Raw genomic sequence first — 72,089 nt, 5'->3', positions numbered from 1 at the left:
CTAAGAGTTGAGCATCTCACTGCCATGAAAATCTCCCTGTTGTTCTTTTTAACTGTTCCCACCTAAAGACTCAGAAAATAACTGGGTAAATTAGTTGCTCAGAACCAAACATTAGTTAAAGTTGGCTTTATTTTTCTGCCAGTGAGTGCAGTGTGTTTTCTAGAGAGACCAGGTGGGTGAGGTAGTATCTCGATAGCACTGATTAAAGCCAAATCCTGGAGAGTGCAGGCAGATGATGCACACATTTCCCTACCTAGCTCTCTTATCATTTTGCCCCTGTGAATCAGAAGTAGCCTTGCTGTTCCAGGACTTGAGCAGTTATACAGCAACATGATGAACTGCGTGCTGTTTTTGTGATGTGCATGAATGTCCACTAAGGACTAGACTGACATCCCTAAACTCATCCTGCAGAACATAGCAATATTCCCCTGGTTTTGGACTGCTGGATCTGCATTGTGGGAAGCTTCCGAAGTATGTTAAAACTGACATAAAGTTCAGCTGGGAACAGAAAAGAAACTATTAGTGGAGAGCAGCCAACCTGGAATGCAAACATTTCTTTTTTTTAAGTGAGCAAGGATGGTTTCTTCCTATAATGAATTGTTTCAAATAGCAACGTTACTTATGTAGTAAGGATAGCTGGCCAGTCACTGACATAAGGCTGGATTTATTCCCAACTCTGCCATTTCCATTGCAAATGGAGACCAGATGCTACTATGGTGTCTCTGGACCATATGTTCTTTGTTTGCTCATTGTCTGTTTTGTAATCCTGGTTAAGTTTCTCCACCTGTTCATTTGCGGGAGACAAATTGTCCCTTTGCTGTATTTTCCCTGTTTTTGTTATTTCCCCTGACCGTTTTTAAACTGCACATTCTCTGAATTGCCACATTAAGATTTTCTCTTAACATCTCTAATACACAAAGCAAATGTAAGAGGTGATGGGAGCGTACAGTACAAGCCATTTCAGCACAATCATCATGGAAATAGGACCTTTCTCTTTCAGATTGTCTCCACTTTCAGTGCTCTGCAGGGATCTCATTTCTAGCAAAGTTTAAACCTCGAAAGGTGTGGAGTTTTGGATCAGCTCCCAAAATGCCAGATGATTCTGCTTTACCAGCCTTACCCACACCCCAAAGCTCTTTGTTCTGCAAAATTGTGCTGTAAATCTCACAAGACACTCCTAGGGGATACCTGGTAATTCCTGTAGTGTGAATCAGTGGCTAAGGCTCTGAACTGGGAGTTCGGGAGCAGGGATGCTATCCCAGCCCTGCCACTAACCTTCTGTGTGACAACAGGCAATTCTCTCTGGGCTAGGTTTTGAATGGGATTTAGCCAGTGCTTGAGTGAGCAGAGCAATGCCTAACCCTTGGCGACCTGCCACTTAGTGGAATGTTCAGCCTTGAGTTAGGGGGGCTCCATGACATTTAAGCTCCTTATAGAGTTGTGGGAATAGTTAAGTTCCCAAGAAAGGGTTTCTCAAAAGCACAGGAAGCTAAACAGGGAGATGCCTAAGCTAGCCAAAATGGAAATGCTGAGGAGAGGGGCAGAGAGATGGACTAAATGGCTGATTTGGTACAATGGCATCTGCAGCCATAGGTACATTAGGCTATACCATGTCATCATGGAGAGATCACAGGGCCGAACCTGAGTGGGCAGTGGGGCCACCACTGCGGCTCCTCTTTGCTACTGCTGTACAGCCAGTTCCTGCATCAGGGGCCTGATCGGCCTAGCCCTGCTTCCAGCAGCCCATGTTCCCTCTGCTCTGCCTGCAGGACTTGATCAGCAACAGCCTCAAGCCCTGCTACAAGTAAGGGGAGCTATGGTGAGTGCCCAGACGAGGGAGTCGGACAGGAGCAGGGTGATGGCGAGTGAACATGAGGGGGTTTGCCTACGGCCCAGTGATGGGTCTCAGTGGGTAACTTCATTTTGTTTTCTCACTCCAGGAGGGAGTTTTGTTGGAGAGGAAACATTGGGCTGAAACCCCCAGAGGTGCTGTGCGTTCTGTGTTCAGGGGAAGCCCTTGACCTGGTGTGCATGACTGATGGGCCAGAGATAGGTGCCGCCCTGTACTCTGGATCCTCAGCTATGTACCCTCTCCTGGAGTTAGTCAGCTGACCTGACTTAGGTGCCTCAGTAGCCCAGGTCCCAGCAGCCAAAACCACCTGCCTCACTCTCTCTCCTGCTAAATGCTTGATACCTATCTCATGCTTGTCCAACGTTTCCTGTGCCCCCAGCTGTCTTTTGTGAAGGTGCTAGGATGCCCCCAGTTATTGTTGGCCTACATCTGGCCCTCCTGCTGCAGGGTTGGACAGATGTTGGGCCTGCTCAGAGCATGCCTACAGGGTCAGGCTCTGCTGGCAAGACAGGCATTCCCCCATCTAGTCTAAAAATCCCACTTTGAGGCCTTCAGGGCTTTGGCTTGAACTAGGGGGACTGCAGAGCTTAGACGGCTTTGAAAATGCCAACAGGCAGAAACATAGGTGTCATTGGGGACTTAGGCACCAAGGAGGGTTAAGCAGTGTCTGAGCTATGCCTTTGAAAATGTCAGTGGTGCCAACATGGTGGACTTAGCAGCCAAACTGCAGCGTTAGGCACCTAAATCCCTTTTAAAAATCAGCCCTTCATCCCTCTGTGCCTCAGTTTGTCCATCTGTAAAATGAAGATAATGGTCTTTAACCCTCTTTGTAAAGCCCATTCTCAACATCTACCACAAATACCATGAAAGCAGCTTTACTTGCCTTTTTTTTTTGGCAATTCTGTATCTTCTCCTTATGCAGCATAGGAGTGGCATGAAAAATGATGGCAGGAAAGAGCTATTTAAATGTTTTTCAAGTATCAACATTTTGGTGGAGTTTGGAGCAACGTGTTGGGTCTGTCCTCATTTGATTTCTTTCTTCTCCAGAGCCCTGGCTGGAAGTAATGGAAAAGTGAGAGTGAGAGGTCGCGCCTAGACCTAGTGACGCCACTTTGTTACTAAAATTCAAAATAATTAATTGTATTTCTTGTGTCAAAGACAAACTAAAAGCTTTTGTTCTCCACTAATGGATTCTTATTTAGCCTGATTCATCTCTCACTTATACAGAGTAGATTTCATTCACTCCAGTGCAGTTACTCCTGATTTACACCAACAGAATCAGGTCCCGTCGTTCTCTTCTTTGATGGAAAGAAATAAAAACCTGCAGAAATAATCATCATTTTTCACTTCTAAAAATTGTTTTTGCTTTAAGTGCCTGTAGCTCTAGAAAAATAATTTTCTAATTGTTTTAGGAAATGTTTTGCTTAGTTACAGTAAGAGCAAGTTGAGTCTACCCAACATGGGCATCATTAGGCCAAATTATATTGCTCCATAAATACTTATTAGAGCTTTATTCCCCCATTGGAAGGCAAAATTGCCTTTCTAAGATAACGGACGGGCCTACTACTAGCACAACATTAGATATCGATGCATGCAGGCAGATACAGTCAAAATAAGCCATTGTGATTCAAACATTCCATTCCATAAAAAGTAATGCTTTTAAATGAACCATTCCTTTAAAATCCCAGTCAGAGTGGATTGTTCCTAATAAAGAAGCCCCTCCTTTATCCTGTAGCTGACAAGCCAGGTACAAAGGTGTGATTTATCACTGTAATGGTAGGCCACCCCCAAGGTGGAGATAGCATGCTTCTTGTGGCCTCATAGGATGCATCTATGCTGAAGAATAAAAAACACCCTGGCAATGTGTCTCAGAGCCTAGATCAACTGACTTGGGCTCGCACTACAGGGCTGAAAGTAGCAGTGTCGACGTTCCCACCGAGCTGGAATCCAGGCTCTGAGACCTTCCCCCATTACTGGGTTTCATATCCCAGGCTCCAGCCTAAACAGGAATATCTACTAGCTATTTTTAGCCCTGTAGTGTGAGCTCATGTCAGTGGACCTGGGATCCGAGACTCACAGCTGCACAGGGAAGGGGTGGTTGCTATGTAGATGTGCCCAGTGACTCCCTTAGCACCTTTTTTTAATTCCCCATCTTCTGTTCTGAAACAATAATAAACTCCAGCAATCTTGCCTCAGGTGAGTTATTCCTAATCTTCCTATTGATTTGAATGGAACTACACTATGACAGTTTGACCCCCTTCAAGATGCCACCTGATGTGCTGAGATACCCCTGAGCCCGCCTATTCTGCCAGCCTGCACCCCCTTTAACCTGTCTTGCTGAGCCAGGCTCTTAAGCCTCCTGTAGCCCACACACAGGCAGGTCCTCACCCCGCTGCAGAAAGACACAGACACTGAGATCAGCTCTGGGATGACTCAGCTTAAGGGATGTGCCCCAGCACTCAGGTGTCCACCTCCCTTGGAGTGCAGACCCAAAGGTATATTGTCTTTCACTGTAGAGCAACCTATACTATGTAAACTCATAAATTCATCCCCTCCCTCAATGTGGAGGAAGATATGCACAACTTCTTGCTCCCCCCACCACCACTTAGAAATTACAGAAACTGGGTTTAATAAAACAAAACAAACATATTAATTAGAAAGAGTAGATTTTAAGTGGTTAAAAAGATAGCAAACAGAACAAAGTAGATTACTAAGCAAATAAAACAAAACACACAAACTAAGTTTGATTCACCGAAGAAACATGTTACATAATGTAATTTCTCACCCTGAATGTTGAATTTTGGCAGGATGCAGAGTTTCTGTAGCTCATAATTCCAATTAAGGGACAAAGGAACCAACCTGAAGGGAAAGGCAGGGGTGAGTCCAGACTGAGACAGGGGTCCAGTCTGTAAGAAGAATAACTGGAACTCTGAGCTTCAGAAACTCTACATCCTGCCTAAATTCAACATTTTGTTCTTTCAACTGGCTTAATGGAAAAGAAAAATGCCTTGGCAAAGCTCTTCAAAGAAAGTAAGAGATGGACTATTATTGCGTTAATATCTTTTTGAAAACACAAAGAATTTCCTACTAGCAACCTTTACCAAGTTGTACCCAAGCCATAGAGAGGAACTGATAAAGATGAATTATGCAGTGCAAGGGAGCAACTAGCATAAATCTCCTTTTCCTCTATTCATTTGTTATGTAGATGGTTAGGAAAGAAATACTGAGAGAGATTCATTAGGAGGCGATAGATTTGGGAAGTCATGCTGGCACTTTGGAGCCCTACAGCGTTCTCATTATTTGAATGGATTAATGCTGCTGACCTTTGCTTTTTGGCTGCAGCCAAAAGACAGATGTTCTTTTTCTTCATTGCCTAATATAGAGGGGAAAGCATTGGTCCAATTACCGTAACACTCAGTGTTTGCCTCTTTTCCGCACTAAATGATATTAATAGTAGATCACTGACACACAAGGCAGCATCTGGACAGTTCCTTGGTTGTTGTTGTTTTTTAATCTTGTTGCTTGGCAGAAATATTGCATGAGACTGAACCTGACGTGAAGTAGCCAAAGGACAAGAAGAGAAATGCAATCAGCCTCTTCATGCTCCCTTGAACAGCCCCACAGCCAGGGGGTTCATGAAAACTGAGTCAACCAACGTCCACCATGGATGTTCTCCTTTCTGAGGTGAGAGTGTGAAATAAGAAATCAAACCAATACATGTCAAAAATGTTTGAGGGGGAAAAAACAAACACTAATAGAGTATCAACCTATGTAAATAGGAGGATGCACTAACTGAGCCAATTGGGCTTTTCCATCTCTATTTATATGATTCTCTGAAGCCCTCATCCTCTTGTCCTGCACTGTGTTGGGTCAAATCCTGTTCCGTTTAATGTGTGAAAGCATGTGAGACCCATGCTTCACCATATGGGCCTATATTGCTAGTCTGACTACACCTGGGAATACGTATGTTGTTACAAGGAAGGGTATACAGCATTTCCACTCCAAGCATTCAGTTCCACTTTCCTTTGGCAGCCGGTATATGCTGTAATTAAGTCCTCAGTTACAGTGTTAATGGACTTGACCTCAATTCTGAGAGTCTGAAAGTCTTTAGACTTGTATTAAATACAGCTAGTTCAATGGCTTGGCAAAATACATTGTGCCTTCAATTTTATTCAGCGGAGGCACAAGAGTATCATGTTATGCTTAAGTTTTTATATTTTTTTAAAAGAGTATTTTCTGGCTATATGGGAAATATCCCCCCAAATCAGCCAATTCCTGCTGATTGCTGGAGACAGGTCACCTCGGTGATGCAGAGACCTCAGTTATTAATCTAGGATCTGCTGCTGCTGCTGTTCCTTTTCTGGCACCAATTTTTTGTGAGCCCTCTGTTAATATTTGTAAAGTTCTCCAGAATGGCAGTGAAACAAATTTTCATGGTGTTTCTGGCTATCCATCCATCCATCCATCCCATGCTCACCACAAGTCTCTTAGAAATAATGAAAAGCACAGCCTTGATATCTTCTGTTTAATAGAATAACTGGATCAAGTAATGCACTGACTAGAACTGGATGGGAAATAGTTTCCCCACCAATGAGGATTTTCAAGATTTCAAATTTTTTTTTCTGTCCCAGATTGGGATGAAAAGTCAAAATCTCAAAAATTGTCACTAACTGAAAATCCAGGGTGGGGGGTGATGGAAATGGATTGGGTCAACGAAAACATTTCATTTCAATAATAATTTTGAAATATTTTATTTTGATTTTGACCTTATTAAAATTTTGGATTTTGAAATAGTCAAAAAGTGATGTTTTGACAATTTTGAAACTTTGTTTCAAACTTTTTTCCAATTGAGAGAGTCATCAAAAGTGACCTCTTTCCCACAAACATTTTTGGTTTTGACGAATTGATATTTTCCAATGAAAAATCTTTTTGTCACAAAACCCAGCTCTAGCCGTCACTTCCTGTGACCAATAACCAATGGAGAAAGTGAACCTGGTTCTAACCATCTCTTTGTTCTACAGTGCATGGGTTAGGGACGAACACTCAAAATACACTGAGTGAAGAATTTTTAATACCCACAAAAGACTGAACAAACTTTTGATGCTGTGTGAATAGCAAAATAATGTAAAAAGTAAGTTATCACAAGCAATCCAAGAGGTATTTTAATAGCAGCCATAGCGGTGATGGTGCATTTTGATTAGTCATCTCATTCACAGATGTGCAATGATTCCATCAGATTCTTTATTGCCTACAGAGGGAGTTGTAGAAAGAGTTCACCTGTCCTCTTTTCAAAATTTATTTCAAGAGGGAGGAGGACAACAACACATCCCCAAAGAGCAGCAAACGTTGAAATCTGCTCAACATTTCCTTTTGTTATAGGGAGAAATGAGTCCCCAACCAATCATAAGTGTCCATTAAGCACAACAATATTGTCTTGTGTTTTCTTAGGAAGCTTCATTTTTCAGAGATGCCAAATACTGAATAGGCCACTAGGATTAAACTTCACTGTTACTGATAGAGAGGTTAAGACTGAGAACAATTGGCAGAGGTGGGCTGAGAAGTTTGCACTACTACTGCCCACTCTGAATACGTTTGATGTTCAAAAGGCTTAATGGGAATGTCTGCACTGCAATAAAACACTCGTGGCTGGCCTGTATCAGCTGACTCAGGCACCAAGGGCTTGGGCTATAAAACCACAGTGTAGATGTTCAGCCTAGGGCTGGAGCCCAGGCTCTGGGACCTCACATGGTGGAAGGGTCTCAGAGCCCAGGCCCCAGCCCAAGCCCAAACTTCTACACCAGAATTTTATAGACCCTCAGCCTGAGCCCCACAAGCCTGAATCAGCAGACACAGGCCAGCTGCAGGTGTTTTATCGCAGTGTAGACATGCCCATAGTCTTTAGGACTGTCTGTATGCATTTTTCCATGAAAACTAGTAAAACCTTCTGATTGATCAAATGTTAACCTCAGATTAATCCACAAATGGTTAAAAATCCAGGTTTTGCACTTTTTATAATTAATTTTGATAAAAGATTCAAAATAACTCAGGCTAGGTGTGCTCATCATTAAAATGCAGCATTATTCTTTCTGGACTAAAGTTACGCAGCCATGAAGCTGCAGATGGATAAAGGGGCATAAGGGGAAATTGTACTAGAGGAAAAAAGGTTTACTACTTTGACATGAGTTAAATGAAATGGACATAGGAGATAAAGACAGAATGCAAGAAACTAATAATACTAATCCATTCTCTGTCATGTTATTCAAATCATACCTTCCTTCCACAACATTCATTAGAAACTGCACGTAGCTACGAAACCTCAACTGAGACCATCAGGGCAAGAGTTTTGTTTTTAACAAAGCAATTTGCTTTCATCTGTGGAAGAACTCAAGAGTCTCTTAATGCTCTAATAAAAAGAGGACCTATTTTAGTATCAGATGGGGGTGCACACTGTTTATCATTGCACATGGGTGCTTTGGATAGTCTTATGTGGAACAAGAAGGTCTAAAGTGACTTTCACAGACATAAAAAGTACTAACGATTCATATTACTGCATGAAATAGAGGCCACTTGCATTCCAGAGAAAAGCTCATGCATGCTTCATTCAAACAAACAAGTACTAAAAAGCTGATGAGAATTTTATTTCAGGGAGCTTTAGCACCATCATTTGCAATCCTGCCACCTTGTGCTCCGATCTTGCCAAATCTCCAGCACTAAGCAAAGCAAGCCTTTGGATGCAAGACCTGCCAAGAAACATGCAGATGCCATCAGAGGTGATGCTGATTATTCAGTAGAGGACACCTCTCTTGTGTGAGAGGTGCTGTGTAAATGTAAGATGATACTAGTAGCATAAACCTCAAAGTAGAGCTTGTCATAAACAGATAGTTAAGAGTTAATGTCTCTTACCTGTAAAGGGTTAACAAACAGGGACCCAAACACCTGACCAGAGGACCAATCAGGAAACAAGATACTTTCAAATCTAGGTGGAGAGAAGCCTTTGTTTGTGGGTTTTGGGTTTGTGTGTTGTTCTCTCTGGGTCCTGGACGGGACTAGAGGTGCAACCAGGTTTCTGCCAAACTCCCTGCTACAGTCTCTTATCTATTCAGAATAGTGAGTAAGTAAAAAGGCGGTTATACCCTTTTAACTTGTTTTTCTTTATTTGCAGATGTGTACTTGCTGGAATTAGCTTAAATTGTGTTTCTGCTGGAAAAAGCTTCTTTCTATTGTCTATAAGCTATAAAAACCCTGTGTATTTACCATCTTGATTACAAAGACAATTTTTATGTTTTTCCTTCTTTATTAAAGTTTTCCTCTTTTTTTTTTTTAAATCTAATTGATTTTTTTTGGTTATCTTTTGTAAGACTCCAGGGAAGGGAGTCTGCACTCACCAGGGAATTGGTGGGAGAAAGGAAAGGGAGGAGGGAAGAAAAACCTGCTGTCTGCATTTATCTCTGTATCTCTCTCCGGGAAGAAGGGAGGGGGAAGGTAACATTCCTCTCGGGGTGGTGATTCAAGGAGTTGAATCACAGTGGTCTCCTAGTGTACCCAGGGCGGGAAAGAGCTGGGAGGAAGAAAGGAGGGGGGAGGGAAATGGTTTATTCCCCTTTGTTGTGAGACTCAAGGAATCTGGGTCTTGGGGGTCCCCAGGGAAGGGTTTAGGGGGACCAGAGGGTATCAGGCCCTGGAATTCCTGATTGGTGGCAGCGCTACAGAATCTAAGCTGGTAATTAAGCTTAGAGGACTTTAGGCTAGTACCCATATCCTGGACGCTAAGGTCCAGAGTTGGGAATTATACTATGACATGTTGGCAGCGTGTGGGAAAGTAGAATCCAAAAGCCAGTAAGATTATTATTTTTCTTTTTCTCTGCTAGCTGCTTGAGCCTACACGTTTGCTCTTCTTCTAGGCACATCATCTCTTTTTTTGGTTAATGAATGAATCTGATGAGAATAATTGTCTTGAATTCACATGTGAGGGACTCCCACCTCCTTGTTAAGCTCTTCTCAGAGGATTCTGTTGCTGTGATGACAAAGGAGAATACCTAATAAATAAAGATATTTTATGGTTTTCAAAAAAGAGCCCCAGGAGCTCTCCACTCCCATTAAAATTAAAATTATTAGATCATTAGTGGCTGGTCTCGTTTAGATTTAAATTGTGATTAAATGTTAACAGTAAAAGAGACGATACAGATGCTGAATGTTAGGTTTCTGATGTGATACTGTCCATGTGATGCAACCAGTCATGAGGTATGGATCCCATGCAGTCTCTGCCCTAGCATGGGCTAGTTCAGCAAACCCAGCAGCAGCAGTGCATTACCTGGGTCCCTGATGCACTCCATAGTCCCTGCTGTTTTCACACTCTAGTCCTTCCTAGTGCTGGGTACTTCCTTAAGAGGCAGTGAGGACCCCTCTGCTCCCATTGATTTCAATTATGTCTCAGAATTCATCCTGAAGAATTCCAAAGGGCTTTAAAAGTGCGTTGGCTCCAAGGATCCTTGGACCCATCACTGAAATGCAGCCATCGCCTGGGTGGAACCCAGCAATGGTTAAACGGATGCACTACCAACAGGACTGGAAGTGACAAAAAATGTCATATGGAATTGAGGCTGCAGATTTTAGATAAGCAAAATGCTTCTAACCCTGAACAGACCAGGAAACCAGAGCTAGGTCCCCTTTTGCGGCCAGAGCACCACTGCATCTCTAGTGGCCCTAGTTGATCAAGAACTTGATTTGCACCTCATCTAGATGACGCATTCCCCCATCCCCTTCAAAAAACCCCACCAACACTGAAATAACTGCCATAAATAAAAACAGTTGCTAAGATCAAGAGAGGAAAATATAGGAAATGGGAGATGGGGAGGGGACAAGAATGGCCATTTGCTTGATTTTGTTTCTATTGTTCCTATGACTCATAAATGAAGTTGTCTGCGTTATTTTTCCCACATTATATTTCCTCACCTGTCTGAGGATTTTTTGGTATGGTCCATAAACTGCTGTTGCCAGACACCCAGGCTGTAGCTTAGAAAGATTAAATTGTGGTTGCTACAATTACTGCTAATGTATGGCTCCAAATTGTGGACATGGCCAGCCTATGCCAAAGCATCCAGTTGGGTTGGGGGTTTCTTACCCCTCTGTCTCATCCACCAGCTCATTTTTATCTCTCTCCCCACCCTCCCGTTATGTCTTCTCTATTTAAACTGTAAGCTCTTTGGCTCTGCGCCTCTCCTTTACTACGTGTTCGTAAATGGAGCCCCAGTCTGGTTGCATCCCCCAAGTCCCACCACCGTCTAAATGAACATTTTAAATCCAATCACCACTTTGAGGTAAATTGGCCCCTTGATTATGCAGAGCTAAGATTTATGGCAAATGACCTTTTCTGCACACGCTTCCTAGTCATGTCCTGCATCAGGCATACAGACTGCTGCTAGCTGCCTGCAGTCCACTCTCCCCAGCCCATTTGCCTGATTAGCAGTGGTGTGATGCCAGGGAAGCAGACAGCAGTGCAGTTTGATCACCAGGCTTGTGGGATTTGTGTTCTTTCTCTCTCTCCCCACTCTGTTTTGTATCAGTGCAGAATAAAAGCATGTGTTGCTGTCACTGAGTGATGAACAATGATGGGCTTGCCTGTTACCAATGAATTGAATTGATAATCATGATAGTTCATGTGTCTGTCTGTCAAAATTACCAGCCAGTTCTGGAACTAAGAAAGTCACAGTGATCTCTATAACAGGCACTCAGTCTTAGATCATGGTCAGCCCTGACAGAGAGGAGAAAAGGCCCTAGGAGCCTGTGTCCATATAGAGGCACAACTGCTATTCCATGTCAGCAGCAGAGACTGCCTCTGGTTGGTGCTAAAGGTACTGGCCTGCCTATTGGTGTAGGGAGAGGGAGAGCCTGTTCTCAGCCCCACAGCAGCACTGGCCAACAGAACTGATTCCGCTCAGGAGCAGGAGGAAGAACACACTGGAATCTGTTGAAGGGAGTGGGACCTGCTGGTCCATCAGATACCTGTGGTAATGCAAAGACCTTGATTGTGCCTGATTGCTCCTCAGGGGCATGCAAAGAAGAAGAGAGTTTCCAGCATCCACCCCATTTTGCCCATTGAAGCAGAAGCTGAGAACACATCATAAATAATAACATGGTGAAACAAGGGGTCTATGGGAATTACTTAGGGACATGGGAGGGTATGAGATCCATGGTCCAACTATTCCAGTATCATGCTGGATGGCCAGAAAAGGTGGTGGCCAGAAAAGATGCTTCAGAGGACAGTGCATGAAACCCCAGAGTAGACAGAAATGAGATAGTGTGACTCCATGAAGATCTCATCCTAACTCCTAATTGTTAGAAATTGACTTAAACCCTGATGCATGAGGTTTAGTATCCTTTCCCAAATTCTCATTCGCATTAACAGTTATAACTCTTGCTATCTCTCTTTGAATTTGGTAAGGTTCAAGGCCTCAGCAATATCCTGTGGCAGTGAGTTCCACTGTCTAATTATGTGTTGTATGATAGCAGATTGCCTTTTACCAGCTCTGAATCTACCACCATTCAGCTTCACTGAATGGCCCTTGTGTTGTAAGGGATCAAAGAAATGTGCCTTCCCAACCAGCGGCTCTGACATGTTGCGTGTGCACCTAAATCCTGTTCATTTGCTCCCACCTGCATATCTAAATTAAAAATGCAGGATTGAGGTTACTAGCAATGGGCCTTCAGAAGCAAATGCCAATTCATCTATGATCCTAACTGCAGAAAAAAATTGGTGCCTCCAGATTTCTGACAGCTCAGCACCATCCTCTGGGACTGCCCTGCTATCCTCCATACAAATAGTACGAAAACAAATCACTTCCAGGAAGGCCAGAAATGATTTCCTTGATTAATATTCTGATGCATTACTGACATTCTGTTTGACAGGAAGATTATCCTTGTGTGATCGTAGACTATTATTATAGCTCTTACTTGTCCATCAGTCCTGTGTCCCAAGGTAGCTGGGAGAGCTGTATATCACCTCTTTTTCATCTTTCTGTCTAGTGCTATTGATTAGAGTTTGTAGCAGCTCCATCCAGGTTCTGCCTTGCTCACAAGGTGACCCTTGCAAGCAAATGTGGGGAAAACAAATTCTGAGTTTGAGCAAGATTCTGTTTTTGAGCAACTTTGTTTTTCATCACCATCACCTGTTTTTTCAGAAATCAAACAAGAATTTAAAAAGTAAATATGCACCTTGTCAATCTGGACTCAAAATTCTCTGTTGTATCATGAATTTAACTATATGCAGCCACATGCATCAATAAGTCAAAACAAAGAGGTTGAAATCCTGGCCCTACAGAAGTTGACAGCAAAACTTGCAGTGACTTTAGTAGATCCAGGATTTCATCCAGAATTCAGATAGCCATCTCAGCGTCAACTACAAAGCCATTCCTCTTTTCATATCATATTGTTTGTTTCCTTGTGTTGAGATATTCTGTGGGCAGCAGCTGTATCTCAAAATGACTTAGAGAAACAAAGGCCCCGATTAAGCAAGTGCCTTAACGCATGCCTAACATTAAGCCTATGAGTAGTCCCATTTGAAGTTGTGTATGAAGTTAGGCACAGGCTTAAATAAACTGCTGAACAGTAGCCCGATATGCCCAACTTCTAAAAGAATTGCACCACAACTAACAATAAACATTTCTCCAAGATTTAGCTGCTTATATACAGTAAGTTAAACTGAATTTGTAATGCTATCTCTGTAATGGCAACAGTCGATGAGTTCTGTACTTGTGAGGTCTTGGTCTTGAAGCTCATTATTTCCAAGGAGCAGGATAGGAAAATTGAAAAATGTCAGTGTATGTTCTGAGCAGTGTAAGTGAGCATGATTCTGTCTATCCATCATCTTTGTAGGTGTTCATACAGTCTCATTACAAGGTATAGCACCTGTTGTGGTATTATGCTAATCAGAAATGTCTGTGTTTCCAAAGAGACAAGATCGGTGGGATACATCTTTTATCGGACCAACTTCAACTGGTGAGAGAGACAAGCCTTCGAACCTACACAGAGCTCTGTGACCTGAAGATGAGCTCTGTGTAGGCTCGAGAGCATGTCTCTCTCCCCAACAGAAGTTGGTCCAGTAAAAGATATTACCTCTCCCATGTGGTCTGTCTAATATCCTGGGGCCAACACAGTTACAACAACAGTGCATACAGCAATGTGCTTCCAAAAAGAGATTAAAAGAAAAAATTGGATTTTTTATTAGGTGATAAATAAAGTTTGGAGGAAAAGTCATTCTGCATACAGTGCACTTGAATTCAAACCAAAATTCAAAGTGAGACTCTAGTGAAGATAAATGAACCTATGAAGTGCAGGAAGGTTGCATTTTCCCCTTGTTCTTCCATTCTCTATAAGATTTTATAATAGAATCTGCTTATTGTTCAACAAAACATGGCCATGCTGCTTTTAGAATATTAACTGTTAAAGATCATGTCTCTCATATCTAGAGCTATCTATTTAATCTACATATCAAGTCTCTATAATGTGCCCATCTCCATGGGATCTGAGTGCAGATAAGGTCTCAGATTTATCATGAAGCTTCTTATCTGACCCATGACCTTGAATGGTAGGACTAGCTCCTAGTCTGAAATCACCTATTTCTGAGAAGTAGATTATTATATACTCTCAATAATACATTTATACACACACACAGAGTAAATAAATACACTATTTCTGAGAAACAAAGATTATTTTTCTTTTCTGACCCAGTCACCTATATCAAATTAAATATCATGAGATCATATATTATGGTTTTCAGTGTATTCTTTGTCCTCCAAGGTTCATTTATAGATGTCTTTCACTTTTCCAGAGTCCTCATTTTCATCTGCCTGTTTGTTTTTGCCAAACTACTTAGTAACAGCATCTCCTACCCAAGTAACTTCAATTGCATATTAGCCTATGGGACTTGACATTTAATGGTTGGGGGCAAGAGAGGGGGAATTATTGCAGCACAATTATTTTAAAAAAGGATACAAACATGAACATGTCTGAGAAAAGTTATCATCATCTCCCTCCATATTCTACTTGCGTAGAATAGAATTTGATCACTTTTTCATTGGAACAAATAAGTGCTCTTTGCTTCAAGGTCCCCTGTTTGATAACTTATTCTCTACATAATGTGCTCCATTGTGTTGTGTCTCAAATATCTTTTTTTGTTGTTCCCAGTTTGCTGAATTATACATCAAGCCCTCTTGTTTTGCTTTTGTTTGCTTAACGTGAAGAGCTCCTCGTAGCTCCTTAATCATTTTTTAGAACTTTTTCCACCATGTCTTAATGGAGACAAATGTCATATTTGCTCAAAAGATTTTCCCAGTGACAAACTGACTCTGGCAGTTTTAGAGAATGAGACAGGAGGTCTAAGTCTAATTTTTTTTTTTAGAAGGCTAAAGAGACAGCCACCATTTATAAGTAGTAGGTTACTTCTATGAATGCCTAACTTTCAGACGATAGGCCCTGATTCAGCATGGTATTTGATCATTTCAGTAGTCTTTTTGAAGCCAATGGTACTTGTCAAGTACTAAAAATTAGGCACATGCTTTTTTTAAATTAATGGAGAAATACCTATCTTCTAGAACTGGAAGGGACCCTAAAGGGTCATGGAGTCCAGCCCCCTGCCTTCACTAGCAGAACCAAGTATTGATTTTGCCCCAGATCCCTAAGTGGTCCCCTCAAGGATTAAACTCACAATCCTGGGTTTAGTAGGCCAATGCTCAAACCACTGAGCTATCCCTCCCCTCTTAATAGAGTTGTTCAGAGCTGATCAGAAAACAGGATTTCCATTCTCCAAGTAAAAGTCTAACATTTTTACATTTTATCTTGTCCCAAATTAGGACAAAAGATCAAAAGTTTTTGCAGGCTGAAAAGTTCAAAATTATTTAATTTGGAAATGTCAAAACATTTTATTTGGGTGTTTTTGATCAAGACAAAAGTCTCTAATGTTCCCAAATCAAAATGTTTGCCTTAGTTCGTTGACCCATAGCTAAATGTCTTGCTTCAAATTCCATGATTGAAAATTCAACCCAAATCAATCTTTTCCTGCAGAAAATGTAGATTTCAACCAAACCCCGTTTTCTGGAAAATGATATTGGAAAATATTTTATCTGAAAAGCTTTGCTCAAGCATAATGTTTACCTTGCTCAATCCACGGCATAAGCAACATGGTGATGTTTATTTAGTGCTCTGGGATCCTTGTGATGAGAGGCATCATAGAAGTGTAAGACCAGGCTTATGGTTTGAGTGTATAGACTCTGCAATGAAGGAGACCAGCAACCCTTCTGTGTTGGGTCAGGCGCTGTATTTAGTCTGGTCTTTCAAGTATCTGCTCAGTACCATCCGTTTCAGGTTTCTAGTTCAGTTCTGCACTTACAAGGTGTTTCAACAATTGTTTGCAGGTTCTTCAAACATGAAATACTAGCTAGATTTATTGTCACCAGGAGAGGGTGCTGTGTCTTTGAATTTTTCCCCCATTCCTGAATGAAAAGAACACAACTTTCAAGATGTCCTTTGAAAAGACACTGACAGAAATTTGTCATTAACCCAAATATTTCATGACTATAAAATCAAAATGTTTTATTTCAATTTTGATATTTTTAAGGGGAAAAAATGAAGTTAAAGACTTGAAAATGAAAAATCATTTTGAAACAAAATATCGAAACATTTCATTTTGAAAATGTCAAAATGGAAATGCCTTATCAAAATGCTTTTCTCTTCCTGAAACTAAATTTAATCAAAACTGACGTTTCCACAAGACAATTCACTTCAACAAAATGGGATTTTCCAGCAGAATATTCTCAACTAGCTCTTTTCATTCTCTCTCATGCAAACTGTGTCCCAAAACGGTTTGTAGAGGTACTGTAAGTAATACAGCTACTGGGTCATACTTTGAAATGGGCCTATATTTTGGCATTTTCAATTTTGCAGGGTGTAATTTATTGTAGGCACAAATGTTAACATCGTCGCATCTCATTACCTACTCTGCCGGTACAATCAGGCAGCTAACCATCTGATGGTGATCTCTGCTCCTGCAAGTGTTTGCAGGATTAAAATGTGGGTGCTAAAACAGAGGCTAGGGGAAGCCTTGTAAGACTTGGCCCCTCAGCATTAAATAATGGACAATAATAGATGAACAGACAAATTTACACGTATAGGCAAAGGAGGAAAGTTAAGTTTTCAGAGTGAGATTTGAAATGAGAACTGATGAGATAGATGAAGGCTGCTCCAAAGGCCATAAGCCGCAGAAGAGAAGAGCCTTGCTCCAAGAGACGTACTATTGTAAGGATGGAGAGGAATCTGGCACTGAATGAAAAAAGATGAGGAAAGCAGAGAGAGGCATATACCATGAAACGCACTGGAACAGGCTCCTGGAGGGTTTTCAGAAAAAAAGGAGCGCTATTTTGAACTAGCTCCTGGATGGAATAGGTAGCCCATGTGGTTACATGATGGTGAGGACTATCTGGTTATTGTGCTTTGTATGTGTGAGAAGGCAAGTATCAAGCCTTTGAGAAAATTCTTCCATGGGCATGTGGAGGAGTTATCATAATCTCAGTCATTTCCTTCAGATTAATAACAAACTACGTCCTTCCTTCCCAGCATCTTCCATCCCAGGGAACTGCATGGGATTATAGCCTTTGGGAGGTGAGACACAATAGGCAAGGTGGAACCTGTGATTATACCACAGCTGTAAAAGTGAAGACACAAATATGAACCTTATCAATATGGTGAGAGGGGGAAAAAAACCACCTGAGTATAAAGCAGATAAGATTCTGTGAACTTTTAGAGATAAAACTAATTCAGTGCATGGGACATATCATTAAAAAAACCCTACAACTCTGTAGCTTGTTTTCAGAGGAAGATTCCCCTACTGATTTCCCTTCTCAGCAAAAGGTGCATATTCAGTGCATCAGCTCTGTAAAAAGCCACAATCAATACCTCAGTCCAATGGGTTGACAGTGATTTACTCATCAGCTCATTAGGCTAGAAGAGTAGATTACACTTCTCATAATTTCACTATTGACTAGCACTGTTTGTGGTGGTGGTGGTGGTGTCTGGGTTGATTGGTTGGTTGGTTGGTTTTAAAAAGCTAATCAATTTGCCTGAAGTAACAAAATATACATTTATAATTAATGATTACTGTAAAAGCAGAGGAGAATAATTAATGACATGTCCAATTGCAGAAGAGGAACTTTTAAATCATGATTTAAAAAGAAAAAGCCCAGCATTGTAGAAAATGAAATCCCCAGGTTGTATTGACTGGCCAAACACAGGATAGCCAAGCAAGCCCAGGATAGCCTTGTCTGGGGGAATTGACAGAAGTAAGAGAACAAATTTAATTTTAAATCAGTAAGGGGCAGGTGCCGCTGACTGAAGAGTCTTCCTCATGACCGTCATTATGAAAATGTTCTAGCGTGGCTCTAGATGAAGTGTACCTTGGTGAGCATAAAAAGTTAATGGCCCCCTAGATGAACAAATGTGCCAGTCTCATCTTTGACTGGGTTTGTTAAACTGCTGGGATCTGTGGACAGAGGCAAGAAGAGAAAAGTCTCATTCTTTTTAATTGAACAGAGTATGGGAATCACCCCAGTGTGGACTGATCCTCCACTGTCCGCTGTGCAAGGGGATTGGGTAGCAGTAGCAGGGGCTACAGAATGGCTCCTTCACTGCTCCATGGTTTGAGCGGACGATTTCTTCCTCCCCTCCTTCCCTTATGGAACTCCTTCTGCATCAGCTCCCATTACTTGGGCTTGGTGCAGGGGAATTGTGGAGGGGTGAATGACTTGGTGCCAAGAAAACACAAGGCGTCATGTTCAATGCGCTGGATCCCTTGGGTCTGTTGCTTCCGAGCACATATTAAAACCACCTGTTAGAATGTGCTCGAGAGCCAAACTAGCCCCTGGCCGGCCCTAGGTTCGGGGACCATAAAGGTGACCTAAAGCTACCTTTGTTCCCTTCCCTTTGGCCTCGATTCAGCGGAACGCTGAAACATATGCTTGTGTCCTTTTGGAGTCAGTGAGATTTAAGCCTGTGCTTAAGCATTTTGCTGAACTGGGACCTTGCTCCCGTGCTAAGCCTAGCTCAGTCAGACCGAAGGATCAGGCAGGCCCATGACTTTTTACTAAGTTGCTGCTTTTTCAAGTTGCCTAGAGTGAGAGTTTTTATCTGAATTTGCCATGTTGTGCATTTATGACACGAGACAACAATATTTTAGCCCCACACTCTTGGATTGATACGATCTTGCATTTTTTAATTTGCTTTCTACATAATTCTTCCCAAGATGGGTAAATATATTGTCTGCCCGAGAGTGGCTGGAATTGTGGATCCAGACACTTGTAAATCTTTCCTGAAGCAGAGCACTCCAAGAAGCTAAAAAACTAATTTATGAGAGTCATTCAGGAAAGGAAAAGTGTCAAGAGAAGCGTTCAGGCCTTGCATTGATTTTCTGCAGCTGCTTGAATTTTGAACTTGTGGTTATATTCATTGCTTGAAAAACTCTCTCTCCTCTCTAGCTCTCCTCAAAGGATGCACTTTGTATTTTTGATTATAGGACTCTAAAATATTTTTCTTTCACGTTTCTCTCCCTGCCAGAAAAGAACCAATTTTCCCTTTTTAAGAACTAAATGGCACAAATGGCTTTTTTTAAAAAGGAGTTAAGTACTGGTTGTACCCATTGTGGTATTGTGAACTATTGATACTAGGTGATTATTGCTGTTCTCATGAGTAATCTTCAAAAAATTAGACAGCTCTGTCTGTACGGAAGGAGCAGGTTTATCAGCAAGAGCCTGTCCCAGCACCAGTAAAAGTCAATCAGAATCTTTCCAGTGACTTCGGTAAAACCTGAATTGGGCCCTTACACCGCAACGTAACTTCTTGGATTCCATAGCTAATGGCCAGGTACAACGACAACTTTCTGCACGAGTGTATGAAGGCCTTGCTGGCAAAGATTAATGGCCAGACTCTTAGCACATGAAATATTTACACAGGCACGTCTGGAAAGCAGCTTCGTTGTCATCCTGACCCATTCCATGTAGGGATTCATGCCTATTGAGGGCCGTTTCTGTGCTAGTAAAAGATCTCAGAGTTTTATAGCTCCCCAAATAGAGTATGAAATAACACAGTCACTTGGCCAACATTTCCTTGCTCAGTAAAACAGGATCTATAGCAAAGTGGATGAGCTATTGCTATTAATGGTGCAACTGTTACACAGTCACTGCACTGCAATAATGTTTTGCACTTATTATACAGTGCCTTCCCTCCAAAGACATGACCAAGATTTCGCAAGCATTTAATGAATTGAACCCCACTGTGTCACTATGAGGTAGAAAACTATCTCCATCCCCACTTTATAGATGGGGAAATTGAAGCACACAGTAAAGGGCCAACAGCTGAAAATGGAGGTGCATTGAAGCACCGAAATCCACATCAAGATGCCTACATAAGAGTCCTGGTTTGCTTGCCTGCCTGATTTGTCTTCCAGAGATTTTAAGTAAGACTGGTGTGTGCTCTACATCTTTGAAAATTGGGCCATATGGTCTAGTGTTAGACACCCAAGCTTTAAAATGTTGACCTAAGTTATTTGCACAAGGTCCCATGTCTGTGTCAAAAATGGGACTTTGACCCTTAACTGACTCTCTTCTGTGCTCTAACCTCAAACCCATCTTCTCACTCCCAGCGACCTGATTCATTGCTTACAGTGTTACTAGGCTTTTGGGACATCCTGAATTCACTTCTACCCTGAGATGCCTGGGAGCAGTTCCCACGATACTATGATAGAACACAACCTAAGGGCTTGTCTACATGGGAACGTTATATCGGTGTAGTCGAATTTAAACTGATATAGTTATTGAGTTATAGAGCATCCATAAAGGGAGTTATATTGGTGTAACAATATCAGTTTAACTGTACATGTATAACTGATAAAACTTTCACATGTAGATAAACCCTAAAGCTGTAATCTCAAAGGGCATATACTCAGGTCTTTGAAAGGGTTTATTAAGGCAGGGTAGCTGGGTTGTGGCACATGGCTGGAGGGTATCCGGTCTCAGCTACGGGTTCGGTTGACTAGCTTCTTCCCCTTGTCTAGTCTTGATGAAAGCTGTTTGTTGAACCTGAGGGCTTGTCTTAAAATGCTGCAGCGCTGAAACTGCTGCTGTAGTGCCTCAGTGAAGACTCTCCCTACTCCAATGGGAGGGAGTTCTCCCGTTAATGTAGGTTGTCCACCTCCCCTAGAGGTGGTAGTTAGGGAAACAGGAGAATTCTTCCATGGACCTAGTGCCAGCTAGACCAGGGGTTAGGTCAGTTTAACTGCAGAGCTCAGGGGTGTGGATTTTTTACACCCCTGAACAACATAGTTATACTGACCTAATTTCCTAGCATATACCAGGCCTGACTTTCAACAGCGGGTTTGGATACTGCAGATTCAATGAAGGCTGGGTCATCTGTCCCTGATAAATCTGCAACATATGGCTAAACAGAAGCAATGAATCTCACGGAACTGGAAGCATTTTCCGAAATTACTTTTGAAGTGAAGTATGACAGTAATCTGCAGGAGATCCCTAGCTGAGTTCTAGTGCTAATGAGTGGGAGCTGAAAATTATGTCTGATCACAGTTGGGTATTGGGTATTGTTATCCACCATCACCACCACCACTTAGCATTTTCAAATGAAAATGATCATTCTTCTTCTTAAAGCCCCATGATGGCGCCTTGATTGACCCAGGGAGTCAAATGTTCTGGACAGTGACATTTTAGCAGTCAGCTGAAGAGGCCTGGGCGGTGTTTAATAAATCATAAACCTGCTTCCTCAATCCTGTCTCTTAATTACTCTTTGATCCCATGGCCGCCTTGCCAGGACTCATTTAAGGCAAATACAGTTAGGAAAAGTAAACACGAATGGTAAGCAGGCCTATGTCTCCCTTGTTGCCTAAAAGGAATGTCTGAGAACACCATGGGGAAATGTGCAAACTGTTGTGTCAGCTATAGATTGCACAATGTATTTAGTGCAACTGCTCCAGTCCCACTGACGCTTGGCGCTAAGCCACGTAATTTGGATACTGTAACATACACTAGCAGGGGAAAGAGAGGAGTATAAACACAGCAGGCTGTGGCAGAACAGCCTGTGTGTGCAGGAGATTTACTATTTTCCATAATTCTTTTTCTACCGCTTTTCCTTTCTGCTTTTTTGTTGCTGTTATGTTTAGTCTGACTGTTAATTTAAAAGAATACATTCGAATATGCTCCCAGCGCCTCTCTTGTAACCCTCTGTGCAAAAGCCAGTAGAGTAATTCTGCTGGCAAAGTTTCGTGACTTAGGAAGATTATCTTGGGGAGCTCCAGATACTTTAATTTTTTATCGGCACTTCAGCTCTTCTCTGGTTACCAGTATTAAAGAGAAACAACAGGAAATTCTTTGGGGGAAAATCTTGAAAAATGTCAGGAAAAATTAAATCAGCTGGGCAATTACATCCGACCTGTCTGGAGCGCCACTGGATTCACATAATCACATCAGTATAGTCCTATGGAAAGAAAAGGCCACCTCTTTCAAACAGTGTCACTAGGATGACCAGATGTCCCGATTTTATAGGGACAGTCCCGATTTTTGGGTCTTTTTCTTATATAGGTTCCTATTACCCCCCACCCCCATCCTGATTTTTCACATTTGCTGTCTGGTCACCCCAGGTGCCATTCAGATTGGGGTGAGCATGAACAAAAGGCAGCAATGACCCTTTAAGGCTGAGGAGCAAAATTACACAAATTACTGCAGGGATCAAAAGAAGTGAGCATTGAGAATGGATCTTTAACTACTATTGTACATGTTCAGAAAGGCAGCAGCTCTGTTTACAGGCTCTCCTTCCCTATTGAAACAGCAGAGAAAACCACCATGCCTCTGAGTCTAAGATTTCCTGTGTTAAAGTCTACTGTATGCCTGGGTTGGTCGGTAGTCATTCTCGTTACCCAATCCACTACCAGTAAAAAGATCATGGGTGACATAAGATATCCTTGTCTACACCCGTAGTAACCTCAAATGGGTTAAAACAACGAGGAGTCCTTGTGGCACCTTAGAGACTAACAAATTTATTTGGGCATAAGCTTTCGTGGGCTATGAAAGCTTATGCCCAAATACATGTGTTAGTCTCTAAGGTGCCACAAGGACTCCGCGTTGTTTTTGCTGATACAGACTAACACGGCTACCTCTGAAACCTCTCATATGGGTTAGTCAATTTGCTATTATTTATTACTTTACTTTCATAGAAGCGCTGAACATTATTCACAATTTCTGCTGCAACGTCCATAAAACTGTTCTGTCCACTGTATCAAAGGTTTTTATATTATAAAAATATATGATAAATATAAATAATTCTATAATTTATGTATAAATATAATTATAACTATTATAATACGAACAATTACTAATACAGTATTTCTATAATGGGCCATATCATGGCAGGTGCTGAGCATCCCGCGATGAGGGCCTTTTGAGCCTCCTAGGATTTGACGCTGTATGACGTTGTGTGCACATTCAAAGCTGCTAGGTCTTCGCCAAGTCAATGTGTACCTGTAGTTTTATGCAATGTGTTTATTTCACAGATACTATTTCCTAGTTCTCTCATTTCGTCCTGTTTATTTCTTTTTGTTTGCTGAATTAACTCATCCTTTTTTTTCTTAACATCCTTGCTTTATTTCACAATTCTGCCCTGCATGAGTGCTATAATTAAGCATTGTCAGTGTTTGCATCATAGGCCCTCTTTCTGGTTCTAAACTTGCCCATTAAGCATTTTCTTCAGGCTGAAATCTGAATAAGAATGTTAATGGGCAATTACTGCAGTCCTTTGAAGCAACACCATGAAGTTTACTGTATGAGCAATGTAAAAAACCATCATAGCTACATCATTAAGTAAGTGCATCTACCATTAAAACTTCATTTAAATTCCCCAGCCACCCACGCAAACTAACTTTGGCCACGTTAGAATAAAAAACAACTGCTGTCTGCAGTTCACTGAGCGCTTCATTCTAAATGCTAGTTTCTGCTATTGGTTGTCATCAATTTCATCTGAAAGAGCAGCAGGGTGTGTAATTGTGTATTCAAACTTTATGAATGGAACCCCCAGCTCTGAACATGCCCAGAACTGGAGTGGCAGTGGGTAGGGAATGTGAACAGGGATCAATTTCCAAATTCCCGCGCTACCTCCTCTGGTGTCCTTCCTGGTACAGAAGGGACAGGACTGAATTGTAATTAGTATAATGAGGATTCTCAAACAAGGACTCTAGACACAGTACTTCTCTCTAACTCTCTGGCATGCAGAGGGCTAGATTGTAACTTTACCATCTAGCTATGTAAGGGGCAGGACACAGCTGCACCATCCCAGAAGCAGACCAGAGAATAAACTGTGACTTGAGGTATGTCTTTTAACTTGGGTCAGCAAGCCCACATGTGCTAACTCTGGTTACAAAAGCAGTGAAGACACAGCAACTGAGGTTAGCAGCTTGGGTTAGAGCCAACGGGGGAGCCTGGCATTGAACTCGAGCTGCTGACCTGAGGTAAAAGTGGAGTCACTGCGTCTTCACTGCTATTGCAACAGGAGTTAGCTAATGCATATTAACCAACCCAAGTTAAGGATGCACCTTTTTTTTTCCAGCACAGCTCAGAGAATCTTGCTTCTCCCCTGCTCTCCTCTCCCCTACCGCTCAGGAAGGGGTTAAAAAACTCCTGTGGTCACAATCAGCCCTGACTTGCTGCGCCCGTGTGGCTTGTCAGACCTTGGGGACGGGCCCTCAAAAGGGAGGAACTGGGCCCAGCTGGGGTGGCACTCTGAGACCAGCAGCATTAGCACTCCCAAACCAGGGCACTGGGTTTCTTGCTGAGGAATGGTTTGGGAGCATTGCCAGCCCATGCCCTCTGAGGAAAGCCGATGGGCTGGTGTGTTTCTGTTGTTACAGCTCTCTGGAGTAACTCTTGGCCATTGGCCATGCAGGAGGATGGGAGGAGCTGAAAGACTCGGTCTCTTCCTTTGGGGAAGCCCCTTGTGCACCATGGAACTATTTTCCTTTTTTTCATTTGGACAGTTTTGCTACCCACTCCTGCCTGGGAAGGGGGTGGCACTGCTAAGAGGGAAGCCAGAGGGATATACTGCACACCCCAGGACTGCACTGCTGTCACCCAGGGAACAATGAATGAGGTAAGCCAGGCACCTTCTTTCACCCCAAAGGCGTAACATTGAGATATAACCTTTGACCTCCGGAGAAACTTATTTCCTGGGTATTTAGCCAGCTTCCTTGGCTAGTGAGTGGCAGGCCTAGGGTGGGCTCAGGGGAATCAGAGCCAGACTCCTGTTCCCTGCACCTTTCTGCCTGCTTGCTCCCAGAGTGGAGTTTTGAGTGAATAATCACGACTGTTCCCCAGGTTTGCAGTCCTGAGCAGGGAAGAGCCTGGGAGTAAGGGAGGGCTTTATGTCTCCTTGCTCCTCTATCCCGCCGAGTACGGTTGTGACCATCTACCCTCATCTACAGCATGCACCATCTAATGTTGCCACACAGGTTAACCTAAATCCTAATCTCAGTTAACCAGTCGTCGAAGAGACTGATGATGATACTACTGTCCCTATTCTACAGCAGGCCAAACCAAATCTCAGATGTGAACTGAGCTGGACTTTGGGGTGTCTGAATACCAGATCAGGACTTCAGGGCTCAGAAGCTTGTTCAGTTCATCATCCTGTCTGTGCTACTGAGGCAGAAGCGAGCCAACACATTACCATTTACCATTACCACTGATATCAGCCAAGGGCAAATGCCACTCGCTTCTCATCACCCTCCTGGGAATAATTTTGGATTGCCTCTCACTGCTGCCAGCGATGTCCCTTGGCTGGCTGAAGGATAATGCTGGGCAGGAGTACAATTTATTAATGGACAATTACCAAGATGTAAAAAGTAGGGCAATCCAGTCTGATTTATTTAAATGAAGTGTTGAGGTTGGGGAACTGCAAATGTTGAAAGGGTTTTTCTTCTGCAGGTGTGAGGTGATGATGTAAGTAAAGTTCAGACTCGATCACCAGGGAAAACAGAACCTGTGTTTGATCACTGTTTTCCAGCTTCCATGTCAGTAAGCATCTCTGGGAAGATGGGAATAATATGACTGGAAGAGGAGCATGGCCAAAAATATTGCAGGATTTCTTTTGGATTGAGCTGGTTTATAAATAGGACGAGATGCCCCCAGTTTATACTTATAAACTTGTCTGATAAGTTTCTAGCAATGTACTTTGGGGGCTCATTTCATTACAGTTATGAATGTGGCTAAGAGAAGAGAATTCAGGTGTGAGAGAGAAAGGAATGGTGTCTTCTCTGCCAACGTAGCCAAACCCGCTTTACTTTTGCTAGTTACTTTTACTCTCTGATCTCTAGAAAGCAGCAATCTCCTCCAGCTACAAAACCCATTACCATTCTACAAACAGAAGATTTTCCCCCTCAACAGATGTTGATTTAATTATGCCCAAGCCAAAGCTTTCACAGTCCACAAAAATCCTTTTCTCCACCAGGAAGTGGATACCTTTTTATTACAGATAACAAGTTTCATACAGTACACACTGCCCCCATCCCTTTTTCTCCTAAGTCAGAACACAGGTTAGGGATGCTCAGGAAACTGATTGTATAACATAGTGGAATAAATGTACTGCAGGAAACCTGTAAAAAATTAATAGGTTTTCATCCCTATGATAAGGGCCTGACCTATTTTTACTGATAACTATAACATCAGAAGTACAGCATCTCTTATACAGACACAGTCTGGTCTAGAATTGGGCCACTTCGTGTTGCCATAGTGTCCTCCAGACGTTCCATTTTTTTTTTATAAAAGAAAAACAGTGAATCTGTGTCATGATTGCAAAGAAAATGTGAAATGAGTGTATCAACGCCGTGATGTTTGCCTAGATCTGCTGAGAGTCTCAAACAGTAGCTCCAAGGGGTGCAAATCGTACTATTAGAATGTTAACTCAAAGACCCAGTTATGAGATTTTCATTGAGACTGGCTTGTAGGCACAGCTGGGGAAAGTACCGCTCCTTTATTCTTGCCCCCCTCCCCCACAAATCAAGCCTGAGGTTACTCGCATATCCTTGACTGAACTAGAATGTTCTAGAATAACACTTTGGGTTTGAATTACAAAAATCCATCTCACAAATTAGGAAAATAGTAAAATTACCGAGTAAAATTCCAACCTCTGTTACTCTGTGAAAGCCCACGGAAGTCAGAGAAGAGGAAAATGTTTGGTCCGTTGTTTTGTTTTGTTTTGCTTCCCTTTCCCCCCCCCCCCCCCCCCGCACGCCAGTCATGGGCAAATCTGAAAAAACAGACATGCGCCTTTGGATAAGCTTTTTGGAACTATCCAAAGCTCTTGAGTCTGTATAACTGTGCAGGATAAGGCAGTCTGTTTCCATAGCTTATGCTACACATTGTCACTTACTCTTCTGAGCATACACAGGTCTGCAGCAGATCGTGCCTTCTTTCCGTGTGTGAAAACATCTAGGTTTCATTTTAACCCGTTCTTGGTGGTATTTGCGATTCTATCACAGGAAACAGTGGTGCTGCTTGGTTCCTTGCAAACCCCTAAGTGTAGATGCATCTAGGGCAGGGTGTTTGAATGAACACACTTATCTTTTTGGGAAAATACTTGGAATGTTATTGGCCTGACATTGTTCAGATGGCAAAGGAGCCAGATGCATCTGGTTGCAGATGCTATAAATATGCTGTGTGTGGATCTCAGAGAAAAAGAGATGCTCAGCTGACCTATAGAGGAACCTGTTCTTGTTTTAAGAGCTGTAGTATCTGCACTCTTTCTATCAGCTAACAGCCTGCAAACCTTGGGATAATGCAATGTGCAAACATATAACCCTTTCATCCTTCCAAAACATTATCCCTGACAGCAATGAAACCACTAGTCCAATATTTCACCCTCAAGAGAAGATTAGACATTTAATTGAATTATGAGAACATCCAGTTACATTAGCTAGGATATAAATTCTCATGCTCTGGGACATTAACTAATTGGGTTAGGAAGAAACTTCCCTTAACTATCCACTATGGAGTTTCTTGCACCTTTCTTAGTAGCAACTAGTTCTGGCCACTCTGTGAGAGACCAGACTAGATAAGCTGGACTATTGGTCTGATACAACTTGGCAATCACTATTCCTGTCCCTAAACAACCAGGTCTTAGAGACTGAATCGTCCCATGCACTTCAATGCTAATGTAATAATATCCAAATGCTCCCACAGTGTCGGCTGCTTGGGATAGACTCGGGTTTCTGTCCTCCTCCTTCTCCCACAGTGTTATCAAAAGGGTTACACTAGTGTAAACAGTATAAGTAAGCATGGCAGAATTTGACTTTTATGTGTTTATAATTTTGACAGATAATATCAATATTTATTTTAAGCATTTTCCCCATTTTTTATCAACTTAAATTTTCACAGTGTTGGGAGATTATGGTGGGGGGTGTCAGTTATTTAATGACAGCAGATGTTGCGATTCAAGAAGTTAAAGCTTGATAAACTGTTAAAAGGCAAAATGTCACCATTACAAGTCAAAATATACAACGTAAATATCCTTAAATCAAAAGTTCAGTCCTGTTTTCACTATTCATTTGCTAGTCCATTTGCAACAACCCAATCTGAAAAGTCTAAATCCCTGGATTTTGACTCTCATAAATTCTCAAACAGTATTTTTTCTGACTTTGCCTCTCCATAAAAGTTGATTATTGTCAATGCAAATATTTTTTCATTGGTTGGTGTGTATACAGTGAAATCAACACTTACTGTTAAAGATCTAATCCTTCCAAGACTAATCATAAGTGAGATCAGATGCAGGTCTCAGCCTCTTGTTTTACAGTCACCTCCCTTTCCCACATTTCTGAGTCCACCTATAGTATTAGACCTCCACAGTAGGATGGACAGTTTCAATAGAAGAGACCTTTTTTACTACCTAGGTCACTTCCCACCCTGAGGACAGGATGGAGAGCAGGGAGCGGGACCCAGGGAGGCTGGAATAGGCCTGGGAGCAGGCAGAAACCCCTACCTGGACCCTCCTTCCCAAGCTGGAGCCAGCTGCCTCCCTCAACTCAAATCTCAGCACATCCCCTCACTCCCTGTCCTATGCTTCCACCCTCCATTTGCAGAGAGCTTCTGCCCACCTTCCCCTTACCATACGCTTGAGTTTATAAGCTGAAACTCCAGTGTGACTCCAAAATATGTCCCTTCTGAAACCCAATCTCTTTTCTTCAGTTCCATTCATCCTATTACAGCGCTGTCCTTTAAAATGGCTATGATATTTCATTATTTTTTCATGTTCAAAATCCAAACACAGACTACAAAGGTTTCCCCAGAGTCCAGTTCTTCAGACAGTTGGGTTTGGTTTTTTTTCAAGCAAATAACCAGTAATCAACCTACTGTCTAAAGAATATGGAAACGAGACCACAAGGTGATGGAAAGGTCAAAACTTCTGACTCCAGCTGCTGTAGATTACTGCACATAACTGTGATCCTTAGAGTTTTTCTGAAGGAAGAACTCATTGGAATGCAGCATGGTTTGTGCTCTTTCCATACTTCGATTTGAAACTGAAACTTTGCAGGCCATTAGTCCTTCAAGGCCTTTGAATATCGAAAGCAAAAATTAAAAAGGCCAAGTACCTTGCCTTTCAGAAAGTGGCTGATGTTTATACACAGGAACCCTCTTTCATAAGTATTTTATAGTGCAGAAATGTATCCACCTGAAAAGGCTATTAAAGATAAATAACCCATGTAATAAACAATCTCCATCTATTAATTAATATAATAGGCTGTAAAAGCTTCTGTAATAACTCATAGGCAGTTTGAAAAGTTCACAATGAGGTTTTTTTTTGTCCTTTGGGAAATGAGAGGGTTTTGATCTTGCATCTTCTTCTGAAACTACCCACCAAAGCAATATAGGATGAATATTTACAAGCGAGATGAAACTGAGAAAAGGGCATGAGCATATAAAAACCCAATGTTAACATGACAGGTCTGATTTAAAGCAAAAACCACAAAGGGGCAAATTATCTGGCCACTAAATCCACTTAGCATGGCTGAAGAGTTACATTGTCTGAAAGTGGCCAGCACAGAATTCCTATGGAGCTGGAGAGAAAGCTGAGGAGAGGCTCTGAAGCTGGATCCTGTGCTAGCTGCCCATACTCTTGCCTAAAGGGAGGGAGCGGACATGGGCCAGGATGGGAATGAAGAGGTGAAGCATAGAAAGCTCCACTATTCCCCTGGCGTAAGGTCACTGAGCAACCTCAGGCCGGGGCCAGGAAACATAGGATGATGGAACCACAACCAGTTTCCTGCAGCCCCACCTCTCCACTGCATGTGAGTGGAACATGCAGCCCTAAGAAATTCAGTCAAGCCAGTCCCAACTCTCCCTGTTTTGTCAGGCTACACATAGGTCTAAATGATGGGTGAGCTTGTGACTTCACAATGCTGGGGGTGGTCTATGGGCAAGAGTAAATTAAGGAAGGGCTGACAACCTTAACCAGGACTCTTCCAGCATTTTGATTATTCAGAGTCATCAAACTCTGTGTGCTGTTTTGCTGTCTGACTAACATTTTATCTCATTTTATTGGAAGTGATTTTTGACAGTTTTTGTTGCAACTGGAAAACATCACTGTTCACTACATCAGAAGAAAAGATCCATTACACCAGTCATGAACTGGCAATAACGTGAGGCTGCTTGGGTATTAACATTTCACTGTTTCCCAACTCAGTAGCTGCATCTTTAACCAGGCTCATGTGCATGATCAAAATGTTCTTGATACACTCATTGCTGTTTTATGGATGTGTTAGTTGGGAATTTACTCAAGTCTCTAAACACATGGAGAGAGTCGAGCTGAATGGTATATCATCTTCTCCTTCCACCTGTTCAGGCAACTGCATTCCATTTTATTTTAATTAAAACCTAGCAGTGTTTCATTAGGGTTGATCCAGACAATAAGGATGTCAGTTCCTGAGCAAAATAAAAATGAAGCAATCTATAACATCTTGTGTTGGTATTAACTGGCCCAAGAGATGGCATTTCTTATAGTCCATAGCACTGTATGTGACTGGAAAGCAGGAGTGATTTAATCAGGACAGCTTGACAATTGACTAGCCATAACCATTAATGCTGAAGTAAAGCATTCCCTTCCCTGGTGAATGAGCCCTTCGAAACTTGCAAACATACTGTTTGCTCTATTACAGAATTTTTTCCCCCACTACCAGGCTTGATCTGAGGAATAGATAATTTAAGGAATATCACTGAGGTTAAGTCTGAAATGAGACCTAGCAGCTTTGTTTCAGCAGCGCATGTGACACGGACGGACATGAGCACACCATGCCATCTGCTGCATTCTGTCTGCTGGTCGTGTGAGCTAGCAGCATCTGAAACAGAAGAGTCCAATGTATAGTGTGATCTAACACAGGGTTCTGGTATGTTTCAATACTAGCCTGGCTCATAAGCTGATTGGGCAAGCATACATGTTACATATATGCCAGCGAACAAGGTGCACTCCACTTTCAATATCCACTGGTCATCCACACAGAATGATGGGCAGCTCCGTTGTTGATGAGATGAGAGCTTTTCCATATCAGGGATAATTTAAAAGACAATAGACCAGATTCATAGCTGGTGCAAAGCAGCAGCAGGACTCCATTGATGTCAGTGGAGTGATGCTGATTTACACCAGTTGAAGATCTGGCCTGGTATTCCATTGACAAGGCACTACTTTTTCTGTGAGATAATTTAAAAGACCCATTTGCTTTATGTGGGGAGTGAAATTTGAGGGTTTCTCATCCCTGATGATGTCTTTGAAACTTGTTTAAAAAATTCACACTTGCCCAAACAAAGCTGCCAAAACATCTGGCACCATTCACACTGAGATTACTGCAGCATGATCTTGCTTCTGCAAGCAATTTACAGGTGAATCTCTCGGGTGCAGATGTAGAGTGGTATTGATTGTGTCAGAGGCCAAAGGAGGGAGGGACAAAGGTTCCTGCCTGTGCCATCCAAAAAAATGCATCACGCACAAAGGGAGAAGTGGGTGGATGCATAGGATGTGAAAAGCAAAATACACCCTGAAATACCTTTTGATTATTTTCAGCACTATTCAGGGGCTTCTTGTGTCTTTTCAGAATGGAAGGAGAGAGGAGTCTTGTCTTTTGCTCTTTATACAAAATACAGAACCAGATAGGCACAATGGGATTCATGTAATCACTGTGTTACTAACCACATATAACATGCTACATATATACACTGCTACACTGGCACAGGGGTCTGGTGGCATCTGATACCTAGAAGACAATGAGGGCCTTTAGAGGGCTCTCGAGCTATTTAATGACATTTTACCCAATTGCTGCACAGTACAGGGGGACACTTTCAAGGACACACAGGTCAGGTAGGCACCTAACTCCTACTGAAAGTCATGAGAGTTGTGTGGCTTTGAAAATTTCCCCTCAGAGTGACAGAGAGGTTGCAGGTGGTAGGGACTTGCAAACCACCGTTTCATATTTCACTCTTTTGAAGAAGCATCCAAGAGGGAAAGGAATGAGTGCCACAGACCTATTCCTTGTTTCAGACACAGCCTGATTCCCCACTGAGCAGCACTTACACCCTATGCAAAGTGGATGTAAAATACAACTTAGTCAGAAAGGTGCTATTTGCATAAGTGACTACCCCAGGGGCTAAGCAGAGGAGAATCAGGCCCTGGGGTTATTGATCTGATACAAAACAAAGCAGTGGTGATCTGGGACTTGGGAGTAATGAAAAGAGGAACTCATCAGAGATGAAAGTTGATCAGACTCCCACTAGCTCAGTAGATGCTGAAATAGGATTCTGAAATATTAACCAAAATCTGAGTGATAGGAGTTTGATACTACCTCTGCTGCTGGCTTTTCTGGGTTTTGTAATTTATTAACTCGTGAAAGCTCAGTTCCTATGCAGCATCTGGTTCCCATTAAGATTCCTCCTTTAACCTAGTTCTCCAGCTGAGTTACTCAAAGGGCAAGTGACTTCTTCAAGATCAAATAGAAAACCAATCACTCGGGCTGGCTGCAGTCCCAGAAAACAAACAAACAAATCTATGCCAAGGCTGCTTGCTGTATTTGTGATTTTAAAAGTGGGCCACAGCAAAGTGATGGAGATCTATATTGGCACAGCTATGTAACTCAGATGCCCTCTTAAAGCAGTATATCCACATGCTGCCACTGTACCCAGGAGAACCAGCCGTAATTTACTAACTAGCTCACTGCTGTTTCAATCCCCACCATGTTACCACTGGACCAACTTTTCAAAGTCCAAGCAAAGCTATTCTAGAGCCAGTCCAGAACTAAAGAACTTGCCCCAAGCATTTCTCCCAGTGACTATCCCTGTGTAACTCACAGTAACAGAACTTTCTCTCCAGTCTCTTCAGGGATACAGTGTGAAACTGTCCACAGCTCATAACTGGGGAGGAAAGGCTGAGTATTTAGATCTCCTATGTCTGGCACTAAACTGGTTCTAGAGGTTTATTATTTATTAGAGGTGGACTCACACTGGATCCAGATGGCCTTAACTTGGAAGAAGTTTAGATTTGGATCTGATTCTGTTTCTGAATTTCATGGCTCTGGCTTCTTTCTGAGGATTACTAGAAGTAACGGCAGTATATGTTGGAAGAACTTCCTCCTTCTGTCTAACACCTGTGAGAAGTTCCTCCGCTCCAAGATCCATCCCTCCCCCACGAGTACCATCCCCTCCTCTCAATTCTATGTAGTCAGCAAAAGAAGAAAGAAACATATGTGACACACACCCATCCAAAAGAAGCATGTTCTCCAGAAGGAAAATCCCCGCTCCTGCTTTCCGTACTCCAGAGCTGCAGAAATCCTTTAGGGTGCCCATCCCTAAAAAGACCAATAAATATTTTCTTTGAGTGAGCTGCATTTCACAAACAGGTTTCTTTGAAACAAAGCCATTTGATAAAGTTGGAAAACATGGCTTACAGGACCTGAACAATCTCTGAGCTTGACTTACGACAGCCAGCATTATAGGAGGCTTGGAAGCAGTAAACAAAAATAATTGAGAATGCTCTGACAGTTTGCCATCCTCTGTAGCCTTTTGTAGCCGCATCTTTGAAATTATGATTACTTTTCTCTCTTATAAAATTCACAATACAAAGGAACATACCCTCAGGCTTTATTACAAGTCCTGATTCTTTGTTTTATAAAGAAAGCAAAGCCTGGGACAGGACTGGGAGTGGTTTATTTTCTTTGTGAATTGTTTTGTTAATACATGCAGGCCCCAAGGAGGACACTTATGGGACAGAAAGCCTTTGTGCCTTGTGGAATACTTCTGGAAACCTGGTGAAAGAAAATAGACAGGGAGTGCCTGCAGAGCTGGGACCTATGGCAGGCCCCAGCCTGGTTGTGGTTTTCATGTGCTGCTGCAATATAAATGTTAAAAAATTAATAAAAATACTCATTGTGATTTGAAATTCAGACAGAATCTGTACGCTTTGTGGGGGAGATACCCTAGCAGAGGCAACATGTAACTGTGGATAGTGGGGGATCACCACTAAAAAGTTGGGGGAGGCATGTGACCACCCCACATATTGCCTTTGCCTCCATCCCTTGACTCACCGCAGTGGGCGGTCTGCAAATTAGGCAGTGGGAAGCGCTGGGACCCCAGCAGCAGGGAAGGCGAAGCAGCCCCTTATAGCAGGATGGGAGGAGCTCAGCCAGCTACCCTGCTACTTCTTCCCTCCCTCCCCATGCTGTATGGACACACAGTGAGTACTGCCACCAGGGGGGACTGGCTGCCTCCTCACCGCTTGGCATCCCAGCGAGAAGCGTCCCAAGAAATTTGGGGGAGCACGTAACCCCACATGCCCCCCACATGTCAGCTCTGCTGATTCTAGTACTAAAATGTCTTCCTGTTAGTACTTGAACTCTACACACATATTCATAGACTTCAAGGTCAGAAGGGATCATTAGGCTGTCCAGTTAACACAGGCCATAGGCTTTCCCCACCTTACTGCTGTATTGAGCCTAATAGCTTGTTTGGTTAAAGTATATCTTTCAGAAAGGTATCCAGTCTTGACTTGAAGACAGGGAGTGAGAGAATCCACCATTTCCCTTGGTAGCTTGACTCAATGGTTAATCACCCATATGTAGCTGAATGTCCTGAAAAATGATGGCATGCTGATTCATTTATTTCCTTTCGTAAAAAATCATCAACTACTCCAAGATCTTGGTAACTTTGTGAAATATTTAAAACTCAATCTTTATTTAATAGAACCATTAACTTCACCTCTGCCCTCATACCAAATAATAAGCAACTAAAATGAACAAAATTGGTGGGTAATTGAGGATTGGGGGGAGGAAATCCCTATATCAAGTTATTAATTCTTTGTAGCTTAGGTTATTCCTGCTGAAAGTGGCTTGTAGTCTGAGCACCTCTGGACGCTGTAAAGAACCTTTGAATCACCCCCAACTTTCCATTCCTTGTCAAATCCCATGCATAGACCTGAGGTCAAACACATTCTACACTACTCTGAAGACTATATGAGAACTAATATTTCCAAATTATACAAACTGGTGCAAAATAAGGTGCTAAGTTTCAAATGTGCATCGGGGGTACCCCGAGCTCTTAAGGAAGTAGCTTCTGAAAAGGGATGAAATCCTGACCCCATTGAAGTTGATGGGAGTTTTACCATTGCCTTCATAAGAGCCAGGATTTCCACCCTAGCTCTTCCAATGACTGTAGCTACAGTGGGAGGCTTTTTGAGTATGTATTGGGATTCAACACTGGCATGGCACTGGCACTGGGATAGATGAAGCACAAAAGTACAAGCTGAAGATACGAGAGTTCACGTGTCTTTCAAGGACTATTTCTTCATCAGTGGTTGTGCACTATTATGCAACATGAGGCTTCAATCCTAATCAGGGCCTTTGGGCACTGCCATAAATAACAAGCTTCATTATACCTAATTAAACTCCTAAAAATACAGCCTAGTGGAAGCAGAGTTAAGTTTGTTTGAGGCAACTTTTAAAAAAAAAAGTGAAAATGTTAAAGTTGTGCCTTGACTTTTAGTCTCCTTGCTTTTTACTGTTTGTTTTGGTAAAACTCCTAAAGTTCATTTCATAGATTCCAAGGCCAGAATATAATAAAGGTAATAATTGGAGATATACCAATCTCTAGAACGGACCTTGAAAGGTCATTGAGTCCAGTGTCCTGCCTTTACTAGTAGGACCAGGTACTGATTTTGCCTCAGATCCCTAAGTGGCCCCCCCCAAGAATTGAACTCACAAGCCTGGGTTTAGCAGGCTAATGCTCAAACCACTGAGCTATCCCTCCCCCTGTCTAGTCTGACTGCCTGTATAACATGCTCCATAAACCTCCCCCAAAACAATTCCTACAGCATCAAAGACATAGTTCCTTTTGAGTTATTTATACACTCTCACAATCTGAATTATGTTTTTGTCTGGAGAAATGAAAGGATGGATAGATGGTTTTATTCAGCTTTGGAATGTGGCCCCTGCCTCCATGCTTGTCTGTAAAGTGCCAAGCAGACTGTGAGCACTATGGAAGTAGTAATATTATATACAGTATGAATCGAAACACCATAAAATATAGATTGTGAGAGCTGTATAAGTAATGGAAAAGTATATTTCTTAATATTTCCTAAGTGTGGAGAAAGAGACTAGAACTTGTCATTCAGGAATGAATTCATAAACATTTAGGAATCTGAGCTCCATGAGTCTAATCAATCTGTGATTTGGTCATAGGCTAGAAGTACCTAGGTACGGAACAAATATTTCATAATGGGCTCTTCAGTTTAGTAGACAGAGGTATAGCAAGATCCAATGGCTGGAAGTTGAAGCTAAACATATTCAGACTGGAAAAAAGATGTACATTTTTTTACAGTGAAGGTAATTGACCATTGGAACAACATACCTAGGGTTGTGGTGGATTCTCCATTGCTGGCCATTTTAAAATCAATACTGGATTTATTTTTCCCCTAAAAGATCTGCTTTATTCAAACAGGAGTTATTTTGGGGAAGGTCTATGGCTGGTGTTATATAAGAGGTCTGACCAAATGATCTCTTCTAGCCTCAGAATCTGTGAATCTATATTCTGCTTGCTAGTTTGAATAGATGGTGCTTTCACTAGCTAGCCAAGTCGGGAATTTTATCTTTACTACTATTTTTAAAGTCAGCTTTTTGCCACCTCCCCTGCATCCCATTAACCTCTGCTCAGTTAATTGGAGACTGACTCAAGCAAGAGGTAGGTGTCACTTTACAATGTTCTACATACGGAGTAATAAACATACTTTGAAGTCAGTGGAATAATTGAGGCGGGGGCAGGGAAAAGAGGAGCAATAACAAGTGCTTTGATTTATATGGCTAGATTACAGCAGATTTAAATTCTGTTCATTAATGACTGCAGCACTTTTTAAAATGCTCAGGGTAGATCTAACAAACGAGTATACACAGTGGAAGGTGGTAAGCAGCAGCTGCTTGGATTGAGCTCAAGGTCATTGATGTACAGTACTGGCATTCACCCAGGACAGCCCTACTGAAAAGAGAACAAGGTTTAGAGCTTCATGGAAGTGAGCTCTGAAATAGCTACATTGTTATTTTGCAACAGAACTGCTTTTGATTGTGTACCCACACAGGTGTGCACAATAATAGGTTTTATTAGTGGCTTGATTTTGAACAGCACGTGTTTTCCCTGTGCAGGAACATGAGTTTCTTATTTTCTTTTATTTGTTGCTTTTCTAATGGGACATTTCAAATGAAAATAGTAGCACAGCAGAACTTTTGGGCTTTGCCATCGTGTTTGCGTTTTAGTCAAAGTAAAATTGATCAGCTGGGGTGAAAGAAATTTCAGAAGTATCTTCTGGTTCTGTGTTCTCTTCAGTCTCCAAGCTTTGCCGAGTTTTTTCAGTAACTCACTACAGATCCCGCCCATTAGTCCCCTTCGGGTGTCCAGTGCAGATCATTATTGAAACAAGCACTGGGCAGTTTTGGGGAAAGAAATGCAGTGCTACGTATCAGGTCATGGGAGAATAAAGTGAGAGAGGATTTCCAGAACTGGGGCCATGAAATCCTCTGTTGTGGAAAATACTCAAATACATTCCATAAAGCTTCTCTACATTAAGGATGGTCTCCTACAGCAAAAGGAAGCATATTTGTTTTTCTGACCATGGGTCAGTCTCTGAGATTATTGGCTTGTATATGGCACTGAACAGATGGGTTTAAAAGCAGCTCTGCATGTCTGCTATTGGAGAAGTAATTTTCTGAAGTCTACTATTGGTGAAGCAAAACGGAAGGAGGTCTAAGGTCAGTAAGCTGAGCTGTGCTTTTCCTAAATCAATACATTATACAAATAACAAACCTAGTAGCTAGCCTCTAGAGCTCAGATTTAGCTGGCATTACAGGTTCTGTACAGTCCAGAGGGCCAAAGGTCACACAACTACCCCAATGTAAAGATGCTTTCAGTAAACTCCAAGAAACCAGATTAGGCCTTTCACAGAAAGCTTGGCTCTCAGGAGCATTTCCACTTCTGAATGGAACTAGGAATGGCAGAGAGATGCACCGATGGAATATAACTTTCAATAAGAAAACAAAACTTTTTAATGTTTCAAAAGTGGTTGGGCTGGGGGAAGGTTCTCTTTGTTTTTTTATCAGAGCAGTTTGCCCATTTCGTTCTTTGTTTGTTTTTTAAAAAGGGTGAACTTAAACTTGCTGGAAAATGTATAGGTGTTGGTTGGTGGGGATGTCCCAGCAGACATTGCTATAAAGGGTACATGTAGGCTAGGTTGTTGGAAGAAGGATGGTCTGGTAGCTAAGGCAGTGGATTGGTACTAAGGAGTGTCTGGCAGGCCAAAGCTCCTTAAAAACATTTTCTTTCTTGTATTTTTGCTTCCTTTGGAACTTGTTGGAGAAGAGGAAGGTTGGGCATAGTTTTAAGATGTTTGGAATGCAGCCATTTAACCAGACTGTCTGATATTGTAATAAGTTCCAGGTGCGTATGTGTACCTCTGCCCTCAACTGGATGGAATCAGATCTGCTCAGCTGTGTGTCGTAAGTCCCATAGTGCTAATAGTTCATAAAAATTCTCCTTTAACCCCTGTGCATTTGAGGAAGGAGGAGGTCTGAATTTTATGCCCACTGATCCTGTGAAGTATCAAGTGGCAGTAGTATGCAGCATGACAACTCTAAAGTCCTTTGTGGCCACACATCAGCCCTTTGCAACCCAGACATTAAAGACCTCCTTTCAATGATGTATATAGCATGAGGATAATTGAATTCAAAAGGGCCATGCTGGTAGGTGCTGGGCTCTGTTAACATAATATAACACCACCTAAAATAATACAAACATTCATGGCAATGGAAGTGTAATGCCAAGGAAGAAAGAATGATGCTTTCCAGGGGCATTCCAGAGCACTGTGATACTACCTTGTTTGACAATTGAATGGCATTAAAATGTCTGGAAGTTTATTGCTTGTAGCAGAGGGACCCTAAGAGCTACACTTGACATCAGGTTATTTAAATTACCACGATGCCATGTAGTATGTAAAATAACTGCCGGTTCTCAAACAGACATTTGCTAGATTCAGTTGCAACCTTTTGCCCTGCAATTATTTTGTACCCTGGTGAAATCTTTCCTCATAAAATACCATGTTAAGTCAGCAGGGGAGTATTATAGTATTTCAAAGGAAGTTGATAGCAGTGAGGATGGCTTCTGTGAATAGCCATGTGGGAGGTAGAGAAATTTACCAGCCTCGGGAGGAGATTTAAGGATGTGCTTCCTGAAATGTATCTTATGGGGGAAAGGCATGTTAATAAAGTCTTTTAACTCAACTTTGCTTATTAGGGATCCTGATTCACCACTGCATTACTCAGGAGTGTAAATCTGCAGTTACACAGCCGTGAATCAAGCTCTAGGTCCCTAGTAAATGTAGGCCTACTTTATCCAGTCTCTTTGCAGTTCTAGAGGTGAGAAAGAGGCGGCAAATTAGGGCAACGCTGGCATTTTTCCATCTGCTCTAAAAGCTCTAAAGGGAAAAAAGGGCCATGCAATACCAGTAACCTCCCAAAGGATGCCCTGCCCCCCTGCTCAAAGGGGCTAATTAATGTAAGAGGTATTTAGGGTTGACAGCTAATAATATCCTTTTGGAAATCTTGCAAAAGAGCCTCCTTTGCTGCATCTATTCGATTCTCTTGAGCAATCAGTGACACCCAAGCAACAGCCAGATGCCTCTGTCTTTTCCTCAGACTGAGTGATGTTCACCCCTGTGAAGAAGGCCTCAAAACAAGGCTTAATGGTGCACAGGCCTTGTGTTGTCTCTTACCATGGGGGGCATTTCACCCTATGTGCGCACATGGTAACTGCTGGTTCTAGTTCCTGAGCTTTGCAACCAGAGCGTCAGTGTTGTATTCCATTTCCAAAACATCACCATTCAGACTGGGGAGGAGGAAGGGGGCGATTGCTCTTCATAGACCAAGTTCACCCCAGCTAGTGGAGTGTGACAGAGGTGACTGCAGTGACACAAGAAAGCTGCCCTTAGTCACTCTGGGAGGAAATAAGCATTGTTCTCAGCCTACGTGCCAGAAGCGCATCATCTCTCTGTCCTATACTGTGTGGAGCTGCAGACAGGAAGTGCAGAGCACAATCTGAACATTTTTGGCAGGGCCTCGGCAGGGATGACTAAAAAAAAAAAAACATGCAAAAAAAAGCCTTTCATTTCTTAGCAACTAGTTCCCTATAAAAAGTTCTGATTTAAGGGATGTGCCACAGTATGTATTTTTTGTACCAATAGGATTACCATACATCTGTGTTTTCTTCCCGGATGGAGATTTAAGAACCGAAAAGCCTGACATGTCTGGGAAATACCGATGTATGTTAACCATACCTAAAATTCTTATTAAAAAAGATGGGCCTGAACTAGAAATGAACTCCGTTTTACATGTGTGGGTCCCCACCACTCCCTGGGGATGTGCTAGGATGACCAGATGTCCCGATATTATTGGGGACAGTCCCAATTTTTGGGTCTTTTTCTTATATAGGATCCTATTACCCCCCACCCCCTGTCCCAATTTTTCACACTTGATGTCTGGTCACCCTAGGTGTGCACATGTGTGGGTCCCAACTGCTCCCTGCCCCCCTCATTGAAGCAAGTGTGCAGGGTTACTGCCCTTGAAACTGCAAGGCACCAGTGGACATGGGGCTGGCTGAAGGCAGGGCAGGGGCTGACTGGAGGTAGGGTCTGGCTGCAGGCAGGGCAAGGGGTGCGGGGCTGGCTGGAGACAGGGGTGTGTGGAGTGGGCTGGCTGGCTTCAAGCAGAGCCATGGAGGGGTGCGGCATGGTTTGGCAATGCTGGAGATAAAGGAGTGCAGGACTGGCTGGCTTCAGGCAGGGGGTTGCGGCAGGGGTTGGCTGGAGACAGGACAGGGGCTGCGGGGCTTGTGTGGGCAGGGCAGGGGGTGCAGGGCTGGTGTGGGCAGGGCAGGGGGTGCAACAGGGGCTGCTGGAGACGGGCTGGCTGCAGGCAAGGGGTGCAGTGCTGGCTGCAGATAGGAACTGTTGCAGGCAGGGCAGGGGGCGCGGGGCTGGCTGCGGGCAGGGGGTGGGTACAGGGGGTACAGCCCACCCTATATGGTGAGTGCCCCCTCCTCCTCCGTCTCCCACCAGAGTAGCAGCAGCAGCCCGGGGCTCGGGGGTATTTAAAGGGCCTGGGGCTCCCCTGCTTCCACCACCCCAGCCCTTTAAATAGCTGCGGGAGCCCTGGGGAAGTGGTGTGGCTTCGGCAGCTACTTAAAGGACCAGAACGGCAGAGGCAGCTGGAGCCCCGGCTCTTTAAATAGCCCCCAGACCCACCCGCTACCCCAGGGCTCTGGGAGCTATTTAAAGGGCCCGGGGCTCACCTGCTTCTACCACCCCGGCCCTTTAAATAGCCCCCAGAGCTCTGGGGTAGCGGGTGGGTCTGGGGGCTATTTAAAGGGCTGGGGCAGTAGAACCAATGGGAGCCCCAGACTTTTTAAATAGCCCCCAGAGCCCCGCAGCCCTACCCCAGGGCTCCAGCAGTGGGGCTCAGGTGCCAATTTAAAGAGTGTGGGGCTCCAGCCCCTGTTGGGAGCCCCAGGCCCTTTAAATTGCCCCCTGGGGAAGCCGGGCCACCCCAGTAAGCGCACCGGCTCTTGCCCATATGCCGTACTGGGGCTTGGGTGCAGGGCCCTCTTAGGTGGGGGCCCGATTCAGGGGAATTGGTTGAATTGGCCTAAAGGCGGCCCTGGCTGCAGAGAGGGAGGGTTAAAGGCAAGCTTGAGATCTGGACATTAAATGGCGAAGGAGAAGAAATATCAATTCCACGGCTCCATGTAGAAGTATTTATTTTAATGCCTAGTGAGCAAGTGCCTGTCTAAAACTTCAGGTGCGGGAACAGCTGCAATAAATCTCCTGCTTCCCAGGGACTCCTGATTTTGGGCACTGCCTCCTGGGCTCCCAAGCAGCTGCTTTCCAGACAGCATCTCAGGAGCTTAGCAGAGCAAGCCTGCCAAGGATCTGGCTCTGCATTTGGTCCAGGGGCCTCCTCTTATCAGAAAGCCACTCAGCAGCAGCGGCTGCTGAGCAGAACATACCAGGCTCTGCAGGCCGAACCGGGAGAAAGAGGCTGCAGGCAGGAGCAGAAGGATGGTAGCTAGGCCACCGCGGCAGACTAAGAAGAGAGCAGGATTCTGGATGTCCCACTTCCTAGTACACACCCCATGCGGATGAGGCAAAAGAGGAAACCCGTAATAGAGTGTAGGTGGAAAGGTACTGCCTCGAGCAGACAGCTCAGCTAAGTGAGAGAGAAGGGGCAGGAGGGAGAGAAACTGGGGGAAATGTGAAGCTGGAGAGGGGAAAGGGGAGCCTGTGAGAGGGAGGAACTGATAGATTTGATGATGTAGGGGAAGGTGGCAAAGGCTGGATTTGATAACTGGGCTGGGAGGTGGAATACAGAAAAAATCCATATTCATCAATCATGCGTATGCATGAGTTCGCTTGTATAAACACGCCAGACTTCCAGTTGTTAGGGAGCGCTCCGTGTTGATCTATCAAGTAAATAATAAAATAGATGCCCAAATGTGGCACTCAAGAATATGTGGCATGGCTCCTGGGCTTTGCAGGACCAGTACACTTCTTGCTGTGCACTGCAAAGGGCCTCCTTTGTGCAGTTATCCACATGAGTGCTTAGGAACAATTCCCTTCCTCTCCCCACTCCCCCTCTCAAAAAAACCCCAAAACCACTGCAGTGGTCAAATAGGACCAAAGCCCCATATTAAAGTACTCTTCACCCATCAAAACTCAAAGTAGGGTGCAGTGCATAGCTGCGAAGTCACTGGGAATGGCTGTTTCACTAAATACTGCCTTTGTCAGGCTGTATGGACTATTAGGGTAAGTTTTCACTACCCGCTGCTCGGGGATCGATATATCGCGTCTCATCTAGACGCAATATATTGTTCCCCGAACACACTTATATCGATTCCGTAACTCCACCAAACCGAACGGAGATGCGGAATCGACAGGGGGGAGCCGCGGACATCGATCCCGTGCTGTGAGGACGGTGAGTAATTCGATCTTAGATACTTCGACTTCAGCTACGTTATTCACGTAGCTGAAGTTGCGTATCTAAGATCGATTTTCCCCTGTAGTGTAGACCAGCCCTTATTCAATTCCATCCCATGAATTCTCCAGTAGATGCCTACTTTATAGCCCAGATACAGATACAACAATCAGCTCTGAAATGTTTCCTCACTGGAAACCTTCTCTCACCTGACAAGGATTTGGAAATCCCCTTCTCGGCTGCTATATAGACTATGCCCATAAAGATGCTTCTCTTTGGACACTTTGTTCCCTAAGGGTGATTCCCTCATTGAGGCTTCTAAAAATAACTTCCTAGAGCAGCTTGTTTTACCTGAGGGTTAATTCAAACCAGGCCTGCATGAGCTCCCCTGCCCCTCAGGGAATCTCAGACATAATTCCTCCCTTTTTCCCTGTTGCACATCATACACACACACAGCCCAGCCCTTCCCCGTGTGCTCCAGCTATGGCCTGGGCCCACAGGTCATTCATTTGTTCCTTGGAGGAAGCAGCTGCAACAAGGGACTGGAGAAGTCGCTGAGTAGCCCAAATGCATTGAGGCTAGTGAAAAAGCTACCAGAATGGTTTGCAAGTAGATAATACTTGGAATGCAGGAGCTCCAGCTGTCCCAGCAGCTGTGCTGCTGTACTGGGATCTGACTTCAGGTCCTGGACTGTCTCTGGCTTCCCAAGCTGGGAAATCCTGTGGAGACAACGCCTGGGGGATTCATATTGATCCATATTGAGGAGCGGCATCAGTGAACTGAGGAGGAAGTGACAAGCCTCTGGCTGAGCACAGAGCTACGTAAAGAGAATAAGAGAGAAAAGCTGTGGGGGACTCATAAGACAGCCCATTTCCCCACCCCCGCTCCAGGGCATTCCTTTATTATTAGGCTAAATTAGTTTATGGATCAGATGTTGCTTCCTTTGTCTCTGATTCATTTTTCCTCTCCATTCATAAATGTCTTTGGTGTTTATGGTTATTTTCTGCTCCACCCTGTCCCTTCTTTGGAAGGCACTCTAGCTGTAATGCAGGCTAATTAGCAGTAATGTTAATTAATCACCACTACTGTTAATTGTTTTAACTTTACGCCTTGTAGTGTGTATGTGAAAAAATGACAAGAATCTTGCATTTAATAATAGAGGGATAGGGAGGCTCTGTCATCTAGTGGCTGAAACAAGAGGCTGGGAGACCAGGATTCCTGGGTCTGATTCCTAACTCTGTTACTAACTTGCTGTGTCCTGGTGGGTGGCACAGCCTCACTATCATTACCCATGTATAGAAGGGTTGTAATACTTCTTACCTACCTCACACAAGTGCTGAGAAGCTTAATTCATTAGGGACAGCTTGTGAAGCCCCTATTCTTAATAGAGAATCGTTACTCACTGGAGTCATGGGACCACCTGCAGAATCAAGGGGCTATTCAGCATGAGAAAAGATATCAGAATCTAATCTTTCCTGTTTGCCATGTGCTTTGAAGTCCCTGAATAAAAGACACTAATGTTATGCTGGAGATTTGATGGCTCCCAGGAAGTATGGCTTTGATCTATGGGCAGTCACAGACCTTGTTGAAGCTGATGCGCATCATGTTAAACACTGTTCAATACCCTTTTATTTAGTGATAGCCAAAATAACAGGAAAAAAACACCGAGGGGTCAGATGGCAAACAGAGAGCCTCGGGATTAATTGGTGGAGGGGTGTGTGTCCGTCAGAAGCAGGCAGGAAAGGCAGGATAGAAAAAGAAAAGGGCTGGTAGTGTCTTGGCAACTGTCGATCTAAACTGGATCATGGTAAATGTGTAAAAGGTCTGACCGGGTGCCTGATGAATCCACATATTGTGAGTCACTTTACTTCATTTCAGCCAGGATACATTGGGTTGGGGCATCGATTTTTTTGGCCTACTTTTTCTGGGGCATTTCTAAAGAGGCATGCAGGCCACCCCCGAATAAGCTGCTTGGATGCCATGGAAGCTGCCTCAGGGCTTGTCTTCACTATGGGCTAAATCAGCGCTGCTGCTATCTATGCAGCGGAGTTGATTTAGCGAGTCTGGTGAAGACACGATAAATTGATGGGAAAGCGTTCTCCCGTCGACTTCAGTACTCCACCTCAATGCTTGGCGAAAGCTGTGTCCACCAGAGAGCGTCTCCCGCTGACATAACGCAGTGGAGGCACTACATTAAGTCGATGTAAACTGCATTGATGTAAACTTAAGTTGCGTAATTTACATTGACTTAACCCTCTAATATAGACAAGGCCTCAGATTCCTTATGCCCCTTACTGAATCCTGCAGCCAACACACCAAGATTTTTGACAAGAGTATGGAGGAGTGGAGACGTCCCTACACCAACCATCCCCCTTTCGGCCTTGAGCCAGATTCTGAAGGCCAGACTGAGTCCAGCTGTTCAGTGCCTCAATTGTTCTACCTTTTGCCACAGTGAAACAGATTAGAGCTGCTGCTGACTACCTAACGCCTCAGCAACGGTCTGTCTCTATCAGGGTGATGTCCCTTAGCCTTACTCCAACCAAAGGATATCCACAAGGTCTAAAGTCTATAGTCACCTTACTCTGAAAGTTGCAACGTTATGATATTTTGTCGAAGCTGGCCCACCACGTTGCCACCAGGGCCTCCCGCCAGATGCAGTTTATGGTGGAGTGACCCTGAGAGAAAAACAAGAGAGAACTTTTTGGCCAGAGTGCTGGTTGGAAAGGCAGGCTTGGAATTGTGAGCAAGGAAACAACCTCCGGTTTGTTTCTACGGTGTCCAGGGGCAACAGGACTTTGTGTAAAATAAGCAGATTTGATTTAAAAAACAACAACAACAACCATGAGTCTATCATCAATTTCTTATCCTACTGGAAACCACCCTCAAAGTCCTGAATATTGGCTAACTGCTCAGGCCGTAAAGGGCTAACACTATGTTCCAAGTTTTGCCGCTCTCATTCCCACTGAGCAGTCATGTAACCCACTAGAGAGTGTGTGTTACATGTCCTTCTCTGTGTCCGATCTATGCAAGATGTGAGTCTGTTTCAGCTCACAGCTCGAGAGCCTGGCTCTTTAGCGCTGGAGACCGATCGTTCAGCCAGAATGGCAGCCCTCGCGGTAACTTACCCCATGTAACCGAAATCAGTGGGATTGCTTGTAGCTTCCATTACTACTTTATGTGAGAATGGCAGGAAGAACAGGGCTCTGTATCAGTGCAAAAGGACTAGTAGAGGGACTGTTTTCACACCCTGAAGAGGCACAAACAGAAATATCCTCCATTCAAGACGTGACACTGAAATATGGTTCAAAAGACGAAACAAGCAACCTTCCCTGGGAAATAATTTTATTCATAGCTTGTCCCATTTGTGGAGCACTCCAGACAGCACACTATGGCACAGCCAGGCGCTGTCTGAAATATTCAAAAACACTCCATTCCCCTGCACTTGTTCCTATGGCTTGGCATATGGAGGAATTAAATCTGTCTTCTGAATGAAGAATTCTCCTGGAAGAAATTATCTCTAACAAGGGGTGAAAATGTGATAAATGTTTGCTAATGGAGGCCCCACAAGCAAAGTTTAGGACAAGGCAGCTCTTTTCCATGCAAGCAGGAGCCCGCTGGAAGGTTTAACACAGATCACTTGGTGGTGGGTTTCTTTTGCCTTTGATAAGAGCAGACTCCATAGGATTAATTCCTTTTTAAAGGCATTCATCTCCGCTCCAGCTGTTTCCTCTGTAATTTATGCAGATAAAGTTATTCATAATCAGCTCTAAACCCAGAGCAACTGAAGTTAAAAATCTTTGTTACTCAGGCCTGATCTAAACTACAAAGTTAGGTCGACGTAAGGCAAGTTGTGTCAACCTAACTCTGTAAGCATCTACACTAAAATGTAGCTCCCACCGATGTAACTTGTCCACTACACCGACTTAATAGCTTGACCTCTGTGAGAGGCATAGCACTTAGATCGATGTAGTTAGGCTGATACAGTGTCAGTGTAGACAGTGTGTTGCTTACATTGACATGTTAGAGACATCCTGCCTCTCAGAAGCCGTCCCACAATGCCCCACACAGTTAAATTGTTTCAAGCACTCCTGGTGAGGATGTGCACCGCTAACACAAGATGCTTAGTGTGGACGTGCAAAAGTGATTTAATTACTGTGGTGGCTGTACTTTGATGTAACTTAGGTCAACTTAATTTTGTAGTGTAGACTTGCCCTCAGTATCAAAGGATCTATCTCTGAAATACAGATAATGCACACAGTCTTTGTTATCTGCATAGATGCAGTTCAAGAGTCTCATCTAATTAAAAAGCTGTTATCAAATATCACCCCACTGACAGCAGATAAAGTTGGTTTACCAGTTACATTTCAAAACTGCGGGCTAATGAATATAATTTTACTGATGAGGGATTGCTGTAAAACTCCCCTGGTGTGCCGCACACATAACCAAGCCTGGTTGAGCGTGTAGTGACAATCAAGTAATTTTAATGCAGAGGCAAACCAGAAGTATCTTTCAAATCAAATTGTAATTCCCAGTTAATTACTGCTGTATATTTATCTAGAAACATATGACGGGATTGTCAGAACCCATTAACAACTGGACACTTGTAAGTATAGAGGAAAGGTCATAAATAACAGTTCAAGAGGCGAAGCACTGGGGTACACATACAGCCCAATGGTACCCAATCAGCTGATATTTACTGCGTCCAACAATAGAGATTCCACTACCATCAGCTCATAGAACATTTGTCAAGGCCGCATTAAAATGCCTTTGAGAACACTACAGTTTAAACTCTAAATCCTGCCTGCCCATCCAGGAACGCTCAGGGTCATACTCTTAAAGACATTTACCCAGCTCAAGAAAAGAAAATCAAAGACATGAGTAGACGTGCAGCAGCTGGTGAAAAGTAGTGGACGCCAATATGTGTGTCGTGGGATACTAGAATTCCTGGGTGGAGAGTTGGGAAGGGATGTATCACCCGACTAAGATCAAAGGCCCAATCACTTAGGCAATAATGGAACGTTCATACTGCTTTTTTACAAGCACAATATACTAAATAACATGTTTGGGAGACAACATGGTTTTCTGTCCATGCAATCACCAGCCATGTAGCGGCATTCCTTGGTACACATGTTTCGGAATTTGTTGGTCTTCCCTTGTAATAACATGTTCATGCAAAGAGAGCAAATGAAACTAAACCAGTTTGGCTTTGAATGTCCTCACTTCTGATCTTGTCTTGCCATTTGATGTGAAGCAGCTGATGAAGGAATCAAAAGCTTCTGTCCAGTGCTCTTCGGCACTCACATTATATTCTGTACAATAGTATAAATGAAGATCATAGATCTGCAGCTTTGCAGCAAGGTTGATGTCACAGCGCCCTAGAGCCCACTGAAGAGCCCAAAATGTAGCAGCAGCTGCTGCTATACAAGCATCCACCTCTTCTGAGCATCCTCCAGCACTGTTTGTGACACTGTCCAGATATCTAACATGTGCTCAATGTCCTGTCAGACAGGTTAATACTGATCTGACTGTAATCTGCAGCTGGAGGCCACTTGACCATAGCAGTCAGGGACTTAATTTTACTGGATTAATAAGCAGACCAACGTGTGCTGCTTCTTGCCTGACCAGATCAACTATCAGCTTCAGCAATTCACCAAACTGAGCTAACCAGACAATGTCATTGACGCATTTGAGACCTCAAAGCAGAATGGTGTTCAGTTCAATACCATCGACAGCTGCCTCCTCCAACTCACCCATCAACCAATCAACGTTGCTATTGAACAACAAGGGTGACAGAACACAGCCTTGCTAACCTCTTGCGGTGGTAGAAAACCATATCATGTATCTACCATTGACTCAAATCCAGCTTTCCATTCTGTTATAGAGCTCTTCTATCTTCCCAGGGATACCGTGTTGCCTGGTCAGATCCTGCAATTTCTTTGTGGTCTTGAACAAATCATTTAGGGTCTGATCCAGTGCCCACTGAAATCAATGGAAAGATTCCCATTGACTTAATGGCCCTGGATTAGACTTGTCAACTTTTTGTACCTCAGTGTCCTCATCTCTGAAATGGAGATAGTGATATTTGTCCATTTTACAGGAATGTTGGTAGAATGAATCATTTAAGGTTTAAACAGAGTTTTGAAGACATAAAGTACTGTGTTGAGTGGTAAGTATGATTATAATTATACAGCACTTTTCATCCCAAATAATCTGAAAAGACTTTGCAAACTCTAAGCAGGAAGTGCACCCCCCTCTCAGTAATGCAGCCACTTAAGGGGTGGAACATGACAGTTGTTTAACATTGCATGGCAGCACTGCAGGACAGGTTCATTTACAGAATCTAAACTGTATCACAGATGAAAAGGCAATTGATTAAAAGCATCTCAAACAACATCAGACTCTTTCAACTGATTTTCAGGACTTCTTGGAGGAGCTGAAATACTGATAGTCTCTCTTGGGGTGGTTTGGTACTACTTCTTCTGTACCCCATCGGAACCAGGAAAGCAGTGAAAATAAAATAATTAACCACTAGAGCTGGTCGGAAGAAAATGTCCTGTGGAAAATTTTGTCTTTTTCATTTTAAAAAACCATGAAAAATTATCATTTTTGGCCCCAAACTTTCAGTTTACAGGTTCTTTTCCAACAAAAGAATAAAAATAAAAACAATGAAGAAAGCATACACTTTTCATGAAAATTTTGGTTTAGTAGGTAGCCCAGTTTACCCTCAAAGGGGGTTGGGTCTGGACACAATTTTTAACCAGCCCTATTAGCAACAACCTTCAAACCTCAAAAGAGACTTGTGGCTTTATATGAATTTGGGGCAAAGGTTTAGAGGCTATCCAGTTTGTTTCCCATGTGGCAATGGGTCTCAATCTTTCCCATACCAGCACCTCCTCTCCCAGCCAGGACACACCTCCCATCTGGCCAGAACCCTCTTCCCACCTAGCAATCTGGGAAGGGCAAGTGGGTCGTCACCTCTTGGCCTAGTGTATCCCATACTCATTTTCATCTCTTCAAGCTAACCCCCCTTCCTGCAGGCGTTAATGTTTGACAATCATTATGCCTGTCTGATTTCATATTGTATCACTCCATAGGTTGTTCTGTTAGCATAGTCTTTAAGAATCTCGGCTGAAGGAAAAGTGCAGATATTCCACCTTCTGGTCAAGAAAGCTCAGTGTTTAAGTGCTGCACAGTGTGGCTGTTTAATCAGTTCAATGAGGCCAGACTAAGTTTTCCCAAACCAGATGGCTGCAAGCCTCAGTAAAACCTGCAAGTGCTTCAAATGTCAAAGGAACTGCCTTTCTGAAGAGTCAAGTTAATTAATACCTGTGATTTTGTTGGAAATTAAGTGCAGGAAGCATTCCTTTATACCATGTTCCTGACTGTATAGCTGGAACTACAGTAATTGTGTTTTATTAGGAATGTCATTTTTCATTTCTAGCAGGTCCTGTTAACCCTACAGGTTCATAAATTACTTGTCCATTGCCTGCTCTGTGAAGAAGCAAACCGTTTGATATGGCTAATTTGTGTAAGGAACGTTGAGGTAACAAGATGGCTCAGATGTACAATGTGGAGGCTTATCCTGTGGATTGCTTTTCCGTTCTAGGGCTGTGTAATGTTAACAAACTAGTCTTGAGACAGCAGGCATCACGTCCTCAAAACTAGCGGCTGATTGTTTATTTTTGTGATCTGTTTCAATGGATGGGTGAGACAGAAGGGAAAACAAAGCAAAACTTCCCATTGGATGTGGAATCTCTTGAGGAAGCTTGAGGTTGTGCCCATCATGTTGGTTAGTTTGGCGGTTAGGGAAAAAAACTGGCAATCTTTACTCAAGGACTTTAATTCATTTTTTGTCATTTACCTCAGGATCCTTCAGATTTAACTGCCACTTTTCCAGGAGCACTAAGGAACCAGTGATCCTGAACTACCAAGAAATACAGCTCAGGAAATAGAGGGAAAGGATTCAATGGACCTGATTCTCCACTCAGAGATGGTCTACCCTGAAAAGTTACATTTTCATAGCTAAGTCTCTCTGGGGTATGAAAAATCCACACTCCTGAGAGACGTAGTTAAGCGGACCTAGCCCGCAGCATAGACAGTGATAAGTCAACAGAAAGATTCTTCAGTCAGCCTAGTTACTGCCTTACAGGGACGTGGATTAACTACAGTGATGTGCTGCTGTGGCCTTTTAAGTGTAGACATAGCCTAATATACTCTTTTAATCTATCTGCATAAGCCAACCTCTGTGTCCTGAATATAGTCCTTTAAAGCTAGCTTTTATTAAAGTTTAACACAGTTCTCATGAAAATTTCACAGTCAGCTAACGCAGATGACTAGCCTGTGATAGATTTTCATCAAACACACTTTATTCATTTACAGATGTTTTAAAGTAGCTGTGCCCTAGGACAGTGGTTTTCAACCTGTGGTCTGTGGATGCTGGCGGTCCGTAGACTATGTCAAAGATATTTCCAAAGGGGTCTGCACTTCCATTCAAAATTTTGTAGGGATCTGCAAATAAAGGTTGAGAAGCACTGAAGCTAACTCAATCCAATGCTAAGCCCTCTGACAACAATGTGAAAGTGTAATATCAGTGGTGAGATCAGAGCATAAAATGTTCTCGTTAAGATCAGTTCCCTGGCATCACTGAAGCTTAAGAAATTGAAAATTGACATATTTATTCCTTGCCTAAATTTTTAAAGAGAAAACATTTTTAAAGCCCTAGCTAAAATATTTAAACCGTGTGAGTTACAAATAGATGATGGATGATGTGGGGAATAAATGCCCTGATTTATTGGAGAAAGGGTTGTTAGGAATGTAGTTGAAAGGACCTGCTAGTTGGAAACTTATCAAAGTCAGTTTAATTAAATTGCCCCAGGTTATAATTTTAGTCATCAACCTTTGAAAATGCCCTTCACTGTCTGAGATTGTTTTAGATTTTGGTTTCCATAAGAACTATCAGCAAACTCACCCAAATCCAGCTTCTTAAATGACTTTAATGGACAATCTGACACAAATACCCAACATCTCGTCCTTTCTCACCCGGGGCTGAGAGACACACATCTCAGCTTTCAGCCTGCTGTGTTGTCACATTCCAAGTCCTCCAGAGATTGTCATCATAGTCCTCTAGCAAAAAGGAATTAAAACCCTTACATTTCTCCTTTATTGAAAGCTAAGAAGAACCTGTTTAGATGAGGGGAGGATTTGGAGGGCAAGTAAACATTGGGGCAGAGCCACAGTGCGGGTAAATTGTCATAGATTCATAGACTTCAGTGGGTTGTAGCCGCATCAAGGTTGAACTCAAATCCTTTTTTGGCTCAAGTCAAATGTTTTGCGCTGCTTTAGTATATAAATAACACTCTGTAACTTTAGTTTCATAATTGTGCATTTCCAATGCCAATAGCAGTTACACTAATTACATAATAATGATGCTAAATAGCTGCTTTCATCTGAGGCAAAAGTCCATTATAAAGGGAATGAGTCTGTTATCCCTGTTTTACAGACAGGGAAACTCCCCTTAAAATGTTAGTAGGGAGGAACTTGGACTCTAAAAATAGAAACAGTGGTGAGGTGGGAAAGGAATTGTTCTACTATATTGACTTTTAGATTGCAAGGTGGCTTGTTCTTTTGAGGCTGATGGCGACACATTGATCACTTCATACACTTAAGGGGCTGGTCTTACTTTGACATATACATATTATGCTCATCAAAGTGTAATTCTACCCTAAAAATGACTATGTGAAACAGGTATCTTCTTCTGAAACAATCTTCACTTTGTGTTTTCAGAGCGATAGCTGCTTATTTTGGTGGCAATTATAACCTTTCACTGCTTTTTCTCCTGTTAACATGGTAGGACCTTATATATGTGACAGGGGGAACTGGCTTCCATTCTTCTGGGGCATCAACAACAAAACTGTTTGCTAAATTCCAGTCAGTCACATGTATGCAAACCCACAGAAGGCAGTGGAATTCCACAGGGGTCACTGAAGGCGTAATTAGCCCTGCAAAATACTACCTACTAGTGAGTGGTATACAGGAAAGAACCGAGCTTGACTTTCAGATCCCAGCTTCAGATTGCAGGGCTGGGAATTAAACTTTGAGTGGCATTTTTAGAGAGTCCCTTTTCAGAGGTGAACCACACTTTAAATGCTAATAGCTGATGCTGACATCTTTAATATTTGTTTTTAATTTTTTCTTGTGTATTTGGGTTCTGATTCAAAAAACCCTGAAGCCAATGGGAGTCTTTCCATTGACTTCTGTTGGCATTAGATCAGGGATTTAGGCAAGGTTGTTTTAATCATGGCTAGATATTTTTGTATTTCTAATTCAAAGGTCAGTAAAAAAAGTTTGCTAAAGAATCACTGAGAGCTCACTGGGTCAAATCACCTAAGCAGATCTAGACACCATCATGATTATGGTGGAAATGCTAGTGCCCTATCTGCACCAACTCTCTCACCATTGCTACTATGGTGGAGTTGCAAATGGGCCTTGCACTTGTTTTAACTTGAAATCTAGTTGCACATTGTGAACACTTTGGTGGAAATCACTGAGGACACCTATACTGGGGCTTAAAGTTAGGGCTAAATCTAAAGTAATACTAGATCTTTTCTGTTTGTAGCTAAGTCAAGTAAGCAGATGCTCATTGAGTTAAAAACAAGCCCATAAAATTTCCCTTGAAGTGGAGGGCAGAGGCCTTTGCCCGGAATCCCCAGGAGCAGCTCACTGGCTGATCTGGCGCATCGGAGAAGAATCACCAGATTTAGCTCAGTCCCCACTGTTTAGCAGCATATTGCATGTAATGGGAGGAATATTCAGCAAAATACAAGGTGAATCTCTTTGCTACAGTGTCAGGCGGTTCGAGGAACAGTTCATAAGGGCTGATAAATCATAAACCAGGACCTACACATACAGCTGTGATCTATTATGTACTGTAAGGAACCTGGAAAAACATGCAAGCAAACAGTAGTGTGTATTGTACACCTGTGTTTTGGAAATAAGTAGGTAGGTACCATTGGCATGAACTGTGAGGTGGATAACTTCCCAGAAACAGTCTATGCTGTTTAGCATCCTGCTCCCTTGGTCTTTTTTTAGGTCTCAAATTCACCTTAACACCAGACAGAACTGTTTTGTAGTGAAACAGAAATATTCACCAGATTCACATGCAGAAGCCAATAAAATAAACCCTGAACTCACTGGAATGGAACTGATGTCACAGTTACCCAGCAGCTTTCATCCAGTTGTATCCCAATGAGATAATAGAGATGTTTTGAATCACTCTGCCTGCCTCTGAAGTACAGCCACCTCTGGGCTGAAGCATGGAACCTGTGGAACAGCACATCACCTGACTAATCTAAGTCACCTTTGCACATTGCATCTGCACTCTGAGCAGTTTAGCTGTGCAATTTTTGTGAAGAAAAACAAAAGTAGCTCATGAGTCACCAAGACCTCGATTCAGCAGAGTCTATCCCTGTTCTGCAAAGTACTTACCTTTACAGAGGTGGTAAAGTACCATTTACTTCAGTGAGATGGAAGCAAGTGCCTAAAGTTAAGTATGTGTGTAACTGCTTTGCTGATTGGCCCCCAAAGTCCACTAATATCAGTAGGAGTCTTTCTATTGGCTCCCATAGGATTTGGATTAGGCTCTAGGTGTCAGGTTATAGAGGCCCATGGGATTCAGGTCCAGCCAATATTCTGGAACGTGGGCCCAGCCTCACCAATGGTTGAGCCAGTGGCACAACCAGAAGAGGGGGCCCAGGCACCTCAAATTTGGGTGGCATTTTGACCTGGTACACAGAGTTACAATGCCACTTGACTGTGGACCAGCTGCCTCTCCCTCAGCATCATAGAGGGGTGGCCGGGCCAAACTTGAATGGCACTGCAACCCCATGTGCCAGGTACGGCAAGGGCAGGCCAGCTACTATTCTCTTACTTCCAAGTATAGGGGGTGCAGCCCTGTATACTCCCACTGGGGGCTTCTCCCCTGGACTCTTGGGCCCTGCCAAAATTTTTACAAACCAGTCAGCTATGGATCAGGCTCAGAAGTTACTGCTTTCATTGCCCTTTTGTAGCTCAAAGGAGTGTCCCTTTTCTACTCCTGTAGTAGGACATAACTCCACTGAACACACCAGCACAGAACTTTGGAAATCAGAATATAACATGGAAACAGGCTAATGCTTCTAAACAGCAAGGCCTGAAATCATTGTTCTACCTTTTTAATACAGGACCGAATTAACCTTTCAAGGCCAAGAGGCTTGGTCCAATCTCCAAAGATGACTCGTCTCTGCCAGCCAGAAATATATTAAGGCACCCTGGCAGGAGAAAAGCCTCACAGCCTCAGTGCCAACCCCTGCCAGAGCTCTGTCATTATTTATTAAAGAGTGACTAAATGAAAATGCAACCACTTGTGACACTTCCCCTTCTCCCAACCCTGCGTGTTTACATAATAAATAAACAATTGTCTGTAAAGCGAGCTTAGCGTGCTCCCTTCTGAGCAGGGATGAAAAGATGCTGCGGCCAAATGGCTTGGTTTCTTTGTTCGGGGACTCCTGTTTTATTTATTGAAAAGGGGTAGATTGTGATTACCCTGGCGCTGGTTCTGATGCACCTGAAAAGACAATCACAGCAGAAATCTCAGGAGCAAGCTGTAATTAGTCAATGTGAGTGGAGAGCTGCAACATTGTGCCTTAGCTTGGTGACAGCACCTCAAGCAGCTTACCTTTGACAGGCCTGGTGACAGTGTGGCATGCCTGCAGGAAACTAAATAGGGAGGGGAGTCCTCATTGGGGCAATGCGGCAGACTCAAACAGTTATCTCATCCAGGCTCCTGCTGTTAAAGATTTGTTCAAAACAAAGGGGGGATGGGGAGTCTAGAGACTAAAGGGATAGTACGTAAGAGAGAAAGAGACCAACTAACCCATGCAATTAACCATTAGAAAAATCACAGCCTCAGCCCCCTTGCTGCATCATAGATTCAAAGACTTTAAGGCAATAAGAGACCAGCATGGTCATCTTGATTGACCCCCTGCAGAAGATAGGAGATAGCATTCCACCCAGAACAGAAAGACAAAAGAACTTCTCAGTGGCAGGATCAGAACTCAGGACCTCCTCTTGTTTCTCCAGCGCCTGCAGTTTTGTCACTCATGCTGTTTCCTATGCCTGGATGAGTAGGTGTATGATCCTACTGATGTTATCTCTCTTCCCTTCCCCCCTTCCACAGTGCAGTTTTGTTTCCCCCTCGTTTCATCATGTCTGATTTAGTTTGCAAACTCCTTTGGGCAGAGGATAATGCCTTCTTTCTGGCTACTTGTGTTCTTAAAGTTACATATATGCTTAACTGTTTTGCTGAATGGGTGCCTGTGGGCCTCAATTTGTCCATCTGTTAACATACTTAGCACCCTAGAAAGACAGCGGAGAGGTTTAATTATTTAAAATTTGCAAAGTACTTTGTGATCCTTAAAAAAAGACCCAGGCAAAGTATGAAGTCTTATCATTCCACAAAGAAAATTAAAACTGACCCAGGAATCCAGAGGAGCCGTGCCATCTTCACACAGTATCCTGGCTGGAATTAATCTTGACAGTACTACATAAAAATAAAATGTATTGGAAAAAACATAATTTTTTATTTTTTAATCTAAATGGCTAAATCAGTATGACTACGACCTCATTAAATTAATCTTTTCTCTAAAGGGTAAGTCTGATATCTAAAGCAGAGATAACAGTGTGCTTGCAAATAATGGAATTCAAGAACGTGTCCTCTTGGAGTGGAGCACGTTGCAGGGGACAGATGTGGAATCACTTTCTAAAGCACTGGCAACTTTCTCAGCCAAATCTTTAGCTGGTGTAAATTGTCATCCCTTCAGTGATGTCAGTGGAAGAGGAGGAAAAGTGTCTCTGAGTGGAAGTTTTTGGCAGTACAGTGGAATCAACCTCTTTTGAAGATTCAGGGCCAAAATCTGTGCTAGCTGAACCAGTGTCAATCCACAGTGACTCTGGTGAAGTCAGTGGAGCTACTCCAGATTGACAACCCACTGAGAGCAAAATATGGCTTGTGGGTGCTACTCAGGATCCATCCTAAGATCACCATGATCCTGACTTACACCCCTTCCAGCCCCACTGAAACCAACAGTGTATTCTTCAGTCCATAGTTCAGTACAGTTGGCAATGTCTGGGCTGGCAGAGATTCTGTAGGCCAAGGCTGGTGCCGTTGTATTGGGAGGTTTTGCAATTCCTCCTCAGCAAATAACACCATGGAAGCCAGAAGAAGGTGTCAGACTATCCCTTCTTAGGCTGGGTTGGCAAGTATCCCAAAGTTAGAAGTCGTAGGTGCCTGGTGGTCTGATCCTGCTTGCACTGAAGATGATGGATAACAAAAGCCCATTGACTTCAATAGGAGCAGGATTGGGTTCTAAATCCAGTGGCAGGTCTACCAAATATGGCTATACTTCTGTAGACTTCAAGAGAAACAGCTGGAGCTCAGCTGCAAGAACAGAAAGCTCCTAGCTGTGGCAATAACCACAGCAAACACCAAAAGAGACTGGTTTGCTACCCACTCCCATTAGTGGTACCACTGCAACACCCTTCATCAGGCTGAATTGGTCCTTCAACCACCGGGACTATTTTGTTGTAAAGTACTAGTCAATATCAGTATGGCGGAGAAAGTGGGATTTAGGTTTCCCCATGGGGCACTGAAGGCCTTACAAGAAGAGAATCCACATAGGATAGTTGAACAAAATTTGAGCCTCTAGATTTCATAAGACATACAGTACCTGACTGTCTGCAGTTTGGGTTCTTAAGCCAAAATCCTGCAAGGAGAACCACATGGACACAGGGCCAACCCCTGCAGAATCCCTCATTTGTTTCACTGCCTAACAAATAACATGCAATAAAGTCATGGCATGGGGTCACCCATCAAAGCCAGCCTTCAGGTGGAGTGTGTTAGAACATTCCCTTCCCAGCCATAAATAGACTCTGAACTCAGGTTTAAATCTGCACAATAGGGGCCGTATTTTCAGAGGGGCTGAGCCAGATTTTCAGAAGAGCTCCACACAATTCAACCCACTGTGCTTTCAAATTATATATATATATATATATATATATATATATATATATATATATATATATATTCATTCCAGGGACTAGATCTTGTAAATTAAACAGGATAATTTATTTTATGAATGGTAAAAATAGTCTTTAGATGCTCTATCTTCTTTTTAATAATATATAAACATGGAAGTGTCCTCGTTACAACATGGTGATGTAGGTAATGAGGATGCGCTGTTGATGTCCCTAAAGCAGCTGCTTTTTACTCTGGTCTCTGGATGTGATCCTGCTGCAGTCCTTAAACAGGCAAAACTCGCAAAGTTGGTAAGATTGGGCCTGCAGTTCTGAGGAATCTAATAGTTCTGTTAGGTAATAAAGCAAGTCCTCACTCACCTCTCCAACACCCGAGGTTGTGCGGAGTTGGAATATGGGCCCACAATTCTGTCAGAGACCAGACACAAATGCGTTGATCAACGGGCTCATTGTTAGGTAATAAAGCAAGTCCTCACTCACCTCTCCAACACCCGAGGTTGTGCGGAGTTGGAATATGGGCCCACAATTCTGTCAGAGACCAGACACAAATGCGTTGATCAACGGGCTCACACTAACCCCAAAGCTTTAGAATAAGTGTGGCCCCTTTATTAGGGGTGAGCATCAATATTTATACACAGAAGTAAACAAAGTGATTAATAAAAGATAATGGTCATGCATAATCAATCAAGATTTTACAGGAAGAGCAAGTTTAACAAGTAAATGCATAGAGATAAAAAGGCTAATGGCTACTTGAGGAAGGGGGTGTCATGAGTAGTTTGCAGGTCAGTGCTTTGTTCAAAAAAAGGTTCAGAAAGGATTATGCAGAGACGGCCAGTCTGGGTGTTTTTTGGCTCCAAAGTTCACCAAAAGTTTAGACCCAACATTCCTCCATTTGTAGCTTTGAGATAACTATTAATCAAAAAGCTACACCCTATTTCAAGATCTCAAGGGCCGCTTGGCAATTTCAGCCTGGGCCAATTCGAAGAGAGTAAGGCTTTTAGCTGAAGTGGGAAAAGAATAAACTGACTTACATGAGTTTATGAGGGAGGGGACACACTGAATACAGCAACACAGTATTATAAGGACTACCATGGCCCCAACAACACCCACCAAGAGGTTTTTAACCCACCCAAATCCGGGCAGCCAATTCCATAAGGCTCCCCACCAATCATAAGGTGGCTGGCCAGAGGAGTAGTTTTTAGCCATTTCCCTTAGGTGTTTGGTACGTTGAAAAGTGTCAGAGTAGGTGTCATTTACAAAAACACAGCATTCTTCATTTATGAGGGCGCAAGTTCCTCCCTGGGCTGCTAACATCATATCTAAAGCCATTCTGTTTTGCAAAGCCAACTGGCGCAGCTGGGACATTTCCCCGGCCTGGTTCTCAAATAGGGTTGCAGTTTCATTGGTCAAAGATTCTAATAGTCCCTGTAGACGGATGATGGCACCCTTCAAGCTAGTGTGACCAGCCCACCGCTGCCAGGACAAACCATCACGGAGATTAATATCTCTGTCAGTTTCACGGATGTTACGAACGTGGGGAAAATGAGGGGGAGTGAGGGAGATCCGAGAAGGCGGTGCTAGCCATGCCAAATAACATGACCCTGCCCAATCAGGGGAGAGAAAATAATAAGCCTTGGGCCCGCACACCCAGTATGTTCCATATAATGCGTTTTGGGTATTCCATTTTTCAAAGTAGGAGGTAACCCACCACCCGTTGTACCACTGTTCCCCTGGTAACGCAGAGGGATCGTTGTGTGAACTGCAGAGGCACAATTTGGTAGTGTTGTCCTCAAAGGGCAGTGTAGTACTGCTTGAGCAGTTGTAGAAGGCAATTGTGTATCCTTTAACAATTAGTTGGACACCTTCGAGATCTGAGCAGGGCTTTTTAAAAACTGACTCTGAAAACCTGCCCCTCCATGAAAAAGTTGAAAAGGTTGGATCGGGGTGAGGGATCCACATATGGGATAAGTGGGATGCGCAAGGCTTGAAGCCAAGATTTTTACTAAAGGCGGTGCCATTAAAATATATGTTGCATTTACTTGTTCCCACAAAAGTTGACCCTTTTTCTTTAACAAAACACAGTGATCCTGTTTGATTGGTTACCCTGAGATATTTGTTAATTGGCACTTCTGTTTTGTCCCATGTAAGATTGGGTTGGACTGGATCTTTTATTCTAGTCGGTGGCATCCAAGTCATATTAGCAGTGGTTAGGGGAATGGGTGTGAAGGGGAGTCCCTGTGCTGCATTTACTGGAAATTGAGTACATACCCAGCAATCACTTCTATTTCCTAAAATACGAGTTTTAACCTCGTGGGAATATCTAATAAAAGCATTATCTTCATAAGCAGAAAATAAACTGAAAAAGCATAAAAAACATACAGTTGTCAGAATAAAGGGTCCTCTCATTTTTTTCGAGTTAATTTAAGTCTAATGTCTGAGAGAGGTAAGCTGGTCCACTGGTCGAAGGCAGTGTCCTCAGTGGTGACAAGAGCTGCTGGTCCGTCACTGTGGTCCACTACGGCTGGCTTGACGTGGGAGTGGTGGATCCAAGATTTGCGTCCTTCCAGGAACACTGCAGTCTGGGTTGTCAAAAGAACCTGGTGGGGTCCAGTAAACCTTGGCTGGAGGGTGTCGTCACGAACGAACTTTTTGGCCCAGACGAAGTCCCCTGGTTGGAACGGGTGGATTTGTTCCTCCAGCGGCACGGTCTGGGAAAACTGCGAGGCTTTCCAAAGGGTACGGAGGCGAGCCTGTAGGGAGAGAAACTGACACGCAGTCATATGATCCCCTCCCAATAGTGAAACATCAGCACGTGGTAGCGCCCCGCCTTTGAAAGGGGGGTGTCCATAGAGCAGTTCAAAGGGGGATAATCCCAATGCGCGGGTTGGGCGAGTACGAAGGTGAAACAGGACCAAGGGAAGTACCTGAGGCCACTTTAATCCTGTTTCCTGACAGTATTTAGCCAATGTAAACTTAAGTTCCCTATTCATACGCTCAACTTTCCCGCTAGACTGGGGGTGGTAGGGTGTATGAAAGGAGTGTGAAATGCCCAGTCCTTGTTCTAAATGGCCAAGGACATGACCAGTAAAGTGAGGTCCGCGATCTGAGTCGAGCACAAGAGGGATGCCAAAACGGGGTACAATATCTCTAAGGAGAATCTTCGCCACTGTGGCAGCAGTACAATTAGCAGTAGGAAAAGCTTCAACCCAGGAAGTCAGAGGGCAAACCAAAACAAGGAGGTGCTTTTTCCCAAAAGCCTTTGGCATATCTACAAAATCAATTTGAAGATGTTGAAATGGAGCAGCAGGCGGAGGTCTTCCACCCTTAATTTTGTTAAGAGGTGGAGCAGGTCCATTACGCTGACATGTGCTGCATGCTTTCACTATTGATAGGCAATAGGGTTGAATGCCTGGAGCATACCAAAAGCGAGCGATAGTGTCCACGAGGGCGTGCGTGCCGTAGTGACCCCCTTTATCATGGTGCCAGCGAACTGCCACAGGGTATGTGGAGCGAGGGAGGCAGGCTCGGCCATCTGGCATAAGCCAGGTCCCTTTGACCAGAGTGGCCCCGAGGCTTTCCCATGATTTTAGTTCAGCAGCGGGTACTGGTACGGGGTGCGGTGGAGTAAAGGAGGAGGTTGCAATAGCCAATGTGGGCATGGCTAAAGGTAAGGTGGCAGCCTTCTTGGCGGAGGCGTCAGCCAGGGCATTCCCACGGGTAACGGGGCTGCTATCTTTAGTATGGGCCCGGCAGTGAACTACAGCCAGGACGGAGGGTTTTTGGAGGGCGTCCAAAAGCTTGTGGATGAGGGGGAGGTGCTGAATGGGTTTACCGGCAGCTGTCTGGAAACCTCGAAACTTCCAGAGGTGGATATGACAATGCACAACTCCAAAAGCATATTTGCTATCAGTAAAAATGGTAACGGTCTTACCAGCGGCCAACTGGCAAGCTCGGGCCAGGGCATAGAGTTCAGCGGCTTGGGCTCCCCAGTTGCCTGGCAGTGAGGCAGCCTCTTGAATGTCCCATTCAGAGGTGACAGCATAACCAGTGAAACGCTTGCCATCAACATAGAAGGAGCTTCCGTCCGAGAAGAGGATGCAATCGGGGTTGTCCAGTGGCACGTCAAACAGGTTGTCTCTTATCTGTAAGATGCTGTAAACTACTTCCACACAGTCGTGCTGGTCCTGGGGGACTGGCAGGTCAGGAAGCAAGGTAGCTGGATTAAGGGGTCCACACCTTTCAAAAAGTAGGTTAGTGTCTTCTAAGAGTTCGGCCTCTAGCTGTTGCTGACGATGGGCCGAAAAGACTTGGGTTGTGCCCCTACGCAGAAGGGCTGACAAGGCATGAGAGGTCCAAACCGTGGTAAAATGACCCAGGGTTAGGCTCTTTGCCTTTGTGATCAGCAGGGCAGCTGCTGCCAGAGTCCGGGTGCAGGATGGGGTTCCCTGAACGACAGGGTCGATTTGCTGAGAGTAAAAAGCAAGCGGGAAATGGTGGGGCCCGCTCAGCTGGGTAAGGACACCACTAGCAATTCCGCCCCTCTCGTGGACAAAAAGGTGAAAGGGTTTGCTGTAATTGGGGGGGCGGAGAGACATGGAGGAGGCCACACTGTCCTTGAGTAACTGAAAGGCTTGAATAGTGTCCGGGGACCACTGCAAAGGGTCAGGAGCAAGGTTAGCAGTGAGTCGGTGGAGCGGTTTGCTTAACTCCCCGCAGGACGGCAACCAGGGGCGACAGAAGCCAATTAATCCTAAGAAACCTCGAAGTTGTTTCTTGGTGTTCGGTAGAGGGCAGTTTTGAATAGTCTTTATGCGGGCTGGGTCCATCTGTCTTCCTTCTGGGGTTAACAGGAAGCCCAGATATCGGACCTTCTGTGAGACCCACTGAATCTTTTTAGGGTCTACCTTGTGGCCTCTGGTGTGTAGGTATAATAAAAGTGCCTTACCATCGATGCGGAGGGCAGCTTCTTCGCGATTACCTAATAGGATGTCATCTACGTATAGGACCAATGTGGATCCCTGCGGACTGGTGAAACCTTCCAAGTCGTGGCGGAGGCACTGGCTGAAAATCGTGGGGCTGTCTCTGTAGCCTTGAGGAAGTCGTTGCCAGACATAACTTTGTCCCTCCCAGGTGAAACCAAAGAGATACTGAGAGTCTGGGTGCACAGGAATGCTGAAAAAAGCTGATTTTAAGTCAATAACAGTGAACCACTCAGCATCCCAAGGGATTTGGCTGATGATAGTAGCTGGGTCAGGAACTACTGCATGAAGAGGGACCACATACTGATTAACAACTCGTAGATCCTGTACAAAGCGCCAACGAACAGGGTCTCCGTCCTTTTTAGGAGGCTTTTTGACAGGCAGTATAGGGGTGTTACAGGGAGTGCGCTGAGGGCGGACTAGCTTTTGCGCAATGAATCCCTCGATAATGGGGCGGATGCCCTCCCGGGCTTCCAGCGACAGGGGGTATTGAGGGACTGACGGGAGGGTTAAGGAAGGCTTTACCTGAATCCTTACGGGCTCTGCCGAAAGGAGCAGGCCAACATCAGTGTCAGAAATTCCCCAGAGGGTTGAAGGCAAGTCAGTGAGGTCAGGGGAGAGAGAGAGAGGTGTTTCCCAATTACCCTGAGTAGGGGCCGAATCTCCTAATACTGTCATCAATAATCCTACCCCTTCAGGAGTGCAGGTTAAAGTAGCCTCAAGCTTACAGAGTAAATCCCGGCCCATCAAAGGGATCGGACAAGCTGGGGAAAAAAGAAAACGGTGAGAAAAACATTTATCAGCATAAATAACATTCAAAGGCAAAGTGAGTCCCAGAGACTGTGGGTTGCCCTCCACCCCAGTCGCAGTTTTAACCTCAGAGGATAGCCAGGGAGAGGGGGCATGATTTAAAAGAGAGAAAGTAGCCCCAGTATCAATGAGGAAAGAGACAGGCAGTCCCTGGACTGAAAGGGTTAAACGAGGCTCTTTGCTGGGAGGGCAGAAAGTGAGAAAGGAGCCGGCTAAAGACATTAAGGAAATAAGACCATCACATTGTTTGCCTTCGCCCCCGGGGTACCGTCATTGAGGAGGCTGAGTTTGCTGCGGCTGCTGCTGTTTCCCGTAGTTGATCCAGGCCTGGGGGATGGGCTGAGCTGGTGGTGCAGGGGTGTATTCCTCACTTGTATAAGCATCTGCGGATGCAACCAGACCCTCTGGGCGTCCCCAGGGGCATTCACGTTTAAAGTGACCAGGCTGTCCGCACTGAAAACAATTTCCTGATGGCTGGGGTCGCCAGGACCCTCTTCCCCGGGCACCCTGGAATCCCCTGCCACGGCCACGGCCTTTGCCTCGAACACCACCGTGAAAAGCTAAAGCCATCAGCTTATATTCTTCCTTTTTCTCTTTCTTTTTACTACTTTCCCTTTCTTTCTCCCAGGCAAAATCAGCTACTTCCAACACTGAAGTGACTGACTCACCTCCCCAACCAGGGCGAAACTTTAAGAAGTAATCCCTTACAGGGGGCACCGACTGATTCACAAAAAATGAAATAAGAGTAGGGTGGTCTGCTTCTCTCTCAGGATCCATCTGAGCGAACATTCGGGCCCCCTCCAATAGCCTCGACCAGAACTTTCTGGGCGGCTCATCAGATTCCTGCCGAATCTGCATGAACTTAGCCTGATTAGGCGAGCGGCGAGCCATTTCCTTGAGTCTCTCTAACAATCGCTCTCTATCTGTTCGCAGCTGAGTCAGCCTTAGCTGAGTCCAGTCTAGGGGATTCCAGCCAGCGGCCAGATCCCGCCTATCCATCCAAGTAACATTAGCTGCATTGCTATCTCCCCATGTCCTTTCTGCCATCCACAATCTACTACGTTCTTCTCCAGTCAAAACTCTACTTAACAACTGATCCACATCCGTATAAGTAGGATTATAACTTAAAAACAATCTTTCTAGAAGTTCTATGATCTTTCGGGGATTTTCCCCAAAAGACCCTGACAACTGTCCCCACTCTTTCAAATCCCATTCTAGCCATCCTTTATATTCCACAATACTAGCATGTTGCAATCGTCCATCATTGCTCATATAAGGTTGATCGTGCACCTGTAAAGGCATCTCTATAACCATACTTTTATTATTCGCAAGAGATTTGACAGAGACATCCTCTGGGCTATCCTCAGGGGGGGGGCATGCACCCTGCTGTACCTGCTTGGACCTAAGCCTAGTAACTACTCCTCCCGAGGTTTGCCCGTCCAATTCCTCCTCATCCTTCTGCACAAATTCCAATCTGGGATCCTGCAGATTCCCCTCTGCTACAAGGAGAGAGTTCCCCTGCGGAGGAATAGGGGCAGGTGCAGAGGGGACCAGCTGACGAGTCAAAACACGCCGTGGTCTACACCCTTCATCGAAATAACCTGGAGGGGGTTCACTCTCGGGAGAGTACCTGACTGCCATAATTTTTAAAGATTTCCACAGCTCTGCTGCTGTGTCCCAACAAAACCAGTAACATAACTGTCCCGGATGGTCTTTTTCGATCTGGCTCTTTACTCCTCTTAAGGCAGCCTGTTCGAAAGAGCCATACGAAGGCCACCTCATCTCCGAGTCGGCCAATACCGCGGTATACCCAGTCCAATTCCTTACACATAGTGTGTACAACTTCTTCCTAGACATTCCTGTCTGTACTGGGAGTTTCCCTTCGTTCCATAACTTATTTACAATCCCCAACGGACTCTCAAGAGGCACGCTAGTCCCTTGACCCATGGTGTCTGACAGGAGCCCTCCAACTGGCGTTACCCTGCTGTCCAATACACGACCCCTCAATATTGAATTGGCTAGGAGAAATCTCCTGTGGCGCCTTGCCAATTCATATATGAGTGGTCCGACCACTGGACAGAGGTACCGCACCAGAAGGAATCCCGGACGAGCCCCCAAATTGTTAGGTAATAAAGCAAGTCCTCACTCACCTCTCCAACACCCGAGGTTGTGCGGAGTTGGAATATGGGCCCACAATTCTGTCAGAGACCAGACACAAATGCGTTGATCAACGGGCTCACACTAACCCCAAAGCTTTAGAATAAGTGTGGCCCCTTTATTAGGGGTGAGCATCAATATTTATACATAGAAGTAAACAAAGTGATTAATAAAAGATAATGGTCATGCATAATCAATCAAGATTTTACAGGAAGAGCAAGTTTAACAAGTAAATGCATAGAGATAAAAAGGCTAATGGCTACTTGAGGAAGGGGGTGTCATGAGTAGTTTGCAGGTCAGTGCTTTGTTCAAAAAAAGGTTCAGAAAGGATTATGCAGAGACGGCCAGTCTGGGTGTTTTTTGGCTCCAAAGTTCACCAAAAGTTTAGACCCAACAGTTCCAGCTGATGTTATTCATCAAAACCGCTCACAAGATTCCATGTAGGTACGAGTCACACAGTCAACAGCAGTTGCCCTTCCAGAGCTAAGGTAATTATATGTAGTCTTCTCCTGTGCTCTAAAAGAGATGGTTGGATGAAACTCGGCTGTCTTCTGGTGATGGAAATGTAGTTCCAGCTGACTGCAGATATTTTCAGTCCCTTTTTCCTCATACATATAGACACTGCCTCTCTTTCTTTCTCTTTGTGTTATACAGACATTCCACTCCAAATCTTCAACAACAACAAAAACTCTTCAAAATAAAATATTTTAAAAAATGCTGCTTTTTCTTGTTTATTCCTTGACTGGGATTCTTGTTCTTTTCCTTTGTTTCATTCTCCTCACAGATTAATTCCATTTCTTTCATTTATATTCATCAAGTTCTACAAAGTCCCAGTCACCACACCTATTTGTAAACTTTATATTTCCTGCACTGTTTCCAGGATTTCCCTATTGCAACTGCAAAAGAAATTCTCCAAACTTAATCCTCAGACTTGCACCACGTATTGTGGCGAAGTACCTGCTTCTCCTCTGCTGGCTCAGCCCCTTGCCGCCTTGGAACCACAGGCTTGGGCAAAGCAAAAGCCCTTCCTGGTCGCACAGGGTCTGGCCGATCCCTTCTCAGCCAGTCTCTTGCTCAGTCTTTCTCTCCTTCTGGGGAGAGTGCAATCTGCCTTGCAGGAAGAGTTTCAGAATCCTGCTGCACCTACTCACTGGCAGCTACTCTACTTCTCTCCTCCCCCCTGCTTCCCTGCCAGGGAGGGTTTAAAAAGGCCCCCAGCAACTGGGGCCAGCTGAAGCTAATTAGTTCCCTGGTAACCCTTGTTCCAGCTGAGCCTTGTTTCTCCATGGCTATCTCCCCTCAATGGATAGGCAGAGGCCTTTTAACCCCTCTGGGACTAATTACTACCCCTCTCCTGGTAGCTAATTGTCCTGAGTTTGCCACAGTATGTATCACTTTAAGTAGAGAATCAACCCAAAACTAAATCTCCATACCTACAAACCCTTAAACTTTGAGGGAGTTCAACTCCAGATCCAGACTTTGCAGTTCAGGGCTATCTCTACCATTAAAGGTCCTTTGCCGGGGATGGATTAAGAAGAAAATTATTGTACTACTGAAGTGGCTGCTTCTGAAGGCTCGGTATCTTCTTTTTTAAAACACTTACAACTTCTCATACATAATCTGGACTCATCAGCTGCAAAATTTAATATCTGAAGCGAAACCAGCCCGATAAACCACCTGAAGTCACAATAACTCTGACTTTTTTTTTCCCCGTCTTTCATTTAAGAAAGGTCAAACCAATTGGTACCAAATTTAGCAGAGCAAATGTTGCTCTCCTTGGCCAAGACCTTGTCTGCCAAAATATAAGGAGTGACTGTTTCCAGTTGAGTTATGACCCTTCCCCCAAGAAAAAACGGGGCTTATTTGGAAAATGCTGAGAGATGCTGAAGTTTATCTGTGCTGGTGAGTGTCAGTCTACAGTAAAGCAAACCTTAGTCGAGCCCATAAAAATGGCATTTAATTCAAAATCCTTTGCTTAGCTGTGCATCATTAATCTGCCTTCTCTGTATTAATCACACTGAAATACATACTGTTTGCATCTGTTCATACTCCAAAAAGCTGTTTGACAACTGAATGCAGCTGAAAGTTCTTAATTCTTGATCCCTACTGCGCTCAACAAAACTAGATACTGAGAGCCAGCTTTCCTGAACCGAAATTTGCCCAAAATGGAAAATCATTTGGGAAGGACGGGGTGTGCTCGAGAGCTTGTTAAACACAGGATTCTACTGGCTTGACAGTTATTTAGGAATGCTGTCAATGAAATAAATACCATCATTTAGTATTTTGAAAACACTGGTTTTCAATAAACAGAGAAATTGGAAATATTATAAAGAGACAATAATGCATGGGAGCGTAGTTTAGTTGTAGTTGGCCAAATTCATGCTTGTTTTAACTCCTAAAATCCCACAGGCAGACATATCTATTGGTGACACTGGCTCCAGCTCATTACGGCTCCATTGATTTTAATGTAGCTATGTCAATTTATACCAGCTCAGAATCTGGCCTTGTTATGTGTAAGTACAGGGATTTGGGGACACAGCACCTGCTTAGAAAGCTTAAATGAAGCTAGTGCTCGAAACTGGAGCCTTATCACAAAGCCAGACAGCAACCGCATGAGCTGCTAGACCCTGGCCTGCCAATGACCTTCACAGGATTTTCAAGGTACCTCCATTCTGACTGCAGTTACACACAAGGGCACTTGAAAATTGTAGACATGATAACACTGCAGATTCTGATTCCGCATCTTTGATCTGTCCTCTGGTAAGTTCTGCTCTCTTCTAGTCTTTCTAACTGACTGCCTCCATCTCTGCTAAGATTGCACAGAATTGGTACTTCAGCATCCAGCAATTCTTCACTTGAGCTGGATGAAATTTACTCTCTAGTGCTGGGACACAGGACTGCTTTCTGAAGCACCAAGGAAGAGCGGAGTAGGTCAACCCAGGGAAAGGAGCAGAAATAAATGCAAATACTTACGAGAAAGGGAAGGATGAATAAGAAGAGAAGGAAAGACAGAGGGAGTTCGACATGGAAAGTAGGAAGTGCTCTGTGAGAGAAAGGAACTGAGAAATGAGGCTGAAACACAGGAGAGGATTCATCATGCAATGCCACCATTGTAACTGATTTCTATAGCTCCTCTCACAAGCCTCAAAGCAGATTGTGCAATTGTAAAATGCCAGGGAGCTCTATGACAGGGCCATATTCATCCTCTACACCAAACTAGGGAAGAGGATCTGCAGGAGGGTGGAAAATGTAACCCAGGATGCACATCGTGATGGGCTGCTGCAGTCCTGAGGATGTGGCTGTTGCTCTGGCCCTGTTCTGCAAGAGGCAATGGACAGGAGAGCCACACAGCAGCCCTATCCTTAGCTCCTACTACTCATGCTATGCTCCAGATCTCTCTGGGCATGAGGCCGTCTTCATAGAACTGGCTTTTATAGTGAGCAAGGGGTGTCAGTGCCCTGTGTGAGCTCCCCAAATCTCCCCCTGCCAGCCCAACCCCATGCACTCTGGAACCCCAGCTCCGCAGCAGGCAAGCCTATAGAGAAGGGGACATCATTTGCATCCTTGTGATGTCACTTTAACTGAACAGCTTCAGTGTAACTAGAGTTGCAATTTGCATTTTGCAAAGTATTGGCAGCCTGGGGCTTTCATTCTGTTTCCTTGCAGATTGGTCCCTCGGAGTGGAAACCACTGTAAATATTCATAGGGGTGACTTCACTTCACCTACTGCTCAAGTGTAGCCAATTTCCAGCATGGAATGCTGCAGCCGTTAGATTCCCACATGCAGCTGTGCGGAACAGTGACCTTGTTCCAAATCAGACATGAGATCACACAACCCCATCTCTGGAGTGGAAAGCTGCACAACTCTATAGACAATTCAGGCAACTTCACAAGATTGGCTTCTTCCTCCGACTATGACTTCCAGTCCCTTTGTTTGGGAACTATGAAATGGAAAGAGGGCTCAGCAAAGAAAGAAGAGCAACGCTAAAAGAAACATGTTTATCCAAATAAACATACATTCAGATTAGCCCCGCAAACACAATGTGTCTTACCCAGGCCATTTCTCTTATAAGTCATCTTTTCCCTGCATTTTCCCTGCATCTTTTCCCCTCTAATAAGCGGAAATATTTTCTCCTGGACCTGGTCAAGCCAAAATTGACAAACATTGTAGTGAGTTATTTCTGCAACTGAAATGTGTGCAGAATACTAAGGGTTGGGTTACCATCTCTAAAAATCAGCAACAGCTCAGGCAAATTTTGACTTTGATGGCGGAGTGCAGTTACTTCAGTGCAGCTACTGCTGTGTATTTACATTATAAACGAAGCAATTGCTTATCGTTGTTGGAATTCAGCTGCCAGAATAAAGGGAGTGGCTTTCATTCAGTCTTGTCTCTCATCACAAGAGAAACTGGTGTTATTCCTTGAAGTAGAAATCTCAACATGCAGAATTACAAAACAATATGAGCCACTAAGCCATCTCACCAAGAGGTCACCTGGTGTTTCATGCATTGTTTTGAACTCACTCAACTTTTTGGGGACTACTTTCAGTCACATATACAGCCTAACAGCCTTAAACATTTGCTAATGGAAACAAGAATCATGGTAATGCAAGGGAACGGATATTCATCGAGGGTGAATTAAGAACATCCCTGAAACCTTCACCCAGAATCAGGTCTAAACTTCAGTGACTCTCTCAGAATAGAGCAAATGTTAGCATTTGTTCAAAACTTCCAAGCTGGTGCTTTGTTAATTTTCAGTCCATACACCTAAGGTCTGATCCACTGTGTCTTTCCACTGACGTGAATGGGATTGACCTGCAACAGAGAAAAATCTCCCTCCATATCTATTGTACCAATAGGACACATAGGATATATATTGCGATTTGCTGAGTGTTGCCGTGAGATGTTACACAGCAGCATTGCAGTGAGGCTGGAGAGGTCATAGGCTACAGAAGCAAGAGTGACCCGGGGCAGCATTTCAGTGTATTCTGGTGCCTGCCATTCCCATTTCAGCATAGGTGACACCATAATATACGTTGTGCAAGGAAATTACTCGGTAGGCCAAGAACTTTAAGAAATGAAATGTTTGGGGGCCAAATCCTGTCCCCAATACAAAGCTCAAATAGCCCGTGTGCTGAGGGGATACCTGAGGATGAGATGGAAGGAATCCGCCCCTAGGCTTTGCTCCAGCAGCCCCACGCTTCCCTTCCACATGGAAGGATGGAATCCCCGATCCTGCCTTACCACTCTTCTCTTTGGCCTGCCTTCAAACTCTGCCTCCATGGCAGCACAAAGGGGAAGCCCAAGAGCACAGGTCTGCAACAGGCAGCTTTGGTCCCCCCAATCCTTTCATTGGGTGGTGCTATCCTGCAGCTGACAGCAGGAATGAATTAGTGCCCGAGGGTACTCTGATTTGTGGAATGGAGAGGTGAGTGGGCTGAATATGACCCACTGTAAACATTGGTAACTGTAAAAGCAGCAAAGAGTCCTGTTGCACCTCATAGACTAACAGACTTTTTGGAGCATGAGCTTTCGTGGGTGAATACGACGAAGTGAGTATTCACCCAAGAAAGCTCATGTTCCAAAACGTCTGTTAGTCTATAAGGT

Source organism: Gopherus evgoodei, chromosome 13 (assembly GCF_007399415.2).
Source record: "Gopherus evgoodei ecotype Sinaloan lineage chromosome 13, rGopEvg1_v1.p, whole genome shotgun sequence".
NCBI lineage: Eukaryota > Metazoa > Chordata > Testudines > Testudinidae > Gopherus > Gopherus evgoodei.
The sequence above is the reverse complement of the archived record's forward strand: the minus strand, read 5'-3'. Positions refer to the sequence as shown.